Source organism: Triticum urartu, chromosome 1 (genome assembly GCF_003073215.2).
Source record: "Triticum urartu cultivar G1812 chromosome 1, Tu2.1, whole genome shotgun sequence".
Lineage (NCBI taxonomy): Eukaryota > Viridiplantae > Streptophyta > Magnoliopsida > Poales > Poaceae > Triticum > Triticum urartu.
Window position 1 is genome coordinate 544,297,235 of NC_053022.1, and position 72,089 is coordinate 544,369,323.

A 72,089-nucleotide genomic window follows, 5' to 3' on the forward strand; every position below is an offset into this window, starting at 1 on the left:
TACTCTACGTCAAGAACCATTCACGTCCACCTGTTTGACTCCGGCTTCATGCCCTAGTATAATGTTTGGACCAAGCACGGAGAAAGAGGGGTTATGATGGAAGACAATGAAGAAGAAGAGGACGACGACAGCTATCCTGGCCATGGGTTCCCTGAATACGATGATACAACAATGGGGGATGAAGATGAGCCGGTAATGCGGGAAGAAGCTGAGCCGGCAATGCGGGAAGAAGCTGAAGAAGAGGCATCAGATGAGCCCGTTGATGATCTAGGTCGGGCCATTGCCGATGCAAAGAGAAACTGCGCAAGCGATTTGGAGAAGAAGAAGTTGCAGCGCATGTTAGAGGATCACAAAAAATTGTTGCACCCGAATTGCGTAGGTGACAAGAAAAAGCTGGGCACCACACTGGAATTGCTGCAATGGAAGGCAGAGAATGGTGCATCTAACATGGGATTTGGAAAGTTGCTGGTAATGATAAAGGATATGCTTCCAAAGGACAACGAATTGCCCGAGAGTACGTACGAAGCAAAGAAGGCTTTCTGCCCTCTAGGGTTAGAGGTGCAGAAGATACATGCATGCCCTAATGATTGCATCCTCTACCGCGGTGAGTACGAGGATTTGAATGCTTGCCCGGTATGTGGTGCATTGCGCTATAAGATCAGCCGCGATGACCCTAGTGATGTCGAGGGCGAGCGCCCCAGGAAGAAGATTCCTGCCAAGGTGATGTGGTATGCTCCTATAATACCACGGTTGAAACGTTTGTTCCAAAACAAAGAGCATGCCAAGGCGATGCGATGGCACAGAGAAGACCGTAAGAAAGACGGAAAGTTGAGAGTACCCGCTGACGGGTCGCAGTGGAGAAAAATCGAAAGAAAGTACGGGAAGGAGTTTGCGGATGATGCAAGGAGCGTATGGTTTGGTCTAAGCGCAGATGGCATTAATCCTTTTGGGGAGCAGAGCAGCAACCATAGCACCTGGCCTGTGACTCTATGTTTGTATAACCTTCCTCCTTGGTTGTGCATGAAGCGGAAGTTCATTATGATGCCAGTGCTCATCCAAGGCCCTAAGCAACCCGGCAACGACATTGATGTCTACCTAAGGCCATTAGTTGAAGAACTCTTACAACTGTGGAATGGAACAGGTGTACGTGCGTGGGATGAGCACATGGGGGAAGAATTTGACCTAAAGGCGTTGCTGTTCGTGACCATCAATGATTGGCCTGCTCTCAGTAACCTTTTAGGATAGACAAACAAGGGATACCGCGCATGCATGCACTGTTTGGACGATACCGACAGTATATATTTGGCTAATTGTAAGAAGAATGTGTACCTGGGACATCGTCGATTTCTTCCGAGCAGGCATCCCGTAAGAAATAAAGGAAAGCATTTCAAAGGTGAGGCGGATCACCGGACGAAGCCTCGCCACCGTACTGGTGCTGATGTACACGATATGGTCAAGGATTTGAAGGTGGTCTTTGGAAAGGGTCCTGGTGGACAACCTGTTCCGAATGACGCTGACGGACACGCACCCATGTGGAAGAAGAAATCTATATTTTGGGACCTGCCCTATTGGAAAGACCTAGAGGTCCGCTCTGCAATCGACGTGATGCACGTGACGAAGAATCTTTGTGTGACCCTGCTTGTCTTCTTGGGCGTGTATGGGAAGACAAAAGATACACCTGAGGCACGGGAGGACCAGCAACGTATGCACGGAAAAGACGGCATACATCGGGGTCATGCAAGCTACGCTCTTACCAAAGAAGAGAAGGAAATCTTCTTTGAATGCCTTCTCAGTATTAAGGTACCGTCTGGATTCTCGTCGAATATAAAGGGAATAATAAACATGGCAAAGAAAAAGTTCCGGAACCTAAAGTCTCATGACTGCCACGTGATTATGATGCAACTGCTTCTGGTTGCATTGAGGGGGCTTCTACCGGAAAACGTTCGATTAGCCATTGTGAAGCTATGTGCATTTCTCAATGCAATCTCTCAGAAGGTAATCGATCCAGAAATCATACCAAGGTTAGAGAATGATTTGGTGCAATGTCTTGTCAGTTTCGAGTTGGTGTTCCCACCATCCTTCTTCAACATCATGACGCACGTCCTAGTTCACCTATGCGAAGAGATTAACGTTTTGGGTCCTGTATTTCTACATAATATTTTCCCCTTTGAGAGGTTCATGGGAGTCTTAAAGAAATATGTTCATAACCGTGCTAGGCCAGAAGGAAGCATCTCCAAGGGCCATGAAAATGAGGAGGTCATTGAGTTTTGTATTGACTTTATTCCTGACCTTAAGCCGATTGGTGTTCCTGAATCGCGGCATAAGGGCAGCCTGGATGGAAAAGGCACGCTAGGAGGGGAACAAATAATCTGTATGGACGGACATTCTCTCACTGAAGCACACTACACAGTTCTACAGAATTCTGCCTTGGTGGCTCCGTATATGGATGAACACAAGAATTTGCTACGCTCCAAACACCAGGAGCGGTCTGATGACTGGATTACACGTGAACAAACCAGGAGTTTCGCCAGCTGGTTGCAGACACGTACCATGCATGACACCTCTATTGAAGATGACCTGTACTTGCTGTCCCAGTTACCATCTTCGAATATAATGACTTTCAAAGGGTACGAGATAAATGGTAATACATTTTACACGATCGCCCAAGATAAGAAGAGCACCAACCAAAACAGTGGTGTCCGCTTTGATGCAGAAACTAAGACGGGAAAGGAAACATATTATGGTTATATACAGGACATATGGGAACTTGACTATCGACGTGGTTTGAAGGTCCCTTTGTTTTGGTGCAAATGGGTCAATATGACACGAGGCGGGGTAACGGAAGACCCGCAGTACGGAATGACAACAGTGGATCTCAACAATCTTGCGTATGCAGACGAACCATTCGTCCTAGCCAATGATGTGGCACAGGTTTTCTATGTGAAGGACATGTCTACCAAGCAAAGAAAAAGAAAAGATAAGGAAGCGAATGCATCGTACGATGAGCCAAAGCGTCACATAGTTCTTTCTAGGAAGAGAAACATCGTGGGAGTGGATGACAAGACAGACAAGTCAGAAGATTATGAAAAGTTTGATGAAATTGCTCCATTCACAGTGAATATTGATCCGAGCATCTCGTTAAATGATGAAGATTTTCCATGGTTACGGCGCAAAGGGACACACGCGAAGAAAAAGTTTCACACCCAAAGATCTGGGATGTGATCGGCTTCACTATCATCACTTTCGTCTTCTGTGTTTCACACCCAGAAGGGAATCTCTGTAATAGTTAGGGTAGTTATGTGTTTTGGCATTTGAAACACGAAGAAATATTATGTGCAAACAAATTATTTCATGCCTTTACTGATTGTTAAAGTTAAGTTATTCACAAACTAGTGATTCACACTAATTTCAAATAATTCAAAATTTAAACTATTCAAATTTGAAAACTACGGGCACTAACAGAAAGTTTGTAATTTTTGGTACCTAAAGCAAAAATATTCACAAAGAAACTCTAAATACACAAAAAAACAACTCAAAAATAAATAAAGCAAAAAAAATAAAAAAAAATGCCTGCCTACTAGGCCAGAGCGGCGTGCATACGACTAGAAACCCAACCTGTTGTTGGGCCAGGATGCAGGCCCGCAAAGGCCCAGTAGGCCCATAGGGCAGCACAGAACATGTAGGCCCAGTAGGCCTTCTTTGGAGAGGAGCTCGAGAGAGCTACCGCACGGGGGGTTATAAACCAGTGCGGACGCCCCTCGGCTAGCGAGGTGGGACTAAACTTGCCGCACCGTACCTGCGCCAATGCACCCCCTTTAGTACCGGTTCGTGGCACCAACCAGTACTAAAGGGGGGGCCTTTAGTACCGGTTGGAGCCACCACCCGGTACTAAAGGGGGTGCGGTTCCCGCCGCTTGGCCTGGCCAAAACAGGCCTTTAGTACCGGTTGGTGGCTCCAACCGGTACTAAAGTCCCCTCCTATATAAACAACACTTACGAAAATTTCAGTTTCTCATCTGCTTCTTCTCCTCTGCACCGTCGCCCGCCGCCCCCGTCTGCATATCCCTCGTCGCCGTGCCCGTCGTCGCCCCGTCCCCGTCGTCGCCGCCCCGTCGTCCCCGTCCCCGTCGTCCCCGTCGTCACCACCGCCCCGTCCCGGCCCGTCCAGCGTCGTCCCCGTTCCCGTCCCGCGTCGCTGCCCCGTCCCCGTCGTCGTCGCCGCCCCGGCCCGTACGTCCCCGTCCCCGTCGTCGCCGCCCCGTCCCTGTCCCCGTCGTCGCCACGCCCGTCGCCGTCCCCGTCGCCGCCCCCCGTCGCCTCTCGCCTCCCCGGTGAGTGCACACACGCACACACACATACATTTTTCTTTTTTTAGTTATAGAAATAGTTAGTTATATAGCATTGTTAGAAATGGTATAGAAATGTTAGAATTTTTAGAATTTTTTCTTTTTTGTAGTTATAGAAATAGTTATAAAAAAGTTAGAATTGTTAGAAATTTTTCTGTTTTTTAGTTATAGAAATAGTTATAAAAAAGTTAGAAATTTTTCTTTTTTTTAGTTCTAGAAATATTAGTTGAATAGCATTGTTAGAAATGTTATAGAAATGTTAGTTATATAGCATTGTTAGAAATGTTAGTTATATAGCATTGTTAGAAATGTTAGTTATATAGCATTGTTAGAAATGTTAGTTATATAGCATTGTTAGAAATGTTAGTTATCAAAATCCAATCATTAAAAAAATGTTACTTTTTGCGGGCATATAGCTAGTATTTGTTCTCGACGATGCCCGGCCCGCATCCTCGCCGTCGACCCGTCCGCGACGATGTCTGGCTGACCCATGTCCGGGGCTGGGCTCCGCCGGGCTGGCACTGGGAGGTGCTGCCTGGAGGGGCGCGCCGCTTGATGAGGAACCCGGCCCCGGGTCCCGTCGTCGACCCTGATCTCGTTTGGTGGCGTTCGCGTGGGCCAGTTTCAGTGCGGAGGGAGCCGGCCCTGCCGGAGGTGGTACGTCGCCGTGTTAGGGAGGAGGACGAGCACGTCCATCGCTACATGGTTGCGTTAGAGGGCGGCAGGTTCTCCAATACCTAGCAGTTTCTTCAGGGATCTCACTTCAGCTATGATCCTGTGAGGGTTCCTTCTCCTTGGGTGTCCACCGCCCGCGCCGCAGGAACCGCGAGTGTCCTAGATTCTTCTGTAGTATTCGATCTTTATTAGCTACCTAGCCAGTGATGTATTCAATATTATATATTATTTGAGACGATGTATTCGAGATTATATCTATTATTCGAGACGATGTATTTGGGATTATATCTATTATTTGAGACGATGTATTCGAGATTATATCTATTATTCGAGACGATGTAATTTGAATACTAAATTGTTTTATATTTATTTTGGATTAGTTAAATAAAAGCTATGGCGGACAATACCGGCAGAGAGGGATAACAGACCATGTTCGATATGATACACGGGCAGAATGAAGAAGATTATGACGGCTCCGAATTTCTAAACAACACCGGAGAGGGTGATATGATATTCGATCGCGACGACCGAATTGATGAAGTCATGAACTACGATTATGATGATGACGAAGAAAATGTTGATCTTGAAACAACAAAGACCGGTGAGGTATATATATTTATATAAGCAGGCATCTGGTGATCATCACATGTTTTAAATGAGTTGAAGATATATTGACGAATCGATCTTTCTTCTTTCAGCCATCCGGATCGAGCAAATCTTCAGGCAACAGGACGAAACGAGGCCCGAACAAAAAGTTGAAGGAGGGCATAAAGTACAATATCGAGGCAATCAGACCTAATGGCGAACCATTAGCGCCTAAGAAGATTGCAGACAAGTTCGTTCGTCAGTGCGGAGTTCTTGTGAAGGACCTACTCCCGATCTCCCTTCAAGAATGGAGAGAGCCAGCAAAGCCACGTCCAGATCTTACTTTTGTCGATGACAGACAAAAAAGTCTGCTTTGGGATACTCTCATGGAACATTTCACCCTACCAGATCATTTCACAGATGCAGATGTGGAGAAAGTCAAGGACGCCGCTCTTAGGAAGATGGCGGTTGCATTCAACAACCACAAGAATCGTGTATGGGACAAGTATGTCAAGGGAGGAAGGAAGACTCCAGTATTCAAGGGAACACTAGAGAATCAAAGTGCTCATTGGGACGATTTCATGAAATTCAAGGATTTGGAATTAGCTAAGGAACGGTCAAGAATAAACAAGAAGAATGCCGAAAAAAGGATAAGTTCCATAAGCTGGGGCCAGGTGGCTACGCGGTGGCAATGCCCAAGTGGGATAAGTCTGAGAAAGAGATGGAGGATGCAGGTGTCACTCCGATTACTAGGAGCTGGCCCCCCAGGTGCAGGACTTGGTTCTATGCACATGGGGGGGAGTTGGACCCGAAGACAGGCAAAGTTTCGATGAAGGCATGTCTGAACGGAGCCGACGATGCGCTAATTGTTGCAATAGAAGAGGCTCGAACGGGGGTGTTCCAGCCCAACAGAGAGAACGACGAGCTTACGCGTGCCCTGGGAAATCCTGAACACCCGGGAAGAACACGAGGCAAGGGCGCTATTCCGTGGTATGAGGGGTTTTCGGACTGGAACGCCGACTACAGAACCCGTGCGAGAAGGAAGATTGCGGAGGAGAAGCAGAGGAAGATGGAGGAGGAGAAGAGGAAGCTGGACTATGAACGCCTTCAAGGCCTAGAATCAAAGCACGCGGACTTGGCAGTCAAATTCCAGCGGCAGCAGGAGCAGATCGACTCACTTAGCCAGCAAAGGGGGTCTCAGCAGCTGCAACAGCTAGCGGATGATCCAGCATTGGATACCACCGCCCCATCCATGCCGAGAAGTAGCGTGGGTTCCGCCCCGTTTGACGCAACGCTGGATAGATACCCCGTGGATGACATCATGGAGAACACTAACTGCGAGCTACACTTCAAAATGAAGAACATATCCATGAAGGTGGCGGACGCCGTTGCTTATACAAATTCCCCCGATGCAACCTTCCATTGCAACCCGATTCTAGCAAGCTATGCTCGTGTCGTGGTTGATGAGGTGGTGGACCAATATTCGGGGCTAGAGCTTGACATTCCTGGAGGTGACGAGGAGCACACAATCGGAGAGGCCAAACATCGTATCATCCTATGGAGAAAGGATTGCATCATCTTTCGAAGGCCACCGACACCGCGTCACCCGACTCCTCGTCGAAGTCCGCCACCGAGTCAGCAGACTCCCGCTCCTCCAAGTCCACCAACGCGTGAGGCCACTCCTCCTCCTCCAAGTTCGGCAAAGTGTCAGGCCACTCCTCCTCCAAGTCCGACACAGCGTCAGACGTCCACTCCTCCTCCAAGTCCGGCACAACCTCAGGCCACTCCTCCTCCAAGTCCGGCACAGCTTCAGGCCACTCCTCCTCGTCCAACTCAGCCCCGTCAGCCGTCTCCGCCGCCTCAGCAATCGCAGAAGAGACACCCCACAGCTATGGTGCGTAGCGGTACGAGTCGAGGTCATAGTACAGGAAGTACAGGCGGAGGCAAGCGATATAAATATGGTCCAAGCCTCACTACTCCTCTTCCTCGGAGGGCTTACGACAGGACCGAGGAGCAAACCAATGCCATAGTGTGGGCAGAAGTCGACGCCCATTTTGGACCGAAACCGCCACCGCCGCCAAGGGAGAAAGTGCCTGTGGAAAAGATTGACCACTTCATTCGTATGGCTCAACCACCAGCTCCCAAGCCTGTTGACACAGATTATGAGCGCCACATCAGGAAGTTAAATCGAGCACGTCTACAGAAGGAGGCGAGCTCAAACTCGAGAAAACAACAAGTAGCTGCCAAAAAATGTGGGAAAACCATTGCCCGGCTGGGAGAACAGGCGGCGCAATCGATCCCCCCGCTTGTTGTGCCAACAACACGTGACAGTACGCGCGCCCAATATTATTGTGGGCAAACAGTTTACGTTCCCGAGGTGGGCGATGTGGTAATAACCCAGGAGCATATAATGCAGGCTGAAATTCTCAACATCATTGTTGGACAACTCCTCGAGATCGAGCCCATGCCTGTGCTTAGAGAGGAGGAAATAAAACGGAAATATGTCCGGGGCGAACCTTTGGTAAAGCCAGAAGAGGTCAAGAAGCTCCCAACGAGAATGTATGAATTGCATCAATGGTACATGGACATTACCAAGATATCCGACCGAGAGTCCCTCATGGTGCAAGTCAAGAAGGATCATTACTACCATCAGAAAGCTGTGACCGTTGAGTATTCTGAACTGTTTCAGTTATACAATCAAGACGCACTCGACAAATGTATCGTCAGTTGCTATTGTCTGTAAGTGATTTCTTTCTGTAATTTAAGTCTCAAGCTAGCTGTATTGATCCTTTTGATCAATCATTACCTGTAATTATCCTCACTATATTCTTTTCTATGGTATTATGCAGGATGAAGATGTATGAAATGAGAAAAGGTGGACGCTATGGCATTGGGTTCATTGACCCAAACACCATTAATGAATACACATGGAAAATAAATCCACATCATGAAAAGCAGGTACAGGACAGCATGCTAGAGTTTTTGAAGCGCCTCAAATACAATGAAGATATACTACTTCCTTACAACTTCCAGTGAATCACACTGTCTTATACTACAAATTCTCTGTTTTTGCCTACTAGCTAGCTACATGTTTTTGCTTACATATGCCCGCTTAATTAAGACATGCAAACGTGTGTGCATGCAGATTTCACTGGATCTTGTGTATCATTAAAGTTGACGCCGGAACAGTTGAAATACTGGACACACTACTCAAAGCAAATACTGACTATAACATCTTGTTTGGGATAGTCAACAGGTAATTTCAATCATTATTAACTATATATCTCGGCCTATTTAGTTCGTCATTTCATGATATGAACTATTTAATAACCCCTTTATTTATTTTCTTTGTCGGCGGGCAGGGCTTGGGCAAGGTTCATCAGCGTCACGGAAGGCGAATGGAAACAAAAGCTGAAATGGTTTCGACCCAAGGTAAGTAATTAAGTAGTACTAGCTAGCTAGCTAGCTGCCATCTCTTTAATTATCATGCTTGATTAATTATTATCTGATCAAATTCCATTCTCGTAAAGGCCCTGAAGCAGGCGCAGGGAACTGATCTGTGTGCATTCTGCGTTTGCGAGAACATTCGCATGATGGCGTCCGAAAGGAGCAGATCTCAAAGACAGGAATGGGTACGCTTGTCAGAACACTATTCACAATTTTTACACCATTATCGATATCTAGTCACACAACTAATACACATGCATATTGATCTCCTTCTTAACAGTTCACAGAGGTGCGGGACAAGCTCCTAGAAACGGAGCGCGTAGAAGCACTTCAAGAGGAAATAGCGGGATTTTTGCTCGACCAGGTCATAAATCCAAAGGGAGAATACTATTACCCGCTACCGCCCCCATGAACCACTACCAATTTTCATCGTGCTCCGAAGGCACCAATTAGGCTAATGCCACTGGCTCTGAAGGCAACATGCATATGTAGGAGAAATTGTATATAGTTATACATGTGTGTATGTGTGAATTAATATGGTGGTTTGTGAGACATTGATGATATATATATGATTGGTTCTACTAGAAATTCTATTTATATATATATATGCATAACGTGTATAATGTGTAGTATCGTAAAATACCAGCAAACGAAAAAGAATTAAAATGTAAAACACAAAATTAAATGAAAAAGAAATCATAAAACCAAAAACCCCCAAACATTTTAGTACCGGTTGGTGTTACCAACTGGTACTAAAGGGCTCCCGGACCCCGGAGCTGGCTCGTGCCACGTGGTTGCCCTTTAGCATCGGTTCGTGCTGAACCGGTACTAAAGGGGGGGGGGGGCTTTAGTGCCCACACTTTAGTGCCGGTTATGGAACCGGCACTAAAGGGCCTTACGAACCGGTGCTATTGCCCGGTTCTGCACTAGTGTCAAACAATCATTTATGCTTTCTAGAAAATTCTACATCATTTCCGATCAACAATATGTCATTCACATATACTTATCAGAAAGGCTGTAGTGCTCCCACTCACTTTCTTGTAAGTACAGGCTTCACCGCAAGTCTGTATAAAACTATATGCTTTGATCAACTCATCAAAGCGTATATTCCAACTCCGAGATGCTTGCACCAGTCCATAGATGTATCGCTGGAGCTTGCACACTTTGTTAGCACCTTTAGGATTGAGAAAACCTTCTGGTTGCATCATATACAACTCTTCTTTAATAAATCCATTAAGTAATGTAGTTTTGACATCCATTTGCCAGATTTCATAAAATGCGGCAATTGCTAACATGATTCGGACAGACTTTAAGCATCGATACGAGTGAGAAAATCTCATCATAGTCAACAGCTTGAACTTATCAAACCTTTTACGACAATTCGAGCTTTGTAGATAGTAACACTACTATCAGCGTATGTCTTCCTCTTGAAAATCCATTTATTCTCAGTGGCTCGCCGATCATCGGGCAAGTCATCAAAGTCCACTTTGTTCTCATACATGGATCCTATCTCAGATTTCATGGCCTCAAGCCATTTATCGGAATCTGGGCTCATCATCGCTTCCTCATAGTTCGTAGGTTCGTCATGGTCTAGTAACATGACTTCCAGGACAGAATTACCATACCACTCCAGTGCAGAACGTGCTCTGGTTGACCTACAAGGTTCAGTAGTAACTTGATCTGAAGTTTCATGACCATTATCATTAGCTTCCTCTCTAGTTGGTGTAGGCATCACGGAAATGGTTTTCTGTGATGGGCTACTTTCCAATTCGAGAGAAGGTACAATTACCTCATCAAGTTCTACTTTCCTCCCACTCACTTCTTTCGAGAGAAACTCCTTCTCTAGAAAGGATCCATTCTTAGCAACAAAAATCTTGCCTTCGGATCAGTGATAGAAGGTGTACCCAATAGTTTCTTTTTGGGTATCCTATGAAGACGCACTTCTCCGATTTGGGTTCGAGCTTATCAGGCTGAAGCTTTTTCACATAAGCATCGCAACCCCAAACTTTAAGAAACGACAGCTTAGGTTTCCTGCCAAACCATAGTTCATACGGTCTCGTCTCAACGGATTTAGACGGTGCCCTATTTAACGTGAATGCAACTGTCTCTAATGCATAACCCCAAAACGATAGTGGTAAATCGGTAAGAGACATCATACATCGCACCATATCTAATAAAGTACGGTTACAACGTTCAGACACATCATTATGCTATGGTGTTCCAGGTGGCGTGAGTTGTGAAACTATTCCACATTGTTTTAAATGAAGGCCAAACTCGTAACTCAAATATCCGCCTCCACGATCGGATCGTAGAAACTTTATTTTCTTGTTACGATGATTCTCCACTTCACTCTGAAATTCTTTGAACTTTTTAAATGTTTCAGACTTGTGTTTCATCAAGTAGATATACTCATATATGCTCAAATCATCTGTGAAGGTAAGAAAATAACGATACCTGCCACGAGCCTCAACACTCATCGGACCGCATATATCGGTATGTATTATTTCCAATAAGTCAGTGGCTCGCTCCATAGTTCCGAAGAATGGAGTTTTGGTCATCTTGCCCATGAGGCATGGTTTGCAAGTATCAAATGATTCATAATCAAGTGATTCCAAAAATCCATCCGTATGGAGTTTCTTAATGCGCTTTACACCAATATGACCTAAACGGCAGTGCCACAAATATGTTGCACTATCATTATCAACTTTGCATCTTTTGGCATCAATATTACAAATATGTGTATCACTACGATCGAGTTTCAATAAACCATTTACATTGGGTGTATGACCATAGAAGGTTTTATTCATGTAAGCAGAACAACAATTATTCTCTGACTTAAATGAATAACCGTATCGCAATAAACATGATCCAATTATATTCATGCTCAACGCAAACACCAAATATCATTTATTTTGGTCCAACACTAATCTCGAAGGTAGAGGGAGTGTGCGATGGTGATCTTATCAACCTTGGAATCACTTCTAATACATATCGTCACCTCGCCCTTAACTAGTCTCTGTTCATTTTGCAATTCCTGTTTCGAGTTACTAATATTAGCAACTGAACCGGTATCAAATACACTGGGGTTACTATGAACACTAGTAAAGTACACATCAATAACATATATATCAAATATACCTTTGTTCACTTTGCCATCCTTCTTATCCGCCAAGTATTTGGGGCAGTTCCGCTTCCACTGACCATTCCCTTTGCAGTAGAAGCACTCAGTTTCAGGCTTAGGTCTAGCTTTGGGCTTCTTCACGGGAGTGGAAACTTGCTTGTCATTCTTCTTGAAGTTCCCTTTCTTTTCCTTTGCCCTTTTTCTCGAAACTAGTGGTCTTCTTAACCATCAACACTTGATGCTCTTTCTTGATTTCTACCTTCGCTGATTTCAGCATCGCGAAGAGCTCGGGAATCTTTTCCGTTATCCCTTGCACATTATAGTTCATCACGAAGTTCTAGTAGCTTGGTGATAGTGACTAGAGAACTCTTTCAATCACTATCTTATGTGGAAGATTAACTCCCACTTGAGCACATGCTCACTGGTTGAGCTATTCTCCTCCATCTTGTAGGAAAAGTACTTGTCAGAGGTCTCATACCTCTCGACACGGGAGTGAGTCTGAAATACCAATTTCATCTCGTGGAACATCTCATATGCTCTGTGGTGTTCAAAACATTTTGGAAGTCCCGGTTCTAAGCCATAAAGCATGGCGCACTAAACTATTAAGTAGTCATCATATCGAGCTTGTCAAACATTCATAACGTCTGTATCTGGTCCTGCAACAGTTTTGTCACCTAGCGGTGCATCATAATTCTTCTGTGCAACGAGGATAATCCTCAGATCACGGACCCAGTCCGCATCATTGCTACTATCATCTTTCAACTTTTCTCTAGGAACATATCAAAAAATATATAGGAGATATATCGCAAGCTATTGATCTACAACATAGATATGAAAATACTATCAGGACTAAGTTCATGATAAATTAAGTTCAATTAATCATATTACTTAAGAACTCCCACTTAGATAGACATCCCTCAAGTCATCTAAATGATACGTGATCCAAATCAACTAAACCATGTCCGATCATCATGTGAGATGGAGTAGTCATCAATGGTGAACATCTCTATGTTGATCATATCTACTATATGATTCACGTTCGACCTTTCGGTCTTCAGTGTTCCGAGGCCATGTCTGTACATGCTAGGCTCGTCAAGTTTAACCCGAGTATTCTGCATGTGCAAAACTGTCTTGCACCCATTGTATGTGAACGTAGAGCCTATCACACCCGATCATCACGCGGTGTCTTAGCACGAAGAACTTTCGCAATGGTGCATACTCAGGGAGAACACTTATACCTTGAAATTTAGTAAGGGGTCATCTTATAATGCTACCGTCGTACTAAGAAAAATAAGATGCATAAAATATAAACATCACATGCAATCAAAAATATGTGACATGATATGGCCATCATCATCTTGTGCCTTTGATCTCCATCTCCAAAGCACCGTCATGATCTCCATTGTCACCGGCTTGACACCTTGATCTCCATCGTAGTGTCATGGTCGTCTCGCCAACTATTGCTTCTACAACTATCGCTAACGCATAGTGATAAAGTAAAGCAATTACATGGCGTTTGCATTTCATACAATAAAGCGATAACCATAAGGCTCCTGCCAGTTGCCGATAACTTTTACAAAACATGATTATCTCATACAACAATGTATATCACATCATGTCTTGACCATATCACATCACAACATGCCCTACAAAAACAAGTTAGACGTCCTCTACTTTGTTGTTGCAAGTTTTACGTGGCTGCTACGGGCTTCTAGTAAGAACCGTTCTTACCTACGCATCAAAATCATAATGATGTTTCGTCAAGTTTGTTGTTTTAACCTTCAACAAGGACCGTCCGTAGTCAAATTCGATTCAACTAAAGTTAGAGAAACAGACACCCGCCAGCCACCTTTAGCAAAACAAGTTGCATGTCTGTCGGTGGAACCGGTCTCATGAATGCGGTCATGTAAGGTTGGTCCGGGCCGCTTCATCCAACAATACCGCCGAATCAAAATAAGACGTTGGTGGTAAGCAGTATGACTATCATCGCCCACCACTCTTTGTGTTCTACTCGTGCATATCATCTACGCATAGACCTGGCTCTGATGCCACTATTGGGGAACGTAGCATGCAATTTAAAAAAATTCCTACGATCACGCAAGATCTATCTAGGAGATGCATAGCAACGAGAGGGAGAGAGTGTGTCCACGTACCCTTGTAGACCGAAAGCGGAAGCGTTAGCTTAACGCGGTTGATGTAGTCGAACATCTTCGCGATCCAACCGATCAAGCATCGAAAGTACGGCACCTCCGAGTTCTGCACACATTTATCTCGATGACGTCCCTCGAACTCTTGATCTAGCAAAGTGTCGAGGGAGAGTTTCGTCAGCACGACAGCGTGGTGACGGTGATGGGTTATGTGATCCGCGTAGGGCTTCGACTAAGCACTACGACAATATGACCGGAGGAGTAAACTGTGGAGGGGGGCACCGCACACGACTAAGAAACAATTGTTGTGCTTTGGAGTGTCCCCCTGCCCCTGTATATAAAGGATGAGAGGGAGGAGTCCGGCCCTAGGAGCGCGCCCAAGTGGGGGTAAACCGACTAGGACTCCAAGTCCTATTCGCCCCCCCCCTTCCTTCTAACGGAGGGGGAAAGGGGGAAGGAGAGGAAAAGGAGAAGGAAAGGGGGGCCGCACCCCCTCCCCTTGTCCTATTCGGACTCCCCTTCGGGGGCGCCCGCCACCCCCTTGTGGGCTGCCCTCTCTCTACCCTATGGCCCATGAGGCCCAATACTTCCCCCGGGGGGTTCCGGTAACCTCCCGGTACTCCGATAAATATCCGAAACGCTCCGAAACCATTCCGATGTCCGAATACTGTCGTCCAATATATCAATCCTTACCTCTCGACCATTTCGAGACTCCTCGTCATGTCTGTGATCTCATCCGGGACTCCGAACAAAATTTGGTCACCAAAACACATAACTCATTATACAAATCATCATCGAATGTTAAGCGTGCAGACCCTACGGGTTCGAGAACTATGTAGACATGACCGAGACACCTCTCCGGTCAATAACCAATAGCGGAACCTGGATGCTCATATTGGCTCCCACATATTCTACGAAGATCTTTATCAGTCGAACCGCAATGACAACATACGTTATTCCATTTGTCATCGGTATGTTACTTGCCCGAGATTCGATCATCGGTATGCTCATACCTAGTTCAATCTCGTTACGGGCAAGTCTCTTTACTCGTTCTGTAATGCATCATCCCGCAACTAACTCATTAGTCACATTGCTTGCAAGGCTTATAATGATGTGCATTACCGAGAGGGCCCAGAGATACCTCTCCGATACTCGGAGTGACAAATCCTAATCTCGATCTATGCCAACCGAACAAAACACCTTCGGAGATACCTGTAGAGCATCTTTATAATCACCCTTTTACGTTGTGATGTTTGATAGCACACAAGGTATTCCTCTGATATTCGAGAGTTGCATAATCTCATAGTCAAAGGAACATGTATAAGTCATAAAGAAAGCAATAGCAATAAAACTTAACGATCATTATACTAAGCTAACGGATGGGTCTTGTTCATTACATCATTCTCCTAATGATATGATCTCGTTCATCAAATGACAACACATGTCTATGGTTAGGAAACTTAACCATCTTTGATTAACGAGCTAGTCTAGTAGAGGCTTTACTAGGGACACTGTGTTTTGTCTATGTATCCACACATGTATCAAGTTTCCGATTAGTACAATTCTAGCATGAATAATAGATATTTATCATGACGTAAGGAAATATAAATAACAACTTTATTATTGCCTCTAGGGCATATTTCCTTCACCAAGCAGCGAGTCATAGAATGCAAGGAATCCCAAAGAAAGATTTTTCTTTTCTGAATTATAATTATTCAGTCAAAGATAAGGGACAGAAAAAAATGAAAGAAACAAACGTATTCAATAAGCAAAAGGAGAGAGAGGGATTCGAAGGGTGTTCTTCCTACTAGTGAAACCAGATCTGCCTTTTTCGGCTTAGCCGATTCCAATGATCGGACGGACAATACTTGCTTAAACCTAGCACCCTGTTGCCTTGCTTTTCCTCCAGCCGTACCTGCCAGTTCTCCTCGATGCATTTCCAACACTCTCTTTTTCTATGTACACTTTTGATTCCTCAGTAGGTAGGGACAACGTTCGGCCCAAAATTAGGATACATTCTGGGAAAATGAAACTTCCATTGAAGAGAAGCAAATGAAACGCTTTCATAAAAATTCTCGTAGAATCAAGAATGAAGTTTTCATTCTGTACATGCCAGATCATCAATTAGTAACTGCATCCAATCTCCGAAAAGTCCCGATTGTTTCGATTTTTGGGGGACATCCTGTACTGTTAAATAGAGCACCTACCCTGCATAGATTAGGCATATAGGCCTTTCAACCCACTTTAGTAGAGGGGCGTACTATTTCTTTAGACGACCGGCCTCATTCACATCAGAAATCGCCAACATGAACACAAACGAAATCGTCTGAATTTCGTATAGAAAGAAAAAAGGAAACAAGTAAAAAAGTGTGGTCCCCGGGGATAGGTACTGTGCACCGGAAAAGAAGGGGAACTGAATCGATCTATTCCATGGCGAAGCATCCGAAGCATAACTGCACACTCACACGATCTTTGCAGGTGTGTCCGCACCCCCTAGAGTGGACGAGAAAGAAAGGATTTTTTTTTCTCGGAGCAACCCCCCCCCCTCTTATTTCAGTATATAGGACTTCTTGTCCGCGGGACCTAACTAACTACCCGATCGATGGAAAATAAGGGCAAGTCAATACCAGATCGCACTCAACAAAGTAAAACGGGATGAATTCAATCGCCAAGACCTGCTGCTAGTCAAATACCTAAATCCTTTGGAATTCATTAGTAAACGCTTTTCAGAGTCATTAAAAACAGCTGGCCTTCTCCTATCCGGGGAATCATCGGGACATGCTTCACTTAAAGTGATTATACCACATAGTTTAGGGAAGCGAAACCATAGTTCGGGTTAGTTCACGCGGCCTCCCGTGTTCTACTTCTCCTCGATGATGACGGCGGGCGCGGACGTGCTAGACGCCGATATCCGCGAAGCCGGCTTCTTTCTCCATCGGCAGGCCACGGTCACGCAAGCGTTGACGGCGGATGGCGCGGTCGCAGCGGTACGACACGGCGTCGCCCATGGCAGCCACGATGCCTGTGCCACCGTGGTCCCCCACGTGCTGTCCTGGAGCAACTAGCCACTCCTCGCCGAGCTGGCTTGGAGCGCTGAGTTGTTGAACGACGCACCGGCTTGGAGCTTCTGCCTCCGCAAGATGGCCTGCAGCGGCCTGGACCGTCAGGGAGGTGGAGCAGAGAGTTGCCTAGCTCGTATTCGACGGGCTCGATGGGCCACCCAGCCAGCTTTTATGCCGGGGAACTCGGCTTCCTGCTCGCCGGATGCCATGGAGATTGCGGAGAAATGGTGTGCAATGAGGAGATGGGAGCGGAGTGGTGCGATTTTTGCCCGCCGTCTGCCATCATATAAATAGCAGGCAGACGGCCGAAGCCAACCAACATTGTGTTTAATGACGGATGGCTCATGAACGGACGTGTGGCTGGAGTAGGTTTCATGACACACACGTGAGTTTTAATGGAGGAAGGCGGGCAGTCTGCGGCCATTTGAATACGGCGAGGAGGGCTGTTCAGCCGGGCAAGCAGCGGGCGGTGCTCTCTCGGCCGACGCGCTGGTTCAACGCCGGCAGTGAGAGATTGTGTCCGTCTGCGCGCCCTTCTGTCCAGTCAAGTCGCGAGCATCAATGTCGGTCGCTGTATGCTCTGCGCCGACATGAATGCGGCGCGGCAAGCGACGCGGGCGTTCGATGGAAAGCGCGGGAGAGATGGGTGGGGCTTTTTTTAGGCAAGAGCGGTCAGACACAGGTGTGGCAGTTGTTCGAAAGCCCGCAAAGCCCCCCACGTTTATCTTCGGTTTATGAGAGAAAGTGCGTCCGGACCGTCAACCACGTACTCCCTCCGTTTTTATTTAGTTCGCGTATTAGCTTTCGTCAAAGTCAAGCTTTGTAACTTTGACTAAGTTTATAAATAAAAATATTAACATATACAATAACAACCCAATATCATTAGATTCATTATTGAATGTACTTTCACATCATATAGATTTGTTATGGTAAATGTTTATTTTGTTTTCTATTCCCTCATTTTCGGTTTATAAGGCTCAATTCAAAAATCTCACCAATCAAGATAGATGGTGAGTGGTGGAATACTTTTTGTAGTTTGCAAAAGCACCCAATTAATGCTCTTGTTTTCCCCAAAAAAGTACGTTTACCAATGCATTAATTGCAATGCATGCATGCATAAATTACATGTATTGGTCAATTTTCTTAATACTTGCATGCAATGATTTAATGCATCTTGGAATCTGAACATGTGATGGGAAACAACCAAATTGAGTCTTATAAAATGGAAAAACTAAAATTTTGAGATAATCCCTATAAACCGGAAAGGAGGGAGTATAAATCTGGTCAAATTTTACGAAGTTTGACTTCAGTCAACTTTAAGATGCAGAGCGAATAAAAAGGGAGGGAGTACGTACTATACTCTCTCGTGAGTAGATAATTTCAAAAGTAAGAGGGCGGTGCTTGGGTTCCCCAGAAAAAAAGAGGCCCGTGCTTGGAGAATTGAACTCGCATGCGTCGCTCAGTTCTCGACAAAGCCCTCATGTGCACATTTACATGCACAGCTGTTTCCACTCTAATCGAGGGGCCGTCCAACATTTAATAAAGACAGTGTTCTTCCCCCACAAACTTTGGTTTGGCTTTACCTTTGTTCTGTCTTGCATTAGCTCATTTTAGCACATCCCCTCCTCAGTGCTAGCTAGTCTTGCATTGGCGGCCACAAATTAACCCACACGAACACAGAAGAGAGGGGGGAAGCCATGGAGGCCACGGTGCTGAGCGTGGGAAAGTCTGCGGTGAATGGAGCGATTAGCTACGCCAAATCCGCTGTGGCGGAGGAGGTGGCCTTGCAGCTGGGTGTCCGGCGGGACCAGACCTTCATCACAGAGGAGCTTGAGATGATGCAGGCCTTTCTTATGGCCGCGCATGGAGAGCCAGATGACAACAGAGTTACCAAAATCTGGGTGAAGCAAGTCCGCGACGTGTCTTACGACGTTGAAGACTGCCTTCAAGATTTCGCAGGTCGTTTAGGAAAGCCAACATGGTGGCCGTGGCACATCCCTCGCAAGTTGCGAGTCCGGCACCGTTTAGGCAAGCAGATGAAGGAGTTGAGAGCAAGGGTTGAGGATGTAAGCCAGAGAAACCTGCGCTACAACCTCATCAAGGGCTCTGACTCCAAGCCTACCTTCAACTGTGAGCAGGTTGGCAGTGGCACCAATAGTACAAGGATGTCTCACACCGATGAAGCAAACTGGCAGAGAGACAAAGCAAAAAGGGATCTCATTCGATTGATCGATGACAAGGCTGATTGCCTTAGAGTTGTCGCGGTGTGGGCAAATAATGATGATTCCGGGGAGACGTCCATCCTCAGAAGGGCCTACCAAGACCTGAAGAAACACAACAAGTTTGACTGCTGCGCCTGGATCAAGTTGAAGGGTCCATTCAATCCAACAAAGTTTCTGCTGAGCATTGTGAGGCAATTTTATGCCAATTATCTTCAAGGTGCCAGGGAAAGAAAACATGCAATTACAGAGGGCAAAGTTCTGAGGAAGATGGGAATGATGAAGGAAACTTGTTTGGCTGATGAGTTCAAGAAATATATAAATGAGAGAAATTGCCTAATTGTACTTGATGATTTATCCAACACTGAAGAGTGGAATCACATTAGGACATACTTTGCAAACAATAAAGGAAGCCGGATTATAGTATCCACACAGAAAATTGAAGTGGCAAGTTTATGCGTAGGGCCAGAGGATGTAGCACCAGAGCACAAGGAATTGTGTGTTGATAATAGTATTCTTTATGCTTTCTATGAAAAGGTAATATTCTAATCATAAAGTTATTTCCAGTGATTCTACATTTATTGTTCTTCTTGCTGAACTTCTGAGTTAACTAAATTCCATGCGGACTTATGTCATCGGGTAAAATAACACAACATGGAAGACAAATCATGAGTTTGCCAAGTGCCATTAGTCATTGAAACTCAGGTTGTGCTTGAATGGTTTGTGAGAGTGGGTTATACATGTGTACTCCTTCACCAGGATTCAAACCCTTGGTTTAGCTCCTTGGACGTCTCATTAAAGTAGGATTCTCTTGTATTAGTAGGTCACACCTATGTTATTGGTGGTGCTCATACGTAGGTGTAAATTCATATGTGTGTATGCACATCTGCAGTTTGTACTTTGTGCTTTAAAAAATAAACAAAGTACCTTCCATATTTCATTTAGATTTAGTCTGGATTATTAATTAAACTAGTCTTTGTTTTTACTCAGCTAAATTAGCATGTCCCAGACCTGTATATCACACAATCAACATATTTGTGTTTCTTCGATGCTGTGGAAATCATTTTAAGTTGTGTGAACTGTGAACAATACCATATCATTTTGAAGTATGCATGAGATCTACTTCAGACAAACAGAGCAGGGCTAGGTTAGTATTTTTCTGCAGGCAAAATTCTGTTATTTCCCCATGTACAAAGACATGTGGCCATCCCTTCGATATGTTTACTATATACAAATGAAGGAGATATAAGCAAAAAAAGGAAAATAAGATTAGTACCTGGTCCAAACTCCAAAGCCTTCTGGCCCATCCTAGTGACAAACCATATTGATGATTAGATGTTACTAAGACCAAATGTAAGCATAAGCGCAGTATAGTAGAATCCGTCATCATAATGTGGGCTGCTCAGCAAGTTATTAGAAAGACAAACAGAGTAAATGTATATTACAAAATATATGCATGCTAACTTGCAAATTTTTTTATCATAAGCCTTGCCTTTTTATAACTCTGGAAATATCATAAATTATTGAATACAATTTTACATGTCTACATGCTGTATCGTATTGTACATCATACCCATTGTACTTGGGAGAACTACTAGAAACGAACGACTGTGACAACTGATAAACTGGTGCGGATATGCACTATAGGTAGTATATTCGTTTTGACTACATACTTCATTTAATTTACTTTATATTGCACCTTAATTAACTTGATTGTTGTGTCAGGGTTGTCAAGATGGAATATATTCAATGGAAGCAGGATCCAGTTCCAATGCATTTGGTAGTAACAGCTCTGCAGAGATCAAGACCATCACTCGCACAGAGACGAAGGTGTCTGTTTTTAAGGAATCTCAGCTCATTGGAAGAAATAAAGAAAAGGCTGATATCATCAAACTAATTACCAATGAAGATAAGCAACAACTTGAGGTGATCTCTGTGTTTGGAATGGGTGGCCTTGGGAAAACTGCACTTGTAAGAGATGTCTACCAAAGCGAAGAGCTCATAGGCAAGTTTGACAAGCGTGCATGTGTCACACTCATGCGTCCTTTCAATCCTGATGATCTCCTCCAGAGCTTGGATGTGCAAATACATGAAAACGAATCTGAAAAAAAGGGAGAAGGTGCAGAAGTTCCTGAAAATAAGGGAGAAGGTGCAGAAGTTCCTGAAAAGGAAGGAGGTGTAAAAAAGGGCAAACAGCCGTTGCATGATTTGAAAGGAAAGAAGTACCTGATTGTGCTTGATGATATATTGTCCTCTACAGAATGGGATGCTATAAAGCAACATTTTCCAGCAACAGAAACAGCAAGCAGAATAATAGTCACCACAAGGGTAAAGAAAATTGCTAAGCATTGTTCAGAAAAACAACATAACATGTACAAACTTGAAAGTCTGCAACCCAAGTATGCACGTGGCCTCTTCATGGAAAAGGTATCGAGAGTTTATTGTTGTACTCTGTTTGTTTGGTTAAAATACATTCTTTCGTAGGATGTAGCGACATGAAGCAGCTATCACGCGGTGGAACCCAATAAATATACCCTTCACTTTTCTGCTTCTCGATGTGTGGATTAATTGAGGTTTCAGGCTGAGATATTTTATTGAATATTTCCAAAATAATTAGGCATTCGATTACTTATTTATCTTGTCAACATGCATTGGTGCCATCACAGCTAAGAGATACAATAGTACTTTGGCCAATGTTATAGTGTAGAGACAATATGTATTTAGGCTATGGATGTGAAGTAACACCTAATAATACGAAGAAATCTTTCTCTGAGTCAATCCCATTGCTCCTCTTCTTTGAGAAGCACAATGATCCTTTTCAAGTTTCCATTTTCGTTTGGAACATGAGCTCTTCTATCTTCATCTCTTTTTTGGCTTTGTACACTCTGTTTTTCCTTTTTTGAACCAACAGTTAAGAATTCATATTCTCTGACTTGCTGCATCAAATACTAAGTCACAAGATTATGTTAAAACAAGCCATTTAGTGATTTATTTTCACATTGAGTATCATTTTAGGATCCCATTTCTTTATAACATGCCCAAAATGGACTCTAGCTTATACACCCTATGTTCCATAATGTAGTGCGTATATATTTTTTGAAAATTCAAAATTTGCAAACTGTGACCAAGTTTATAGAGAAAACTATTTATATCTACAATGCTAAATATAAAAATATGAAACTATATCTTATAATAAATCTAATGATATATGCTTGGCACTCTAGATGTAAATGTTTTTCTTCCAAAACTTGGTCAAAGTTTGTGAAGTTTGACTTCTCAAAAAATCTGTATGCACTACATTATGGAACGGAGGGAGTACCAACTCTTTCAAATTAATGTTCTAATATCTTTGCCATTTTTTCAAACAGCATTTATCTTTGTTTCTCATCAAACAAATGTCAACTTCTGGAAATCTTATGCCCTATTTAAGATAAAAATAAAAATATTGGTAATTTATAGGATCTGAATCATACTGTTTTTTTATATAATCATAGGACAAATGAATAGCTACAAAATCATATAGGGATCTCCTCATAGGTATTTTTGAGGAAATCAAACATTTATTAAAGTCATATTGCTATCCCCCCCCCCCCCCCCCCCCCGGCCATTGTCATCGCAGTGATTCCTTTCCTTAAAAAGTTATTTTGGCTTTCAGGATATGTTCAAACTAGCTCTCCAAAAGGTTTTCTAAGGCGTTAGGCATGTGATCCTCTGATTAATATTTCTTTTATTCATCCTTTATTCGTACCATGTGTTCCAAACAGTCCTTAAGGGTCTAAAAAATTTCATGCTTTTAGTGAAAGAATCACTGGAATCGAATTAGGAAGGCTATTTTGTATCTTATTTGATATATACGTGGATGCTAAGAAACACATGTTATACCAATTTCAGGTATTTGGCAGGGATACAGATTTGGATGAGCAATACCCTGAGTTGCTTGAGCAAGCCGATCTGATCCTAAAGAAGTGCAGTGGACTTCCCCTTGCAATAGTTACCATAGGTGGGTTCTTGGCAAACCAACCAAAAGTCGCACTAGAGTGGATGAAACTGAATAGGCATATTAGTGCTGAGTTGGAGATGAATCCAGAGCTTGAGACAATAATAATAGTCCTTAATAAAAGTTATGATGGTTTACCCTATCATTTGAAGGTTTGTTTCTTGTATCTGTCTATCTTTCCTGAAGACCACAAGGCAAGTCGGAGACGTTTGGTGCGTCGATGGACAGCAGAGGGTTACTCAAGGGAGTTCCGTGGCAAGTCCGCAGAGGAAATAGCAGATAACTACTTCATGGACCTCATAAGCAGGAGCATGATTCTGCCGTTCCAACAGTCGATTCACAATAGGAAAGGAGTTGACTCCTGCCAAGTTCATGATCTCATCCGAGAAATTAGCATCTCAAATTCCACAGAAGAAAAACTTGTTTTCAGATTGGAGGAAGGTTGCAGCTTAAACAACCAGGGCACAATCCGCCACCTTGCTATAAACAGCAACTGGGAGGGAGATGAGAGTGAATTTGAGAACATAGTGGACTTATCCCGAGTACGTTCGGTAACAGTTTTTGGACAATGGAGAACGTTTTTCATTTCTGATAAGATGAGGTTGCTACGGGTGCTAGACATGGAAGATGCCTTTGGTGTAGTTGATCATCACCTTGAGCATATCGGGAAGCTTATTCACCTGAAGTACCTCTCTCTAAGAGGATGTGATGGTATTTCTCACCTGCCAGATTCAGTGGGCAATCTAAGACAGCTTGAGACACTAGATATCAGGGGTACAAGAATAATCAAGTTGCCAAAGAGCATAATCAATCTTCAGAAGCTAAACTCTCTTCGTGCTGGTAGGAAACCGATGGACGAGAATGATTTTAGGGGGGGTATACCAGCGGCATGTCTTTTGCCTGTTCTTTCGGTGATGCTTTGCATATATTGGTGTGCCCCTCAGGGTTCCAGTATCGATGGGATGAACCGCTGTGACATATGCACTTTCTTTTGCCGCGGACTACTCCCAGTTGCTGCAATGCACCTGGATCGGTATGGTGTTTTACTACCAAGAGGGATGAATAAATTGAAAGCCCTACATACATTAGGTGTTGTGAACATTGCACGGGGAAAAGTGATGCTACAGGACATAAGAAAGCTCAACAGGTTGCGCAAGTTGGGAGTTACTGGCATCGACAAGAAAAACGGTGAAGAGTTCTGTTCAGCAATTGCTAGTCTAGGCCACCTAGAGTCTTTGTCCATACGGGCGGAGGGGGAGCAAGGTCTGTGTGATTGTTTGGACGAGATGTCCTCGCCACCAAAAAACATGCAAAGTCTCAAGCTGTACGGCAACCTGCCCAAATTGCCGGAATGGATTGCAGGGCTCAAAAATCTCGTGAAGCTGAAGCTACGGAGCACTAGGATACTGGACTGCAAAGCCGCCATAGAAGCCCTTGGGAGAATACCAAACCTGACCATCCTGTGTTTGTGTAATGAGGCGTTCAAGGGTGAAGAGGTCCGTGTCAATTTTCATCTGGAGGCATTCTCGAGTCTGGTGGTGCTGGAGCTGGAATCCCTCGGTAAGCTCAAATCAGTGGAGTTTGAACAAGGAGCAACCCCTAAGCTTGAGCTGCTGCAGTTTTCTGGCACATCTGACATCAAGTTGTTTTCTGGCCTACCAGCTCTACCAAGCCTCAAGGAAGTTCATCTTGGGTCTGACAAAGTTGGTGATAGTTATGTTGATTATGGTAAGGTCTTTGTGGAACACTTGCGGATTGAGCTTGGCGATAATCCAAATCGACCCATTTTGAAGAGGCACTGAGCGGAGCTCCAGATTGCATCCACTGGAAGCTAGTATTGGTGTCTCCCTGTTTGGCTCTTCCTGTTCGCATGTCTGGATTATGTGTTCATTTTATTGATTTCCTAGATGGGGGTGAACCGTGTTCAATGAACTGTACTATGAAAACTGATGGCCTACTACGGAATTGAGTAGGGGCATCCAGTCGGTATCTATCCAGATGAGATGGAATAAATTATTTTCTTTGTAAGCATTGTAATAACATAACATGATATTTCCATTCCCTTCTGCTAGGTCTGGAATGATGTTCTATTCTTCTCTCTGTTTTGTCTCTCAAGTCTATTACTTTATACTTTCCTTGTACTGATTACATTAGTTATGCTGAAATACTGTCTACAGCTAAATACATCATAGGAAAAGTTGCTCAAATAAGTATATATTTTTTTTGCTTTGCAACCACACATTGATGCAATTGGATCTTGTAACTCCTTTGTTTGCAGAACAGCTATTAGTTCCTATTTTCTTCTCTCTGAAGTCTACTTATTCAGTGCAGCAATAGAAGCAACGGGGACTTGTGCATTTCCCTAAGCTTATGTAATACTAGCCAGTTCACTTTCCATATAAGAAATCGCAAAAATACTCTGCAAACAAGGTAATCGCTACAGCCTGAATCCACTCTGAATCTACAGGAGGACTCATTGCAGAATTTCAGTGCCATTGACGACAATACGATTGAAAATAAGGATGTGGTTAGTACCTGATTGAACTTCTTGAACATCATTTGGAATTCTATCCAAGGATTTCGACTTTTATGTTCTTTATTGTGTGCCAACACCTACAATTGCACCCCCAACATGTCCACGGCATTATCCAGCCCAGAAAACTTCCCAAAAGTCATAGCATCAATTGAAATCAGCTGGGCAGACTCCTGGATTTCAAGACCATGTACTGACTTGATAGAAATGTGATCGCTTGATATAGGAACCATATCAGTTACATGACCTTAATATTAAGGCCATACCTGAATTTTTCTCAAATTCTGCTGCATATCTGTTACTAGAAACATCACTTTGGTTTTCTGAAAACAAACATTGGTGCTAGTGCTTGGCAATATATGGTGATTGTAATAGAACAAAGCATTGGTAAACCTGAATGTCCTTTTTTGTCTGCATTTTGAAGATAGTATTCTGTACGTATTCCAGCATCATTGCATTCCAAAATTTCCAAAGAGAACAGCCTGACCATTTTCTAAGTGGTATCTGATAACTCAAAAGCTTCCCCTGAAGGTTAAGAATCAGTCTTCTTTACGATATCAGTTACTGACTTGATAGAACTGGTAGCTTGAAAAAGGAATCAATGTCTTCGTGAATGTAGCTCAAAATCTGTCCGAACTGTTACTAAAAACACCGCTCTTTTTCTGAATATGGGCATCTGAAGCTAGTGCTTGACAGTACATGCTGTCTGGAATGTACGTCGCCACTTGATTGGAACAGAGCTATGTTTTTACATGTGCGGGCAATCAGGTCAGATAATGTAGAGGAGAAGATCCAGGTGGCCAGTGAGCTACTTACCCAAAAAAGAAACAGCGTGACTGATTTACTACAATCCTATGGTCACCGCACCCCGTTCCAATTGTTTCTTTGCTGATGATTTGGTGGCATACACCAAGTTTCTTTTCTTCTTCTGCTAACGCATAGTAGTTCAGATTTGATGCTGTCAGGCCACTGAAAGCTTGTGCAGGTCAGAGTTCCAGTAATGGCCTGTTGAAGATCAGAAGTTAATTAAGAAGGAATGACATCCCCGTTAAGTCCAGCACGAACGATCAAGTTACCCACATCAGGATCAAAAACTCCACGCCTCGAGGTACATCGATCGCGACAGTGCAAATCACCAAAATTACTGAACCAGGTGGCGTAATTGTGAACTCACTGTAGACTGTACGGATCGCCCGCCGCAGTATGCCCTCCGCTCCGATGAGGCAAAGCCGCGACGAACTCGCGGCCCTCGTGCCCCACATCACCGCCGCCGCCGCCGCGCTCTTCCACTCCTCTCCGTTGGCTGCCGCCGGCGCACTCCCAGCGGCGACATGTTCAGGTATGGTAAGGGCCAGCGCCGCAAAAAAAAAAAAAAAAAAAAAAGAGACAGGGCCAGTGCCGCATAGGAGAAAGTCCTACATCCGTGGGCCGAGGGCGATTGAATTGGGCCGTAAAATAAACTTGGGCTGCAATGGATAGGTTTTTCCTTCACCGCCGTTTAGTGTTTCTTTTGTTCAGTCAGGTTGACCGTTTCTTTCGCTCGGTCGTCTGGTCGATCAGGATCTTCTTTCGTTGATCGCTGTCAAGAAATAAAGTTCCCAAATTTGAAATTAATACATCAATTTGAAAAAGACACAAATTAAAAAATCACGGAATTAAAAAAAATTCACGGATTTGAGAAAAGATCATGAAATAGAAAAAGTTCGTGAATTTGAAAAACGTCTACGGGTTTGAAAAACAATTCACGGATTAGAAAAAGATCATGAATTCGAAAAAAGTTCATGAAATTGAAAAGGTTAACTGATTTCAGAAAAGTTGATGAATTTTAAAAATAATTCACAAGTTTGAAAAAAGTTAACAGATTTTGAAGAAGATCATGGCATTTAAAAAAGTTCACTAATTTGAACAAAGTTCACAGATTTGAAAAAGTTGTAGATTTTGAAAAGGTTCATTAAATTTGAAAAAATATTCACGAAGTTTGAAATAAGTTCAACGCTAAAAGTTCATGAAATTTGGAAAAAATTGTGACCTCGAAGTAGTCACGAGTTCAAAAATGTTTGTGGGGTTTGAAAAAAAATGTGAAAAATCCTCATACATGCAAAAAAAATATTTGTGGATTTGAAAAAGTTTCATGTTTTTGAAAAAGTTCACGGGATTTGAAAAAAATTCACAAAATTGTAAAAAGTTCATACATGTACAGTACTCACTTCAAAGCACACAGAGACAGGAGAAATTACTCTATGTTTTTCTGATTTATATTGGGCTGAATTGACAGCTAGTACTATATAAATCCCTAAATAAATAACAGTGCGTGCGTTTGAATGGCAACATATGTTGTGCAGCAGAGGGTCCTGAGCCATGAGTCTGCATACTCATCGGTGTGAATATTGTTCTGTACCTTGGAGAAAACTTGTGCCTTATCTGTTTTAGCCGCTGGAGTTTTTTTTTTTCGGGAAAGCCGCTGGAGATGCTCTCTAGCTTGGGAATTGCTCAAATCTCTCTACAACATCTTCGAGCCCAAAAGGCCAAAAGGCCGAAGTGGGCCGACACATCCTCTCGCAGCTCTGCGCTGTGGCCCAACTAATTAGGGCTCTGTCCCGGGGAAAAAGAAGTCGCACCGGTTTCCTCTGTTCTGTTCGGTAATAATTCCCGAGTGTTCGCCGAGCCGCCGTCTCCGCCTGCGTCGCCGGTCCAGCGGGTTCGCTTCTCCGGTTCTCCCGTTGCTGTTCGTCGCCGCCCTCTGCCCCCTCTAGCCGACGGATTCTTGGTAAGGAAGCTATAGCTTGCACCGTCGCATGGATCTCTTTCTGCCATCGTTTTTTTCCCCTTTGTTGACAACCAGATCTCGCTGCGCTATTGTCTTTCCTTCTGCCATAATCAATTATTTCGACAACTCTTAATTACCCACGCTAATGCAGTAGCAACTACTACTAACAGCAGTAAGTATGAGGCGAAAATTTATTGGGTTGATCTTGCTGGCTCGTTTCAAATCAAAATAGTACTGTATGTGCTACTGTCCAAAGGTGCCATGTGTTTCGGTGTCTATTTCTTCTCAGGTACTTCCTCTGTTCCGAATTACTTGTCGCACGCATGGATGTATCTAGATGTATTTTAATTTTAGATACATCCATTTCAGCGACGAGTAATTTGGAACGGAGGGAGTTCTGACAGCAGCAAGTGCACTATTCAAACAGAAAAGAAACTGGGTTACCTCGGACCCAAATCTATTCAAATTTATAGAAAAGTATGCATCGAGGTTCACAATACTAACACCCAAATTATCCCCATATGTTGTGTTGATTTCACTGCAGACCATCTTACTGTATTTTACTAGATTATGACAGGTTAAATGGCCACGACTGAAATTGGGGGTGACATGATGGATAGCAGCAGAAGGAAGAGTGCCGAGGCTGCGATGATCACAGGAGCTCAGGTGTTCCCAAGCAACAACAAGAGGAAGAAGGCCCTTCTACTATCTCTTTGTGCACGGTTGCTTCCTGATGAAATGATGTTGGAGGTGCTGCTTCGGCTCCCTGTCAAATCCATTCTCCGCTTCCGGGCCGTCTGCCGCGCTTGGGCTGCACTATTCTCCTCCGAGGATTTTTGCAGCCACCACATGGCCATCTCCAAGGTGGTGAGACCAGCACCAAAGCTACTCATGCTTGTCTCGCCCACAACAGGATTGAACTCCACTGCAATGTACTCATGCTCGCCGTCAGGCTCCAGAGATGACTTACTCTTCACAGTTGACACCGCACGCCGCAATTCCATGGGAATAGTGACGCCCTCGACAGACCATGGACTCACCCTTCTATATGATGATGCCGTGCCAGCTTACTATGTTTGCAATGCGGCTACACGGGCAATCACACGTCTGCCGCCTCATGGTTCTCCAACATATCGTTCCGCTACCGGGCTGGGATTTGATGCCCGGACTAGGGAGTACAAGGTGGTGAGGTTGATCACTGGGGGTTGCGGTGACAAGGAGAGGAACAAGTGTGAAGTGTACACGCCTGGAGCTGCTTGCTGGAGGCCGGCTGCCGGTGGAGGAGTACCTTTCAGGTTGTCCAGGTATGCAATTTCTGCAGCTATACATGCGGCGACGCACAAAGTGCCACCGGTGTTTGCCAACGGATTACTACACTGGTTCATCGGTCCTTCCCTTATCGCCACAAGGACAAGAGCTCCCATCCTAACATTTTCCTTGACGGACGAGACCTTCGGATGTGTCCGATCACCACCACCCTTCTGGACATCAGAAGTGGACCTGCGCTACGGGTCTGAAAAAGAACACCTGGTTGTGATGGATGACCGCCTGTGCATGGTCCGTGACCTTCGCAACACAATCCCTCGTGATGGCACTTTGGAGATCTGGAAGCTGGTGGATTATAGCCCTGGTGAATGGTCACTGTATCATTGAATTCATTTGTTCGGGCACGTGGGAATATATTTGCTTGATGCGATGGCTGTGAGGGTTGTTGGACTCATTGGCGGCTGCAGTTCAGGGAAGAAGATAGTCATTGCTTCTAGCAATTACAAGTTCCCCGGCCAGTTTGAGCAGAAGCTTCACACCTATGACCCTAGGTGCCAAGCTCTAGAGACCATCCTTTCCATCACCGAGACACACACACATAACAGGCCTGGTTCAACATTCAGTTTATTTGAAGAGAGCCTTGTTCAAGTGCATAATAAACCAATGGATAGCTAGCCATGCGATCTATCATGGCTAATGCATGCCACTAAATCAGACAGACATAAGGTCTAAGCTTTTGTGCAACTAGCTGCTCAGATTGATTTTTGACTGGAAATTTTGTTCTGTAATGCATTAAACAGTAGAATATGGTGAATAGACCAAAGGTCACTGTTGTGGATATCTTCTAGCACCCGGAGTACTTCAAATCTCGTCGATATTATACCTGCCACATGTATTGTGGCGGTTCTAGCTTTGAAGTTGGTTAATGTTATACCTGGGGTAAGAGAAGCTCAGCCAAAGTGCTATCTTGAGGCGATGAATTTCTTTTTGGTTGTTCATGCTCCATTCATTTGAAAAGAGTATTAGTTTGGTAACACGACACAGAATGATTTATGGGAAATTAGTCTGTAAAGAGTAGTAGTTTGGAAAGGTCTGTAACATTTGGGCTTAGAAATTATTAGTTGGTAGATCTATGACGAGGATAAAAATGTTGAATGCATTGATTAATGAAATTTGTCAACCACAGTTTACTTGGGCGTCTGAACGTTTTAGAGATTTCTGCATACAAGTTTTCATGTTGGAACTAAATTGTCCCAATTCTCATGCATGTGGGTGTTGTGGTAGGGACATGACGAGATCGTGATGATTGGATTAATTTCCAGTTTATTTGGGTACGCATCAAGTTGGTGTTCAAAGCGGCCAATATTTTTGTCTACTCTGTTGTGTGCTTAGCTAGACGGTCACATGTTCAGAACCACTCTTAACGACACAATGATCATGGTAATTGCTTGCACTGTTCTACGCGCTGTAGTTATGTTTCTTCTATACTCTCCTTGAACGTCTCATCGATTGAATAATGCACTTTCCTGTTTGTAGCTTGCAAATATATCCATCTGATGTTTCAGTGACAAATTGATGATCAATAGATCAGGCTTTGTGCTTCAAATCCGTCTGACCGAGAAGGCGATGGCAAAGATTTATGCGGATCTGGCTTTTGATACGAAGCATCCATTCATGTCCATAATATGTTCTGATCGTGCTTGCATAATTGTCTGTAGGTATATGCAACTTTTTCAGGAATTTTCTCAATAGTTTCTTAAGTAAAACAATCTTATACCATTGGAAGTAACACCACTGGCTAGGCGGTAATGATGTTCATCGTTTACATGTTTTATAACAGAAGCTTAAACCAAAATCATGGAGATTGGGAACCTACCATACACAGGAAGCGGCACGCCCTCCCAATGATGTTGTGGTAGTATTGAGGAAGATTCACCGGTCACCACGGTTGGCTACCTTGCCCGCAACCACTACTAGCAAGCTCATGCCAATCACGGGTCACCTCTTTTGTTAACGGCAACTGCTACATCATTAGCAATTCAAAATCAACAAGGACTTTCAGATTTGTTCTTGTTTACCAAAACGTCACTAGTAGAAAACAGGGCTTTGGTCACGGGGCAGTTTTCACATTAGTCCCGGTTCAGTCAAGAACCGGGACTAACGTGAGCATTTATCCCGGTTCGTGCGGCTAAGGCATTAGTCCCGGTTCACCTGGGCTCTTCAGTCCCGGTTCGTGCCATGAACCGGGACTAAAGGGTGCGATGCCCATTAGTCCTGCTTGGTGGCACCAACCGGGACTAAAGGTTAGACCTTTAGTACCGGTTGGTGCCACCAACCGATACTAATGGGTTTGGAGGCATTAGTACCGGTTCATGGCACGAACCGGTACTAAAGGTCCCATTTTCAAACTCCCCCCCCCCCCCCGGACCGCCTTTTCAGTTTTAGAAAAAACAAAAGAAAATGATGGAAATGTCAAAAAAAAAATAAGTTTCCCATGTGATATGTGGTTTACTTGTTGGGAAAATTTACAAATATGAATTTCGACTTTATTTGCAAAATCTCTCTGGAATTTGTAAAATTGGCATAACTTTTGCATACGAACTCGGATTAAAAAAATTATATGAAAAATCATCTACTCGAAAAGTTACATCCGAATTTAACAGGGGGAACCCCATTAAACATTTTCAAAATCCTCAAAAACCTAACAGAAAAAAGTTACGGGGCTTTTAAGATCTAGAATGGAAAAAATCGAAAAAATTACTAGTCAAATCTGGTCAAACAGTGGTCAAACTGTCGTCAAACAATGGTCAAACTAATTATTCTAGAATATTAGTGTTACTAAATAATTATTTCAGTTATTTTGAATTTTGGTCAAATCTGGTCCAAACTGTGGTCAAACTAATTATTCAAGAAATATTGTTACTAATAATATTGTTTTTAAAACAATAGTTTCAAATTCAAAACAGTGAAAATGTGGTCACTTCATGCTCAAGCAAAATTCATGAAGGTTAATAGGATTGACATCTTACTATTGTCAGGAAAACAACAAGTGCAGACTTGGAAACGAGAGAGAATAGAAACCCGGAAGTTAAGCGTGCTCAAGCTGGGGGAATGGGAGGATGGGTGACCGTTCGGGAAGTTAGATGATTTGGAATGATAAGGGGTGATTAGAGGATAAATTGATCAGTGATGAGGGGTGGTGATTACACACTAGAGGTTAAAATAATTCAGAAATTTGAAAATTTTAAAAATTCCAAAAAAAACATAAATTTCCAACCGGGACTAAAGGTGGAGCTCCACGTGGCCGCGCCCTTTAGTCCCGGTTCGAAAACCGGGACTAAAGGGGCCTTACCAACCGGGACAAAAGCCCATTTTTTTACTAGTGCGTGACAGGAAAATGGATGAATAATTATGAAGTACTCCCTCCGTCTCAAAATATAAGAACTTTTTTTACACTAGCATAGTATCAAAAACGTTCTTATATTTTGGGACAGAGGTAGTATCTGTTTATGCATATCGTACATCGAAACAAGAAAAGGACATACATGTAAATTATGTCGGGTAACTTGCTTGGATTCTTACCTGATTTTGAGTTACTTCATAACAATGCACAATTAACTGTCTATGATTTTCCATTCACACAATGTAACTTTTACCCAAATATGTTTACATCTTGTATATAAAATATGTTTCTGATGTATACAAAAAATGTAGAGTCTATATTGAAAAAGTTGTTACGTATTGAACATAAAGAAAACCGATGAAAATCGACAAAGAAACAAAGAAACATAGAAACCCATGTATAGAAAAACTATGTAAAAAATACAATGTGTATGGAAAAAACATATGGATTGTGTATTAAAAAAAGTGAAAAGACTTGTGTTCTATAGGAACAGCTGCCTATGTTCACCCGGCTGCCCTGCCTGTCGCAGAACCGCTGTGAAGCATCCATTCTATTCAATTAGAAATAGCATCTATAACTAGTAGTAGACGGTTGCTTCGAGGTCTCACAGGTCCTGCTTAAGCGAAAATGTAGTTGTGGAAGTAGTCTTGCCCACTTTGCCTTACGCTCATAGAGATCTATAAGTATCCCTCTTGTCTAAGTAGGTAAGTACGCTCGGCCCAGTACTAAACTTTAGCATTAAAGCCAGAGTCCTTCTTTTCATGAATGTTCAGGAAGAAGAGAATCCCTAAGTGAGAATTGAATGCCATCCCATTTCCTAAAGAAAGAGATTTCCAATATACGTGAATCACGAAAGAACCAATGCTGTAACTTGCTTCATCCGGCATTATAAGTAATCAATGAGATTTTCTTCCTCGAGAACAAAAAGCTACACGAGGAGAGCCTTGTTTACTGATATGTTACTAAAAGACCAGAGGTGATGGCCTCTGAATTGCAGGGTATGGAAAGTGGGTGTTAATCAACAAGATTATCTACATTTGCGGAAACCACTACTGGAATAAAGTTAGATCTTTATTTCATTTCAAGGAAAAGTTTCAGGGTTTAGCCACCACTCAGACAGTAGTGAAAAATCAAACTAACTCTAGGCGAAAGTGCACGGAGGATCTGTGATTCCTCCTACCTTATGAGCCCTTACGAAATGCCATTTTGAATGATGGACAAATCATGGGTGTCGGCGGTCTAGTCAGAGCATTTTGGAGCGCCTGAGCGGGCAAAGTAGGTTGACCCGTCCCGAGGGGGAGGGAACAAACGGGCAATTGAACACCATAGGGCACAAACGAATCGCCAGTAACGACCTGTATATATCAGGCAAGAGGTGCTACTCCGACCCGGAATCCTGCGTGATGGTTGGTCACCTTACCAATAATCTTCTTAATGTTGGAGAAAATGAGGATCATTGACTTAAATTGGAATTGATACCTAGACTACTTGGTTCTAGCTTGCCACCCCAGAAGGCAACGTATACACAAGTATAGACTATAGGTAACACTGTAGGGTACAGCCTTGGGTAGTCTTAGGGTTTTCCAAGATATGATATGATCGGGTTATTTATTAGAATTGGAAATAGCTAGACGAATAAGTAGGCTTTAAAAGGACGAATAAAGTAGGCCTTCTAACTCAAAGTACTCCAGCTTAAGGAAAGACATGCAACATTGGTGATCAACGTATGGAATTTCCGCTATTCCGTTCCGGGAAAACACTTGTTTTTTCACGTTTTTCCTTCGCTGTTCTTTCCTGGATTTTTTGTTGATGATTCTTCCCCTTAAAAAAAGCTTTTCCCTATAAAAAATATGTGGCCCTTTTCTTTCCCGAAAAGGCATTCATTGTTCGTTCTGTGCCAGGAACCAGATTTGAACTGGTGACACGAGGATTTTCAATCCTCTGCTCTACCAACTGAGCTATCCTGACTATTTATTGTGCATCATCCTAGTAGAGTACTTGTATCTATGTCAATTAAAGGGACTAAAAAAGAAAAAAGTATTCTCAAATTGGACTTAGTAAATATCAGGATAATGATATGGATTGTGAATGACTTACTTAATAATAGGGATTACTTGCCTATACTATAATATGTTCATTTGTATGAATGGGATAAGATCCAAAGAAGTCAGTTCGGATCCGTTTGTGAAAGAGTAGAATAAGAAAGATAGTGAATCTTGTTTGAACCATTAATGAAAAATAGAGGTTGGTACAATAGTTAGGAAGTAAAATGGGCTTTTTATTGGGGATAGAGGGACTTGACTTGAACCCTCACGATTTAGAAAGTCGACGGATTTTCCTCTTACTAGAAATTTCATTGTGGTCGATAACGTTGGTGAATTAACAGAAACGGAAAGAGAGGGATTCGAACCCTCGGTAAACAAAAGCCTACATAGCAGTTCCAATGCTACGCCTTGAACCACTCGGCCATCTCTCCTACATAATCTTATTATTGACCAGAAACTGAGTGAATAGCGAGTTTTCGTATCACTAAAGTACAGGTACAACCGATCACAGGTTCCATAGGGAGTTTGACTTCCTTTCCAATTTCATATTTCTCAACAACAACTTCTCTCATCCCCACGGATCTATTCAAAATTCTGGAATCGTCCCATGTTTCTATTTCGATTGGTATGGCGTGGCGTATACACGTTATGGCAAACAAACGTATGGTTACTACTCTATTTTCTCATGGGGCTTTGTTAACCTTTCTTTTTTCTTTTTGGATCATAACCAAATAAAAAAACTTCTTCTCGAAGTTAATCAGAATCCATAGTCAAAAATTCAGTCCTTGGTTTTATTCAAGTTAGATGAAATAGTAATAGTTGGCTCACATTGGTATACTACGAAATCCAATCTGATTCAATATTGAATATCTCTCCTTGTCGGACAATTAAGCAGAATAAAATATCTATTATCGATTTTTTAGAATCGAATTAGTCTGTTTTTTGCTAATTTCGTACTGTATAATTCCTTTGTTTATGGGATCATTTTCCCCGAGGGTTTCCAATCAATGGGGGCGTAGTATAGGTAGTTAGAGAGTGTAGCTCCCCTAAGCTTGAATTCTTTACCCGATTCTTTAGAGATGGATAGGTTTGATTTTTCCGTACCGTAATAGAAGAGCTTCAGAAGAAAGAACTAATATATAAAACACGAACCATTCAAGCTAAAGATCAGAGGATCCGTAATAGGACTCTCATAGACTTGCCGGGAAATAGAAAATTTGGAATCGGCTTTTCTTTTGCGCTAAAAAAAACTTGAGGCCTTTTCCCTTATTATATGGCATATCCATACTTTAATAACCTAGTGCCTGATCGATTGAAAGCAATATTTACTGTCAGATAGAGAGATGCTGATAGGAAAAAGGATGGTATTTACTTATTCTCAAGAATATATAGAAAGGGAAAAGCTTAATAGCCACTATTGATCCCCTGAACAGAGCACATGATTCGGGATCAGGTGCGATGTGAAGAGGTAGCCTAGCCTTTTATGAGAGTCAATTGGGAAGTGGAAAGGCAAAACCATTAGTTTAAGTTCCCGGCTTTAGTCCTCTGTGAAGTTCAGTCAACCATTTGAGTCAATTTGGAGTAAATAGTAAGACTTCGGATCGCACCATTCATAATGTTGCATCTCAATACTTGGCATCTTTTTCCCACTGCTGGCTCAGAAATTCGCCTTGGTTTCACCGGAATTCGTTTATTTCGTTCATTAATTCGTTCTGATAGCTACGCAGAGGTCTTTCCTTACGACTCCCGTGCTTAATACGAAAAGCGGTTCTTGTGTGAAAAGTGCCAACTGACTATCTCCTTATTTTCTGATTGTTCTTCCGATAGGAATATTCCCTTGATCAGCTAACCTGGCCCAAGCATAACAATAGTGCATTTCCCCTTGATGGTACGATTTACATATCTTCTACCTCTGCTACTTCTGTTCAGGAAGGTTAGTTTAGGCACTCCATCCCTGAGGGCTGCATCAGCTTATCTTTCTAGAAATCCCAGCTATAAGCTAGATCGGTATAAATAGGGCATTAAGCAGCAATAACAGAGATAGCATCCATGAGTTTTTTAATCCATCCTTTAGCATCGCCTGACTCGGACAAGGTGTTTCCTTCCTTCGCAATACCCGGCCAGGGCAATGTAGCTATCCCAATAAGATATGAAAGCTGGGCCACACCTGAGCAAGGAACTTATACATAGAAGTAACAGTAAATGTGCAAGATTTGGACCACTGCCATTTCCTTAAACCATCAATCAACAAATTGAAATAGAGATATCGGTATCTTCCAATCTGCCACAAGGATCTAGTCGCCAGTATCTTTGCCTTCTTCCCAACTTATCCCAGCATTCCTTGTAAAGCGTTGCTATCACTATTTCTCCCTCCGGTGGCCTTGAGGCGTCTCGATCAATCGGTGTATCCGCCACAGGACACACCTCCTTCTCTCAACCATCCGAACAAGAAGATTTTAGCACTAACCCTCCTGCAGCTTTCTTTCCGACCGAAGTACCGCTTTTCTTTGCACTACTTTCGAACCGTATCAGGAACAAGAGCTTATGCGTTGCTTTCTTTTCGCAGTACCCGCCCCCAGGGGTCATTACTTGATGAAGAGTGCTTCCCCTTTGAGCACCTTATCTTGGCCATCAATATAATTAATCCATCCTGCCTGTCTAGATATTGCTGTTAATACACAGGTTGATTGTATGACTATGGCATAGTGAGTTCTGGCTCCTAGCTGACATACTGAATACAGCATCGAAGCGGGTCTATCTTATTCCGATGTAACGATTCCATTGAATATTGTGATAGCATCCTTGATTTCAGCTAGCTATTCTCAGTGATATGCTTGCTCCTCTTGGATTTCATCTTTCGATATCACAAGAACGTCAAGAAATTCATATCTTCGTTATCCTTAGTGCTCGACTACTCGCAAAAAAAAACACATAATACTACTAGTACTACAAGCCAAACCACAAAAAACAAGGGCAATGACGACATCAAACATGTTCTTCATACTTAAAGGTTGCGCCTGGATTTAATTGGGCATAATCACGTTCATGACAACTACATAGCAAAAATCTTAAAGTCCTTCAGTTACAGAAGATTTCAACAACAGTGACTTTTCGTCTATTAGCCTTTTAGCATGGAGCCGTAGTTTCTTTAGCACATTTTTGAATGCCAGGTCTTGATGAGTTTTATGCACTGGAGCAAGGCTCTCTTCATGTAAGCTGAATCTTGAACCAGGGATGAAGCCCATAAAAAAGGCGTGTGTCTCGGTGACCGGAAGAATGCCCTCTAGAACTCGACGGCTAGGATCATATGAGTAAACCTTTTTCTGAAACTTGTCGTGAACCACGTGCTTGCTAGTACCAATCACAATCTTCTTCCCCGACTTGCAACTGCCAACAGTACCAAGAACCCTCACAACCTGTTCCTCAGCAAATTCACCTTTTACCTGCCCGAACAAATCGATTCGATGATTCAGCGACCAATCACCGGAGCCATAATCCAGCAGTCCCCAAATCTCCAAGGTGCCGCCATGAGGGATTCCGTCGCGAAGGTCCCGGACAATGCACAGCTGGTCGTCCATCACAACCAGGTGCTCTCCTTCTGACTGGGACCAGGAGCGCGGATGTTCTCTTGGTCCCCAGAACGGCGGTGAACGGACACATCCGAAGGTCTCCTCTGCGACTGAAAAGGATACGATAGCAGCTCTTAGCCTTCTGATGATAAGTGAAGGATTGATCAACCAGTGCAGGAATCCGTTCGCGAACGCAGGCGGTATTTTGTTCACCGCCGCATGTTGAACTGCAGAATTTGTAAACTGGGACCATTTGAAGGGCACTCCTCCAGTCGCCGGCCTCCAGCGATCGGCTCCGGGTGCGCACACATCACAGCTGATCGTCTCCTTCTCATCGGAAAGCCCATTGATCAACCTCACGACCTTGTACTCCCTTGTCCCGGCGTCAAATCCCAGCCCCGCACTGGAATCGTATGTGGGAACACGGTGCGGTGGCAGGCGTGTGATCACCCTTGTAGCCGCATTGCAAACATAGTAAGCCGGCGCCGCGGCGTCATACAGGAGCGTGAGCCCGCAGCATGGCGAGGGCGTCACCATTTCAACGGAGTTGCGGCGGGCGCAGTCGAAGGTGAAGTGTAAATCGTCTACGGGGCTTGACGGAGAGCAGGCGTACACTGCAACGGAGCCAAATGTTGGTGCGGGCGAGGGCACCAGTAGATTGGGGGCGCGGGGCAGCATCTTAGAGGTGGCCATGTGGAGGCTGCAGAAATCCTTGGAGGACAACATTGCGGCCCAGGAGCGGCAGACGGAGCGGAAACGCACAATGGATTTGACCGGGAGCCGGAGTAGAAGCTCCAGTATCATGTCATCAAACAGATACAATGGCCCTCTTCCTCTTGTTGCTCGGGAGCACCTCCGCCGCCTTCTTCTTGGCGGCCGCGCTGCGGGATGGCATGGCAGTGGCACTCCTCCTTGTTTCATGAGATTAAGCCGCATCCTGGACACTAGTCGTAGTAGTAGTAGTAGATATACTGTATATTTGTATTGTTTTGGCACGAAGAAGCAAGTTGAACCAAATTCCTTGGCAAAAGAAACGACGATGGCAAAAGGAAGAAGAGATCTGAGAAAACTAGGGTTTCCTTACCAAGAGCTCACTCCAGTCCAGGCGAATCCATCCATCCGCTGGAGGAGAGAAGGAACTCGTATGAGGAACAATTCATAAGCTAGGCATAGGAGGATTGGCGGAGGTGGGGTTGTGGATGGATGGCGGCTCGCCCAAAGAAAGATGCGATCTTCTCGTGGGAGAGACGGATTTTTCGGCATATATAGGAGAATATCGGTAAGATGGGTCGATTTGGAGGTTTCGCCTTACCAGCGGAAACCGATCCCGGGTTGTTCCTTCTCGGTTGGAAAGAGTTTGTCTCTCGTTGATTGCTTATTACTGGGACTATAACAGCGAGAGGCCCCCTTTTGGACCCCAAGATCACACGGGATTATTAGGGGCAGATAGTCATGTCGTAGATTTCCTCTTGGTTCACGTGAGAGTTTATTATGTGGGTGCTCAGGCACTGAGTCGATGACCAGCACCCTGAGAATGGCACCCCCACTCGAAATGAGCAACAAGAATGGATACAACTTCCGACTAAGCTGCGATGCATTACATACAAATTTGGTAAACTCTATCCCAGAACTCTGCATATCATGAAGCATTTATTCCATTTTGTCAAGCATCACGAATATAGTGCAAAAGGGGCCCTCTGGCACATTCCTTTGATTGGAATTGTTCATTAGGTTCTGACTTGTTGCTTGACAAAATAAACCGGCAAGGTGCCAGAGCGTATATTTGAGCGTGCCAGCTTTGGCGTCAAATTGTGTACTATATAGGACCAAAGATACAAGAGGACTTGTGTTATGGAAATCATAATAACATGAACTCGTACGTGATACAGACAAGGTACAGCAGAAAGGTGTCCCCTAGACAGAGAGATCCTCAAGCACAAGGAGCAAAAGCACAAACACATGACACACCTCACAGCTGCTGTCATCTAATAAGAATATAATATGACCTAGATCGGAAACAAAGAATCAGCTATATATGCCCCCCAAGAACAGGGGAGAGATCGATGTCACCAAACAAGGAGTAAAGGTGAACACACACTAGGGAACGATAAGTCGACAAAAAATTATTTTGACCATGCAACTGCGTCGATCTCTGCTTGGGCGCTCCGGTATAGCTCCAGCCTCTTGGCGAGGTTTGTCCTCCGCTCCATGACCGCGGGGTCCTCGTCGAGGAGCTTCGAAAGTTGCCTAATCTGCATATGCACATGTACGTTAATTATTGATATTCCACCGGATTTCTCTTAAAGACCCAAGGGAAGTGTGAATCATGAGTATTAAAAAACTAAGGACTAAAATTGACTAGTTGGCTGGCAATGTACTACCGCATGGTACAGACAGAAACATGCATCACCATGGAAGAAACATAGCTCAGAAATAACTTAAAATCTACATATTAGCGGTTTTCTAAAGTACGCAATGAATAAACAGAGAGTCCATGTTAGACTGTGGTGAGAAATACATGCATACCAACAGCTAGAGTCTAGAGATGATAAAAGGAAAAATGAACTCTCTGAAAATATATATTAAGCATAAAAGAACCCTATATCAAATCTACAGTAACATCACCAATCAGGTCGCACTTGTATGTTCCAAATCGAAGACGCAAAGGACCTCCACGTGTTTCAAAAATCTTACCTCTCTTGCTCCCAACTCAGTAAAGAAGTGGTCGAGCAATGAGCGCTTTGCCTCACGGACTTGGCAGTACACAATAGATTTTGGGATGGAGTTTCTCAATGTTGAAGATACCATGTTAACATATGCCAGAACAGTTGTCCCTGAGGTTGAGTAGTAATTAGTAAATACAAATAAAAAATAAGGTATCGATCAAGCAATACACAAAGACGTGCTAAATAGAGAACATATCAAGTGAGACTCAATTGTGACCAAATATGGAAATTTTAGCTGCTTCAAACTCTAATAAAGATGAATCAATATACTAGCATATCAACCTTGAGAGAATACCACTGTCATTGGGCAATTATGGAAGGGTATAATAAAGGAGTAATAAGTGTATAAAAGATACGTAGATGCCTTACCAATTCGTCTTAGATAAGAATCATTATATCTATCGAAAATAGAGTGGCTTGGATTTCCACCCTTCTCAACATCCTGAGGAAGCTTCCTGAAGAAATCTACAGTTAAGTAGCTTGTTTCCATATCAACTAGCTTTAATGTGTTCTTCTTGCTTTCATCCCTCATTCTTTCCAACGACTCAAAAGCTGCATTGCCAACTTCCACACGAAGAGTGGGGAACTGCTTGAGCTCCTGGAGAAAGGTAAATGAACATTTCAGCTAAGTATTTAACCAGCATTTTTAATTAATTAGACTACCTTTTCTTTTCAAATCCACTTATACATCTGCCTACAATCTTAATGCTCAAAGTTCTGCAGAAGATCTGAGTTCATATCAATAAGAAATACCTATCCGATGCAAGTACTATCTTTATTTATAAAAAATCAAACACTACAATTTTATTTTGATTTAGAAATGTATCCCGTCCTAATACAGCCAGTTAATAACTCATCACACCACCAGAGAGCACATATGCTCTAGTTTATACTCCCTCCGTTCTTAAATATAAGTCCTTTAAGAGAATTCACTATAGACTACATAGTGAGCAAAATGAGTGAACCTATATATACTCTAAAAGGCGTCTATATACATCCGAATGTAGTCTCTATAGTGAAATCTCGAAAAAGACATATATTTAGGAACGGAGGGAGTAGAAAATATTATGATTGCATCATGTAGATAGTGTAAGAAAACTTATTTGGTAGGAACTGCAGAACAACTTACATGAGTTTCATTTATAGCCTTGTGGACTAGTTCCTTTAGGATTCCATGGACCTGTCAATGTGGCCAAAAAAAAATCAAGTTCTGAAACTATTAAACCAGCATTGCTGAATAAGTAACAATCTGGTTGCTCGGTGAACCCAGTGGCAAAAATAAATAATTTTGAACTGCTGAAGCTTTTATTGAGCAGATTAATCTAGTCGGCCTACCGTGTCAACAGCTGCCTCGGCAGGACCTCTGATACTAACAAGACAAGATTCTATGAGGCGCCGATATCCTTGCTCTGGAGCTATCAAGTGAGGCTGGTATCCATCAGCTTCCGTTATGAGCTTCCTCACATTTTCCATTGACAGTTGCTTATCAAACTGCAACCGTTTAATTGCCACAGGAAATTGATTGTCAAAGACATGGTAAATTTTCTCACCACCAGGGCGCCTGGATAAAAGAACATTTGGTTGGTCATCATGATTAGAAACAGAATAACAAGCACATAAGCAAAGTTGCAACTGGTGGAATGGAATGAGTGTGTGACATTTTGACATGATATTGCACACATTAGCAGCAAATTATTTAGTTGCTCATTTAGCAAAGCAGTTCAAGGGTCATGTAAACATGGTATTGTTTATTTCAACATCCGTGAGAATAAAGAAGGTCAAAACAACAGACAATTAGCTGGTAACACAAAATTGCCAGACCAGCTATGCACAGTGGTGAGTATAGTATTCGTCTTGCATATGTATTCATTTTGCATATTCCAAGCTTAATTACTAGATTACTAGATGGTTCCTTTCATCTGAAAGGAAATTGTTATGGCAATTGTACATCTAAGGCTGATCAACCTACGCAATACAATAAGTTTATGAAAGAGAAACCGAACATTAAGAACTTTCTGTACAAAATACAAGAAACAAGGACAATCTACTAGAGAGACCTGCGTTGCATATATTTATTTATTTTACTATAGACCTGTGTTGCACCACACATGTACACGCCACAACACCAAATTAGTCAACAGGATTAGGAACTTTACTAGTATTAGATTGCCTGTATGCAGATCAGGAAAGATTAAACGTTGCCATTCAAAATTACAAAAGACCTGCTAGATATAGCAAGCATGATATTAAAAAAACTGAGCAAAAGAGAAATTCCGTTTAAGACATACACTCCATCCAGATGCTCTTTGTAGATGCCATCAAACATGCGGCATATTTCCATAATCGTGTACAGCTTTCCCTGCGTGTCACAAAATATACGATTATCACAATGTATGCAAGTTTATTGAATGCTGAGCAAAGAAAAGAAAGTCACACTTAGACCCACACAATACAACGAAAATAACATCAGTGCATCCATCATAACTTGTAAAACTGGAAATAATCTATACAGGATTCATGAAAAGGATGTCACAGAAATATGACTATTGGGAAGAAAGGTAAAAAATCAAGAGATGAGATTCATTTACTTTGCACCAAGCGAGCATAAAGCATAAAACACAATCCCATCATGCGCAAATCGAACTAAGAACATTACAAAGATGGACATCAACAGTGCACAAAAATTTAATAGTACATTTACTTCTACTCAATAACTAAGGCCATAAAAATAAAGACGGGTGATAATAAATGTATGCTGGATCAGGTCAAACAAACTCATTTGATTAAAGAAGAAGCAAACTCGAGACTTACTCCAGCATCATTAGCAATGGGCTTTCCAAGACGAGTAAGTTCAGTTTCCAGCTCTGCAACTGTCTTTGTTATAAGAGACTGGAGACCAGGGATTCTTGATTTAATAACAGACTCCAAATGCTGCATTTACACCAAAAGTTTGTCAGAAAAAAAGCAAAATAGCATAAAATGTATTCTGCATTAAAGAGCAAAGGCATACCTTTGATAGACTCTTTGCTAAATGTTCTGATCCCATCCTATGAGCGAGATGCTTGTATTCTGGTGTGTTTGCAAAATAGTCACGCTCTCTACGCCTAGCAGCAATCATGTCCACACTCTTGTTAATATCTTGCTGGGATCGATTGACAACACCAATCCATGGAAATTGGAGCCGGTAAGCTCTTCCTTCCAGTATCTGCACAATCAAACTCAGTAAGATCTGGTTCGTGGAAATCTAGGATGGTCAATGATCAGATTAGCAAACATATGTTCTAACGCATGTTATCTATTTGCAGCTGGGATAATATTTGTGAGTGAAAACACAGTAATCAGGGGGTTGTTAGAACTGAAGTTGTGTTTGGATTGTTTATAAAGTGTACTTTGCCAACTTTATGGCAATGACCAAAAGTTTGGACTGTGTTTGGTGGACGATGGTTACCGATTATTTGGCATGCCAAATGCCACCTAGCCCACTCTAGTTCATTTTTGTTGCCAACTTTGGCTAACTCATGGGCAAACAAAACCTTCACCATATTTTGGCTAGCCAACTTTTTGGTAGGGAAAGTTTGGGCTAAAAGCAAACACACCATGAGTTTCTTTGAACAAACATTAACTCAAAGGTTTGGGCATACATAAGAAGATTCAAAATCCATGGTATTAATGGTATTAGTCCATATATAGCCATACTGAAAAGGAGGGCCGTACAATTTCAAGAGTGGAAACTTATGGAAAGGTGGGGCAAAGTGAGGCATAATTGTCAACAAAGATCGGCAGATCGCTAGTAGTAACAAGATTGGGTGGTCCGTAGAAGATCGATCACCTTAAGCAACATCACAGTAAGGAAGATAGCATAACTATAAAAAAAGGCCAGTGTTTAACTTATGGAAAGGTGGGGCAAAGTGAGGCATAATTGTCAACAAAGATCGCTAGTAGTAACAAGATTGGGTGGCCAGTAGAATATCAATCACCTTAAGCAACATCACAGTAAGGAAGATAGCATAACTATAAAAAATAGGCCAGTGTTTAGCACTTGATGGTTGAACTTACATCAACAGCATCAGTACCCTTGTCCATTAAATCAATTTTCGTGAGCACACCAAAGGTCCGTTCACCTGAATCAACAAAAAGTAAAGTTCAAGCTCAGAAATGGTTAGAAGTGCCAAGAGCAATGGTACTTGAATTAAACGCAATTATTATATGTGAATTTTCCTTTCCATTAACAGAGTTGGCCCACAATAGGATCACACAAAAAAATCATATCAAGCCAATTGTCAATATAATATGGTTGATATCCACAAAGACAAATTGCAAGGTACAGGTATTATCAGTAGACAGTAGTTATCATTATATCTCCTATTGGTTCAAGAGATAAGGTGAAGATCACATCAGTCTGAAGTTTTGTAGCATATTAAAAGTAAAGAAACCCAGAATAATAAGCTTTAAGAGACATTAGTAATAGGGGACATACTATGACATTAACCACATTACACAAAATGCAGTTCACCGAACCGGCTGCAACAAAGGCATACCTTTTGGGTCAACTTCCCGTGAAATCTTGATAGCATCAGAAGTCGCAAGATCCTGATTGGCTGGAGAAACAGCCAGAATGATGCAGTTGGGCTGAAAAATACCGAAAAAGTTGTTTACACAGTGCATGACACGATAATTAGCCCAAACATGCTACCATATGGGATATGGCTGATAAAAAAGCATATTAGACCAAATATGCATTACATAAATACTTGTAAAATTTGTACATAACCAAATATAGCCCCATCTTATACAGGCAAGACAAGCATGGTAAGCAATGATAAAGAGCAATTACTGGGAAGCAACATTTAAGCTGGTTACACTTAAATACCTTTTCAATGAATGCTCGAACCATGTTTTCAATTTCCTGAACAATACTCTCCGGCTGACCCTCTAACAAGCATAAAGACAGTAGCATATAAAAGAATGAACATCTTAAACAAGAATAATAGAAGAACGATGGCTCATATGGTATAGTCACTTACCAACAGCAACTTTAGTAAGCCCGGGAAGATCAATAAGAGTCAAATTCACAACTGCAATGATAAGAAGTGTTACGACATGACAAAAATAAAGAGGACAAACCATACAAAGAAGTTTTGAAGGGGGAATACAACATGGCTATCCTACCAATGACTAGGATGACTCCGTACTAAACTGATCAAGGGATAAGCTAAAGGTAAATCACAATACCAGCAGCAAACAACAATCTTTTGAATTGAAAAATGGAGGTGCATGACTATTTGAGATTGACAAAGCACTAAAATAACACCATTAAACCACTCCCCTGCTGTACAGACTTATTACCAGCATTGCTATCAGACCACTTACCGTTTGGAGAAAATATGCTTAGATGGATGGGGACAGATGATATTCCCTTTCCATGGCCGGTTTGTCTGTCAGTTTCATCAGCTATCTCCTTCCTCACCATGGCTGCAACGATACAAATTTCATCATGTGACGAGTAGCATCGAGGTGAACTATAAGAAAATGAATTAAAGAAGCACTTGACAGAGTGCCAACAATTGCAAGGCTTGGCTTATCTTTTAGGAAATAACAAGCTACAGCTTAGTGTGGCAGTTTGAATAACAGTGAGTTCTGACATCAAGTTGGATGTTTTGATGAGCCTCACAAACTCAAATTACATTCCACATATGCCAATATGGTTCAATATTATCACAATAACCCCTCAACCATGCATTAATCATAATTTATCATCATAGCAGTAGCACTTGAAAACAAGACGAAGAATAGATGAATTACCGAAATCGGTGAATCTCTTCCTGGGGACATGCATGAACTCTGCATACTCCCTGTCTCCATCAATCCTATGGAGTTGCAGAACCAGCGGGCGACGGGTGACAATGCCTGCAGAATCAAACCAAACCAAACAAATTAATGCGTCAGAAAAAGCAAAACAGGACGCCAAAATCGACAAGCTCTTACTGCTTGAACAACCATACCTGAACCCCTGGGCAGGAAATCCTTCCCAACAACGCTCTCCAGCACTGAAGATTTGCCCGAACTCTACAGTGTACCAAAGGAGTTCAAATGTCAAAACACAGAACCGTGTACCCACTCGCAATGAGATGCGCTTGAACTACTCGTAACAGAGCAGGTTCATGCAGAATTGCTTGGAACTACGAGGATTTTCAACGCACAGCTTAGTTGATCCCAAGTAGTGGTAGTATCTAGCTTCCAATTACTGAATTACTGGTCATGTGGGCAGCTACGTGCAACGAAACTGTAGTGGCGGGTTCAAACAAGCAGCAGCGGCCCAAATCTAGCTGCCAGCGCCTACGGCAGCGGCAGATCCGAGCACGGCGAGACCGCGTGTCCGCAGCCAAATCGCGCAGTCCTACCAGCAAGCTCGCGAGATCCACCAGACACAGCTGGGGCGCCAGATCCGGCGGAGGGGGGAGAAAACGAACGGGGCGCGCACCTGGCCGCCGACGACGGCGATGGACGGCAGCGAGTCCCAGAGGGTGGGGAGGGCGCTCTCCTCGCCGTGGTCGCCGAGCGCCGTGCAGGCGCGCTGCAGCTTGTTGACGAGCGAGATCAGGTTCTCCATGGCCGCCGGCGCGGGATCTGGCCGGATCCGATCGGGCGGGCGGGATGGTGGAGGTGGGAGGGGGGAGACGAGACGACGCCGACTGCTGAGCCGAGCCGCGTCGGTCGGGCTCGAGCTGCGTCTGGTGGTGGTCTCGGGGGGGCGCGTGCGCGTCGAGTTGGTTTGGGTTTGGAGAGGGGAGGGGAGGGGAGGGGACGGGGGCTGCTTCGTGGGGAAGAAACGGAGCGTGCGGCCGTGCTGGGGGTGGTGCTGCGCGAAATACCGGATAGCCCCTCCCCTCGTGCCTTCCTACTGCCGCTTGTGAGGTTCGAATTTTTTTTGAACTTCTCAAGCAAGTTGGTAATAAATGTGAACTGAAATTCCAAACATGCTTCCATCTGACCATTCCTCAATATTTTTGGACCCCCAGGTGGCGAACGTTGGCACTTGCGAACGATTTCGTTGGCATTTTTAGTTGTGAGGGGTGGCTGTTCTTCGGAGCGACATGCCAGTTTCTAGCAGAGAAGGCAATTTTTTGTTTAAAGCTGTCAACGTTTGATCTTGTCTCAGAATTAAAAATGCCATCAAAAGGGGCTCGTTTGCCACCCATCTCCCAGCGAACAGTCGCCAGATAAGATTTTTAATATTTTTTGTATGAATTCGGGTGCCTTGGTTCTGGCCATTACTTTAGATTTGGTTTTGTTTTCCTTGTAGGGACGGTGTTCAGAAAATGAAGACGTCTCATCTTCGAGCTGGTCTTTCGGGCTCTAATTCTCCTCGAGCATGTCCATTATGACGGATTCTATGGAGCTTTGGCGTAAATTCATGTCGTGTTGGGCGAGGGGGGGGGGGGGGGGGGGGGGGGGGGTTACTTTGATTTGGTTTGTGTTGGGGTGGTGGCCACGCGATGGAGGTTTCCTGTGTTGGTCGTGACGCGTTTTGTGTGCCATGTGTCCTTCTCTTTGCCATCTGTGGCCAGTGTTCGGGCTAGGCGGATGTTTAGGATGTGTAGCTTGTTAGTGTGGTGCCCCCTGTCTCTCTGCTATAATTGTTCTCTTCTACCTATCAATGAAATGATACATAATTTTTTGTGTATTCACGAAAAAAAGTAAATTAATGTCGTCTCCTTAAGGCAACAAGGTTATTGTTTCTCACTCCGCGTTCGTGATGACGACATACGATGTTAGGCGCTTCGGATCAATAGGGTTCAACGGCAACGAATGCGGCTCATGGGCCTCGGTCCAGGGACATGTGCACGAAGACTTACCAACTGTCATCGGCAAGCTCGAGCTCCTGTAGGGGAGCGACGACATCAGCGCGCCAACGAATTGTATTGGCGGCGATAATGGTCGTTCAATGGTTCAAGAACCTCAATGTTGGCTTTTATTATGTTGGGAATGATTTGTACTTTTAGTGTACTCTTATAATAGATTCGAACCCTTCTTCGCAAAAAAAGGTCTCCACATCAAAAAAAGACACTAGGCGAATTTGAATTCTTGAGAACGTGCATCGATCTGACAGCAATCCTCTTAATCATTTTTATGTTGCATATAAATATTGACTTTACCAACTTTATATCATCACTTGGAAAAAAGTGTAACTTACTTTTGCGCCCACTTATGCTATCGTACAACTTCACATCTTCGAAGGTCGATCTCATGCCATGAAAGGTGTCCTAGACTAGTTTTTCGGAAAGGACTTAGATCTATTAGATCAGTTATAAAAAGTTGTACAAAACACCCAAAAAAATTTACTCTGAGATCCCTAGACCATCATCACTCTTGCTGTCAGAACGAGCCGTCAACACGTCGTTGTCGTCACTCGCATACCAGAGTCGACCCGAACTTATCGATGACAACCAAGAAAGCACGTGTAGGCCCCTAAGAACCAATGCTCCAGAGCCGCAGTCGTCGTCGTTGAATCCTTGAATTGATCTAAAGAACCTGAAATCAAATCTCTTCATTGTGTACGCACAATGAGAAACACTATCCTCCCTGCCCCGAGGAGGTGTCAGGAATCTATGCCGAAGCTCCTTCCAACGCATCCTGACAAACGAACTTGAGGAGAACGGGGCCTGAAAGACTGACTCAAAGAAGAAGCGTCGTCATCCATCTGAACTCCACCTACGCAGACCGAAATCCTAACCTATCTACTACTAGAATTCACCTCCATGCAATGGTCGTCAGGCAAATCAACGAGCTCACCGACGGAGATTGAGGGAAGGAAGGCATTAACCTAATCTCCATTAGAGATGGGAAAGTAAGATTATCCAAGATCACTAGAGTTTCTTTTTTTAAGACGCTACATATTGAGTCCAGCTTGAACCTACGAGCCACATCAGAACTTGAGCTCGTGAAATTTTTTATGTGGAATGTTTTATTTTCGACCTCAATAGCCAGCGAATGTTCGTTGGGAGAGATGACATTTGCGAACGTTTTTATGACAAATTCTTCGTAATACACATGGTAAAATCTTCAGAACACATGACAATTCTGTCAACAGAGGATTTTGCTATGACAACTGTCGTGTCCGCTTGTAGAATTGACATGTTCCCGCCACATAAATTGCCCCCAAAACATTTTCCATACACCCCCAGCGAAATACCTCTTTTTTGCGAGTGTGGAGGGAGGGCACACAATGTTAGCTAGAGCCTTAAAAAATGAAGTGCAACACCATGCAAGAAAAAAAATGCAGCACAAGCCCATTCATTCCAAGTAGGATCGGTTCAAACTTTTAAAACTTGAAGATCCTTGAAAAAAAACTGTAAAACATTTTATGTTTGAGATGTAAACTTTTAAAACTCGTTGAAGACAGAAGGACGTGGGAGCGCGTGCGTACGGCCTGTGGCGTCGCGCGATCTGGTGCGTGTGCGGTGCGGTTGGGGCCGCCAGTGGGTGGTCGCGGTCCACGAGCCCCCTCGTGGGGACCGGCTGGCTTGGCGTTTGAAATTCGAACGTCCGTCGCGTTCTTCTTTCTAGCCGTTTGATGGCGGAGCGGCTGCATGCTATTGCAGGTACTGGAGCTGCAGCGTAGCATAGTTACGTCTTTTTTTGCGGGGGCATAGTTACGCCTTCTTTTCTTTCACTAATGTCACGTGTCAAGCGAGGTTTATTACATGACAGCGCGGCGTAATGAGATGAGCTCGCCGGCATTATTTACCATCCGCGAGACCGTGACTAGCCTACACACCGCGTCAAAGCGTCCGTCACTGTTGGTTTTTCTTTAGGCAACCGTCACTGTTGGTTGCATTGGGCTATGCCACGTTCGGCCTAGCCATGTCTCAGTTTTGGGCTCATCAATCATCATACTCCATGATAGCGTACGAGTGTGTGCATGCAATCAGGCAAAGGAGAGAAAGAAACCTTTATGTGCCGTCAAACTAGATATGATGAAGGCTTATGATCGAGTGGAGTGGTCGTTTCTGGAGCAAGTCTTACAGCGGGTGGGTTTTGTCCAAGGCTGGATTGATATGATTATGAGATGTGTCCGGACAGCCAGATTTTCGGTGAAGCTTAATGGAGGTTTTTCGGAGCTGTTTCTGCCATCTAGGGGCCTTAGACAAGGTGATCCGTTGTCCCCATACTTGTTCCTGTTTTGTGTGGAGGGTTTTTCGGCTTTGTTGAAGAAAGCTCAGCAAGATAATCGCATTCGTGGCGTGTCATTTGGAGGCACTGGCCCCCAAATTACCCACCTGTTGTTTGCTGATGATAGCATCGTTTTCTTGGAAGGTTCACAAGGAAATATGGAGGCCCTTAGGAGTATTCTGCAAGTGTATGAGGGTGCGTCAGGTCAAAGGGTAAACCTTCAGAAATCATCCATTTTCTTTGGGAAATGATGCCAAGAGGACAATAAGGCAATTCTGAAAGGAGTAATTGGGATTAATTCCGAAGCCCTCAGCGAGAAGTATTTGGGTCTACCGACCGCGGTGGGTAGATCTAAGGACGGGACCTTCAAGTATGTTAAGGAGAGCGCCAAGGGCAAAGTGATTGGCTGGAAGGGTCAAGGGCTATCCAAAGCTACAAAGGAAGTTCTGAATAAATCTGGTCTGCAAGCGACGCCGACATTCACTATGAGCTGTTTCAAACTCTCGAAGAAAATGTGCCGGAACCTGACATCCATCTCTTCCAACTTCTGGTGGGGTTCAGCTCATGGTAAAAATAAGGTACACTGGGTCGCATGGGAGAAAATGTGCATGTCGAAACGTGAGGGTGGCATGGGTTTCGGGAACTTCGAAGCTTTTAATCAAGCTCTTTTGGGGAAACAAGCATGGCGGATCTTGCAAGTCCCTGATTCGCTATGTGCCAGAGTGCTTCGAGCGAGGTACTTTAAGGACTTGTCTATCATGAATGCTACCTGCCCCTCAAATGGATCGTTTACCTTCCGCAGTATCCTTCATGGTCGAGACCTTTTGAGGGAGGGATTGGTCTGGAGGATCGGGGATGGGTCTAAGGTCCTAATTCACCATGACAATTGGATCCCTAGGAAGGGCTATCTTCGTCCACTGGGACAGACTTTCATGCATGGTACTACGCGGGTGGCTGACCTGCTGATTGAGAATGGAAACATGTGGGATGAAGCAAAAGCTGATTCCATGTTCTCTCCTGAAGATGCTTCGGACATCAAGCAGATTCCGGTGGAAGGGATTGGAGTAGAGGATATCTTGGCTTGGAATTACACTAAAGATGGGGAGTACACAGTTCGGTCTGCATACCACTTGGCTATGAGCATGAGAAGAGCGGCGTCCGGACGGCCGGGGTCGTCGTCTTCGGTGGTGACTCATAGGAACTGGCTTGCATTGTGGAGCTCCCACGTGCCTAATAAAGTTAAGGTTCATACATGGAGGCTCATATCAAATGGATTGGCAACTGGCTCTGAATTGCATCGGCGAAGAATTAAGCCGGGGGTTTTCTGTACGGTTTGTGGAAGAGAGGAGAATCTGATGCATCGCTTTTGGACGTGCTATCACTCAAAGTTGTTCTGGCAGGCATTGGCGGAGAGGAGAAGCATTGCACCAGCCTACCCGCTGGCCAGGATATCTTCAAATCATGCTGTCGGAAGGTGGCTTAGGGGCTGGATGGGAGATGCAAGGGACGAGGAAAGGGAAATGCTTATGCAGGGTGTCTATGGTTTGTGGTTAGCCCGGAACGAGATGAGGGAGGGCATGCGCATCAAAGCAGCACATGATATCGCGGATCTGTTTCCTCGTTCATGGATGTGTGGTACGAAGCGGTGAAGAAGAAGGCCAGGGACTCTACACAACCGGTGCCGGAGGCGTGGCTACCACCGGAGCTGGGCTGGATGAAGGCCAACGTGGATGGGGCGACTTCCCAAACTTCTGGCCATGGGGGCGGGGGTGTGGTTCTCCGCGATCATGGGGGAGCGTTCCGGGGGGCGATGGCCCACTTCTTCCCTTATACCTCAAAGCCTGAGCTTGTGGAGTTGAAGGCGTGCAGACAAGCGCTTCTATTTGGGCGTGAGCTGGGGGTGCAGCAGCTGCAGTTTGAGATGGATTGCAAAGAAGCGGTGAGCATGATCAATGGCAACAGCAAGAACCTATCGGTGGCTGCTCCGATCGTTGAAGACATCAAGCGATTGATGCATGAATGGAATGGCTGCAAGGTCACTTGGAGACGGCGGACAGCGAACAGAGCCGCTCACATTCTGGCTAAGCTAGCAGTAGGGGACGAGGTGTGTGTTGAATGGCGGATGTCGCCGCCTGACTGCATTCTTAGTGTGTTAGCGGATGAAATTCCTAACTTTGCTTAAATAAATTTGGTGTTTCCCTAAAAAAATCATCATACTCCATGCCCCGTACTGAGCCCATGATAATCCATCCATGCACGTCGGCTTCCACTCAAATTAAGGCCCAAAACCAGCAGAGCTATCCCTGATCCGTAACGCAGCATTCGCAGTTTCGGGCCGGAGAACAACACGTCAATCGGCCAAAAAAAGTCTATCAGCCGGAAGAATCGATCTCACGCAACCCTAGCAGCTCCTAGCAACCATACCCCGGCGCTGATCTGCCGGCGCGCGCACCGCAGGCACGATGCTCCGGCCGTTCCTCGCTGGGCGTCACCCTCGCCATCTCCTCTCCCGTCGCCATGAGTGCCGCCGCCTTGGCCGCCGCGCGGACACGATCCCGTCCGGGAGCTACATGTCGTCCGAGGACGAGATGACGGACAGCCACATCAATCGCTGCTCGGAGGCCAAGGTCGTGACCCCCTTCCTCTGCTCACCGATACGGCCGCACGTCCGCAGGCTACAGGAAGGGGCATCTGTACCTGGTGCTCGACGACTGGAAGAAGGGCTTCAGCATCCACAAGCTGGACCTGCACGACGGCTCGGACGGCGGCGACTTGGCCCTGCGGCCTCCCGTCCACCGCCAATCAAGCGAACAAACTAATTACTGGAGCTTCGCCGCCGTTGGCAGCAACATCATCGCCATCGGAAATCTAAGCTCCCCGGGGACAGGTTGCGTCACCCTCGCGTACGACACCGAGACAGCGGGGCTGTCTATCATCCCTGATCTTCCAAAACCTTTGCATGGTCATTGGATCCACGCCGCAGCGGCCGGGAACCAGTTGTACACCTTCGTGGGCAACTTGGATGATCAGGAGGGTTGCTCCGAAGGATGCATGCATCGCCTCGAAGATGTGCCTCCGCCGACGGACAGGGAGGCGTACTGGTGGGGGAACAGCGACCACTGGTCATGGAGCAGCATCCCATCGACACTCCCTTTCAACGTGTACCAAATGTTGTCGATCGCAATGCATCCGGAGGGAGGAGGGCGCACACTGTTTGTATCGGTGGAGGGAGGTGGAGCCTCGGACCCCTGGAGCGAGGGCGCTGGCAATGGTGCCTTGGGCCACTTCGGCGAGGGCATCCCCTCCCGCACCTACTCCTACGACATCGAGAGCGGCAAGTGGACGGGCCATTGCGAGTGGGGTCTACCCTTTTTCGGCCAAGTCCACTACGACAAGGAGCTCGACGCATGGGTTGGGCTCCACAAGGCGCATGGAGACCCAGATGGCTACATCTCCTCGTGCGACGTCATTTGTCCCAACGAGAGCCCCACGCGCGCAGCCGGCCTGGAAGTTATGCATGGAGAGGTTGTTCGATCCTCATGCGGAGGCCATGAGGCTATACAGGGATAGGCACGTCCCAGCTAGTCTTGTGTACATGGGTGACAGTACCTATTGTATCGTCGAGGTTGTGCCGCAAGAAAGATTTAAGCGGAGGCGATGCACCAGCACCGGTAGCAAGTGCATGATCCGTTTGTCGATGTTTCAGCTCAAGTACGGCAAAAACGGCGAGCTCAAAACCACCGCGCAGAGGCCTAACCGCTCCTACCTCTTTCCCAAATATAATGAGAATTTTCAGGTGCAGGCATTCTGGATGTGATGGAGGTTGTATGGCACCACGTGTTGGATGCATCAGGGCGCATGGTTAAAATTAGAGGTAATAGCAGCCCAGGTACCCTAACTTGTATAGGATGTGATGATCTAGTCCCAAACTTGCAAAACTAGACCAAACCATACCCCAACTTGCATCCAATGTGATGTTTTAGTCCCAGACCAATGAGAACTCGCCAATTGGCTGGGCCGGTCAGCGCATGCATATTTTCACAAAAACCCCTGCCGTTTCGCTAAATCAACCCGCACTCACCCCCACCTGAATTAAATCCGTCGGAATTGAGTTCACGTCCGTTCGAGAGGGAGAGGTTGGTCGCTGTCGGGGCGACATAGCTCACGGGCTGGCGAGGCGATGGTGACGTCAGCGACCGAGGCGTCGTCGACGCCGTTCGCCGGCGGCGTGGAGACGCCGGCATCTGCTCATCTCGTCCGGCCGTTGGGTGCATTCCCTCCTGATTACTGTGAGCTCGGCGCCCCATCTCTGCTTTCTTTTCCTCCCTCTCCTCTCCTCTGCTTTGCTCCTCTGAGCTCGTCGCCCCGCCGCTTGCAGCTCGAATCGCGTCCATTTGTGCTTGAATCGGGGTCGTCTAGTTGTGTTTTTTGAGTAGGGTCATGTATGGCGAAGTGGAGCTAGGTTTTCGGCCGATGAAATTAGGTTTGGGTTCGACACGATAGCTAGGGTTTATGGGGGACAAATTTGATGTTAATGCCTTTGTAGTTGCCTTTCTGTTCTGCTTTAGCCTGTACTCTACTCAAGCATCTGTTCGTGTTGTGAAATTTAACTAGTTTTTGCTGTTGAACATGTTCAGTTATCTGTAGTTCAATGAATATGTTCAGTTACTGTATTTAACTGAATATGTTCAGTTACTGTAGTTAACTGAATATTTGCAGTTACTGTAGTTATCAGAATTTTGTCAAGTACTGTAGTTATCAGAATTTTTTTCAGCTTACTATAGGTAACTGAAAGGTTCAGTTAACTAAACCTTAAGCTATTGTTCAAGTATGTTAAATCTTTGTTTATTCAGTTAACTGAATATTTGTTTTTCAACTGATGCATCTTTGTTTTGAATACAGTGTGTGATGTAGCAAATGGAGAAAATGTGGACAGTCCATTTTTTACACTGAAACTTGAGCATGGTGGAATTTTCTGTGGCCCAATCAGAAACCTGGAGTACTGGAACCCTTCTGTTGAGGTGCTAGACTTTGTTGACTCTGGCACTTTCTCTTATGCATTCCTTGAACAACACTTGGTTTGGTTGGGATATCCTTTGAGTGAGCACATCATTTACTTGAGCAAACCAAATAAACCAATCTCAGATGGTTTGATCAGAATTAGCAGTGACGAGGATGTGCATTATATGATAAGAGCTAGTGCTGAGCATAAGATGCTTGTAGTCATGGTTGACCATACAGATTTCATCAGCAACTTCAGGTCTGACTTGGTGTGCACATTGCCCCTATCTTTGATACCATCAACAACAAGTTCTGCAACAGCAAATGCATCCCCTTCCCATAGCCTAGTTTCAGTCTTTGTAGAAGATCCTTTGTCAGAGATTGCAGCAAATGGAACAGGCCCAGAGATTTTGCTTATTGATGGTGCTGAGCAGAACTTGCTAACTGAAGATCCCTTTTTAGAGATTGCACCAATTGGAACAGACCCACAAAGTTTGCTTATTGAGGGTGCTGAGCACAATATGCTAACTGAAGATGGAGAAACAATTATTGAAGATGTAGTTGTTTCAGATTCTGATTTCAGTGACAGTGACTATGACATAGATGATGGTGATGATGATCTTTATGATGACAACATTGACTTTGATGTTGATGAAGAAGCTGATCAGGATGAGGATGATGTGGAGCCTGAATACTTGCTTGAGGATGAAGATCTCAACCTATCAACTGAGCAAGCAGATGAACTTAGGTACAAGTTTAAAACTTTCAATGCAAAGGTGGACATGATTTCCCCTGTGTTTAAAGTAGGGATGGTATTTGCTGATGTGGTTGAGCTAAGACATGCACTGACTGCATATTCAGTTAGAAACAGAGTGCAGATCAAGAAGATAAAGAATGATAAGAGGAGACTTGAAGCAGTTTGTGAAGATGGTTGCCCATGGTATCTGTATGCTTGCAATGACAACAGGACAAGGGGTTTTGTCATCAAGACTTACTATGGAGAACATGTGTGTCAGAAGAAATGGAAGATAAGGTCACTGACAGCAAAATTCCTGTGCAAGTATTTCATAAATGAGTTCAGAGATGACCAGAAGATGTCACTAGGTACATTTTCAAGAAAAACCACCAATGAATTTCATGTCACCCCTAACAGATGGAAGCTAGCTAGGGCAAGAACTGTAGCACTTAAGGAGATCCATGGTGATGAAGTAGAGCAGTTCAGTAGGCTTAGGGACTATGGTCATGAATGGAGGAATACCAACCCTGGGTCTACATTTCTTCTGTCAACTGAGGTTGTTAGAGACAAAGACTTCCCACAGGGCAGGAAATGTCTGAAAACTCTATATTGGTCTTATGATGCATGCAAAAGGGGTTGGCTCAAGGGATGCAGGCCTATTATTTTCATTGGTGGCTGTCACATGAAAAATAGGTTTAAAGGAGTGTTGCTTAGTGCAGTGGGTATTGATCCTAATGACTGCATTTTCCCCATTGCAATGGATTGGGTAGAAGTAGAGTGCACTAGTTCTTGGGAGTGGTTTCTCACTACATTGAGAGATGACCTTAACATCACAAATACTGCTCCTTTCACTATTATGAGTGACAAGCAGAAAGGTTTGATCAATGCTGTGCAAAAAATCTAGCCAGATGCTGAGCATAGGTTTTGTGTTAGGCATATTTATCAGAATTTCAATGAGAAGCACAAAGGAGAGCAACTGAAGCAGGATCTGTGGGCCATTGCAAGAGCACCAAACATGGTTAAGTGGAGCCAAAACTGTGAGAAAATGGATGGACACAGTGCAGCTGCTTTCCACTGGACTGAAAGACTTGATCCAAAGACATGGTGTAAATCATTTTTAGTGTCTTTCCCAAGTGTGATATTGTGACGCCCCCGATTTGACCGTACACTAATCATACACGCAAACGTGTACGATCACGATCAGAGACTCACGGGAAGATATCACAACACAACTCTACAAATAAAAATAAGTCATACAAGCATCATATTACAAGCCAGGGGCCTCGAGAGCTCGAATACAAGAGCTCGATCATAGACGAGTCAGCGGAAGCAACAATATCTGAGTACAGACATAAGTTAAACAAGTTTGCCTTAAGAAGGCTAGCACAAACTGGGATATAGATCGAAAGAGGCGCAAGCCTCCTGCCTGGGATCCTCCTAAACTACTCCTGGTCGTCGCCAGCGGGCTGCACGTAGTAGTAGGCACCTCCCGAGTAGTAGTAGTCGTCGTCGACGGTGGCGTCTAGCTCCTGGGCTCCAACGTCTGGTCGCAGCAATCGGGTATAGGAAAGGGGAAAAAGGGGAAGCAAAGCAACCGTGAGTACTCATCCAAAGTACTCGCAAGCAAGGAGCTACACTACATATGTATGCATTGGTATCAAATGGAATAAGGGTATCATATGTGGACTGAACTGCAGAATGCCGGAATAAGAGGGGGATAGCTAGTCCTTTCGAAGACTACGCTTCTTGTTGGAAATATGTCCTAGAGGCAATAATAAAATGATTATTATGTTTCCTTGTTCATGATAATTGTCTATTATTCATGCTATAATTGTATTATCCGGAAATCGTAATACATGTGTGAATACATAGACCACAATGTGTCCCTAGTGAGCCTCTAGTTGACTAGCTCGTTGATCAACAGATAGTCATGGTTTCCTGGCTATGGACATGGGGATGTCATTGATAACGGGATCACATCATTAGGAGAATGATGTGATGGACAAGACCCAATCCTAAGCTTAGCTCAAATATCGTGTAGTTCGTTTGCTGTAGCTTTTCTGAGTGTCAAGTATCATTTCCTTAGACCATGAGATTGTGCAACTCCCGAATACCGTAGGAGTGCTTTGGGTGTGCCAAATGTCACAACGTAACTGGGTGACTATAAAGGTACATTACAGGTGTCTCCGAAAGTGTCTGTTGGGTTGGCACGAATCGAGACTGGGATTTGTCACTCCGTATGACGCAGAGGTATCTCTGGGCCCACTCGGTAATGCATCATCATAATGAGCTCAATGTGATCAAGTGGTTGATCACGGGATCATGCATTACGGCACGAGTAAAGTGACTTGCCGGTAACGAGACTGAACAAGGTATTGGGATACCGACGATCGAGTCTCGGGCAAGTAACGTACCGATTGACAAAGGGAATTGAATACGGGATTGATTAAGTCCTCGACATCGTGGTTCATCCGATGAAATCATCGAGGAGCATGTGGGAGCCAACATGGGTATCCAGATCCGGCTGTTGGTTATTGGTCGGAGAGCCGTCTCGGTCATGTCTACGTGTCTCTCGAACCCGTAGGGTCTACACACTTAAGGTTCGGTGACGCTAGGGTTGTAGAGATATGAGTATGCAGTAATCCGAAAGTTGTTCGGAGTCCCGGATGAGATCCTGGACGTCACGAGGAGTTCCGGAATGGTCCGCAGGTGAAGAATTATATATAGGAAGTGTAGTTTCGGCCATCGGGAAAGATTCGGGGTCACCGGTATTGTACCGGGACCACCGGATGGGTCCCGGGGGTCCACCGGGTGGGGCCACCCATCCCGGAGGGCCCCATGGGCTGAAGTGGGGAGGGGAACCAGCCCATAGTGGGCTGGTGCGCCCCCCCTTGGGCGCCCCTACGCCTAGGGTTGGAAACCCTAGGGTGGGGGGCGCCTCCACTTGCCTTGGGGGGCACTCCAACCCCCTTGGCCGCCGCCCCCTTGGGAGATCCCATCTCCAGGGCCAGCGCCCCTCCAGGGGGCCTATATAAAAGGGGAGGGGGAGGGCAGCCGCACCTCAAGTCTTGGCGCCTCCCTCTCCCCTGCTACACCTCTCCCTCTTGCAGAAGCTCGGCGAAGCCCTGCTGCGATCACTGCTGCATCCACCACCACGCCGTCGTGCTGCTGGATCTTCATCAACCTCTCCTTCCCCCTTGCTGGATCAAGAAGGAGGAGACGTCATCCGCTCCGTACGTGTGTTGAACGCGGAGGTGCCGTCCGTTCGGCACTTGGTCATCGGTGATTTGGATCACGGCGAGTACGACTCCATCATCCCCGTTCTCTTGAATGCTTCCGCTCGCGATCTACAAGGGTATGTAGATGCACTCTCCTCTCGTTGCTAGTTGACTCCATAGATTGATGTTGGTGAAACATAGGAATTTTTTTTGTTTTCTGCAACGTTCCCCAACACTTCTGGTAACCTCCATCTTGCAGCAGGAGAAGAGAGTAGATGGTAAGTTCACCAAGTAGCATCGCATAGCATAATCCTAACCGATGATCCTCCCCTCGTCGCTCTGTGAGAGAGCGACCACCGGTTGTATCAGGCACTTGGAAGGGTGTGTTTTATTAAGTATCCGGTTCTAGTTGTCATAAGGTCAAGGTACAACTCCGGGTCGTCCTTTTACCGAGGGACACGACTATTCGAATAGATCAACTTCCCTACAGGGGTGCACCACATTTCCCAACATGCTCGATCCCCTTTGTCTGGACACACTTTCCTGGGTCATGCCCGGCCTCGGAAGATTAACACGTCGCAGCCCTACCTAGGCACAATAGAGAGGTCAGCACGCCGGTCTAAATCCTATGGCGCAGGGGTCTGGGCCCATCGCCCATTGCACACCTGCACGTTGCGTACGCGGCCGGAGAGCAGACCTAGCAACCTCCATTACAAAGGAAGTTGCGTTATGCGGTCCAACCCGGCGTGCGCCGCTCAGTCGCTGACGTCACGAAGGCTTCGGCTGATACCACGACGTCGAGTGCCCATAACTGTCCCCGCGTAGATGGTTAGTGCATATAGGCCAGTGGCCAGACTCAGATCAAATACCAAGATCTCGTTAAACGTGTTAAGTATCCGCGAACGCCGACCAGGGCCAGGCCCACCTCTCTCCTAGGTGGTCTCAACATGCCATGTCACTCCGCCACAAAGTAACAGTCGGGGGCCGTCGGGAACCCAGGCCCACCTCTACTGGGATGGAGCCACCTGCCCCTTCAGCCCCCATCTCCGAACAGTATCATAAGTAATGTAACAGTATAAGTATATATAATATGCCCGTGATCACCTCCCGAAGTGATCACGACCCAGTAGTATAGCATGACAGATGGACAAGAGTGTAGGGCCACTGATGATAATCTAGCATCCTATACTAAGCATTTAGGATTGCAGGTAAGGTATCAACAGCTGGAGCAACAATGACAGGCTATGCATCAGAATAGGATTAACGGAAAGCAGTAACATGCTACACTACTCTAATGCAAGCAGTAGAGAGAAGAATAGGCGATATCTGGTGATCAAAGGGGGGCTTGCCTGGTTGCTCTGGCAAGAAGGAGGGGTCATCTTCGATGTAGTCGAACACACGGACATCGGCAGCGGTCTCGGAGTCTACCGGAAAGGAGTAACGGAGGGGGAACACAATAAATAACAGAGCAATCAAATCTAACACAAAGCAAGACGCGATAATACGTTGTGCTAGGGGTGACCTAACGTAGGGACAGGCGATACCGGGAAGGGGGGAACCAGAGGGGGAAAGTTGCATGTTCGCTATGCTAGGGATGTGTGACGGACGAACGGACTGCGTACCCGGATTCGTCTCGTCGTTCTGAGCAACTTTCATGTACAAAGTATTTTCATCCGAGCTACGGTTTAATTTTATATGAATTTACAAAGTTTAAAATGATTTTCTTCATTAATTCAAAAATGAAACAGCGAAATACTTTTGTCACCTAGTGTTATTCTAGCAGTAGTGTATGACAGTGGGACCAGTGTGGTTGGGTTGACCCAGTCAAATGTTGACTAGTCAACATATGAACAGTGTAAGGGGCCACATGTCATTGACTTAGACTTTTTTGAAATTTTGTTTTTCTTTAAACTAACAGCGGGTCCACATGTCATCTACTATTGGACTAATTAACTAGTTTTTTTTGAGGCAACGTCACGAGGCTTTATTAATTCGTCACAATGTTTACAGGGACGGAAGGTAGGTTCCCGGGATGGCCTAACCAGACACGGCGGCCACCACCGAGAGATAATGCATGCCTCGCTAAGTTGTGAGCTTCATAATTGGAGCTCCTAGACTCATGTTTAAAATTACAGAACTCAAAAACTGAAGAGTGGGCTATTATTTCATGTACAATTGCACCGTAGCTCGCAAGATTGTCCTTCTGTAAGTCTTCCACGACCACTTTGCAATCCGATGCAACTTCAACCCGCCTCAAATATAGATCATCCGCCAGTGCCAAGGCTTCTCTAATGGCTAGAGCTTCGAGGGTCGGTGGGTCTACAATGTTGCTGAAGCCACAAGTTGATGCGCCGATGAACATGCCTTCATGATTTCTACAAATCACTCCAATTGAGCCGAACCCTTGCCTCGATACAGCCGCATCAACGTTAATCTTGGCATTCCCCGCCGACGAGGCCAGCCACCCCCTTGGGTTGACGCATCTCTGCACCGTGACAGCCGGGGTTTTGGCATTGATCACCAGCAACTCCCCCAAGTAGCTAGATATGAAGCTGTCGACCGAGTGAGGAGATTGGAAGATACTCTCATGAATGGCCTTCCTCCTGGCTCCCCATATTGCCCAAAGAGACACCACCAAACGATCAAACTGCTCTTTTGTTAATATTTCGTGTATAGCAAAGAGCCAATCTTTTGGGTTCTCCTCTCCTCGTTCTACCATGTGTTGCACCAAATCTTCCGGAGCCAGAGCCCATATACTCGCAGACATAGGGCATGTAATCAGTGCATGCTTCCATGTGTCCACGGCTCCACAGAGTAAGCAAGAGTTTTCGGTTGACATATGACGGTGATGCAAAACAGTCCCAGTTGGCATAGATTGTCGGGCCAATCGCCATAGAAACATCCTGAGTTTCGAGGGTACTTGGATATGCCAAATCATGGACCAGTTGTTGGTCTCACTGGCCTCATATGAGGTGCCTCCCTCCTCATGCAACCATGCTTCCCTGTCGTGCTTAGTCTTGAGAATCATGTGATAGGCAGACCGAACACTGAATCTCCCCCTAGGGTCATGATGCCACGCCCAAAAATCGTCAACACGACGCGTGCACAAAGGGATCTTGAGAATTGCCTCGGCGTCGAAGGTAGTGAAAATCGTTTGGACCAGGCCCTCATTCCAGCTAGCCGATGTGACATCAATGAGTTGTGATACTCGGTCCGGTGGATTTTGGACGAGAGCTGTTATAGGGCGCTTGTAATTGTCTCGCGGTATCCAGTTGTGTCGCCAAATATTAGTGGATGCACCATCTCCTATTCTGCGCACCAAACCTTGTGCCAAGATGTCACGCCCATCCAGTATCGCCCTCCATATCTGTGATGGGTGGGCTCCTAGCTCAGCCTGAAGTAAAGAGCAATCCGGAAAATATACTGCCTTGAGAATCCGGGCGCTGAGAGATGTACTGTCTGTGAGCGTACGCCATGCCTGCCTTGCTAACAATGCAAGATTGAAGATCTCCAAGTCACGAAATCCCAAACCTCCTAAATGCTTCGGCAAAGTCATGGTATCCCATGCTACCCAGCTCGGCTTCCTCTTCCCTTGTTTTGAGCCCCACCAGAACTGACGAATGATCGATGTGATGCTATCACAAAGACCTCTTGGCAGACGGAAACATGCCATCGAGTAGACTGGGATCGCTTGTGCAACCGATTTAATCAAAATTTCCTTGCCAACCGCAGACAACAATTTCTCCATCCAACCTTTAATCTTTTCCCAGACACGGTCTCGGAGATATTTGAACGTACCATTCTTCGAGTGACCAACATCTGTTGGCATACCCAGGTAGCGTTCACTCAATGATTCATTCTGGACCTGCAAATTGTTCTTTATAGTCTCTCTCAACTGTGCCGGGCAACCCTTACTGAAGAAAATCGAAGATTTATCATTGTTGATCCTCTGCCCCGAAGCGTTACAGTAAATATCAAGTAGGTTTGACACCTGAACTGATCCTTCCCCACTGGCTTTGAAAAGCAACAGGCTATCATCTGCAAACAGGAGATGGTTAACGGTAGGAGCCGTAGGAGCCACCTGAATACCTGTCGGAGACGATTGAGAACTTGATTTAAGGAGGCACGAGAGGCCCTCTGCTGCGATCAAGAACAAGTAGGGGGAGATTGGGTCTCCCTGCCGGATACCTCGTGTAGGCTTGAACGATTCTATCCTTTCTCCATTGAAACACACCGAAAATGAGACTGAAGAAATCATGCGCATGACAATATCTATCCAGTGGCCGTCAAAACCCAATTTTGTCATGATCCCTCGCAAATAGTCCCACTCTAATATGTCATACGCCTTCATCATATCCAGTTTTAGAGCACAGAAGCTGTTGGACTTTGATCTGGACCTCTTCATGAAGTGCAAACATTCATATGCGCAAATGATGTTATCAGTGATGAGCCTTCCGGGGACAAAAGCAGATTGCTCCTCCGATATTATGTCAGGTAATATCACTTTTAATCTATTGGCTATCACCTTTGAGGCTATTTTATACAAAACATTGCACAGGCTTATAGGACGAAATTGAGTAAGCACCGTAGGAGTAGTTACCTTTGGGATTAACACAAGCACGGTGTCATTGATGGATTCTGGGCTCTCCTCACCGCTTACAATTCTCAGCACTATGCTTGTTACCTCATCACCACAAACGCCCAATGCCTCTGATAAAAGTGGGCAGGAAAGCCGTCAGGCCCCGGTGCTTTGGTTGGGAACATTTGGAAAAGAGCAATCTTGACTTCCTCCTTAGTATATGGAGCACATAGTTCCATATTCATAGCTGCTGTCACCTTGCGTGGCACATGGTTTAAAACAGCGTCCATGTTTTGCACCCCCTCGGAGAGATATAAGGACTGATAAAATTCATAAGCCAAAGTCTTTAGCTCTCCAGGATCGGATATCTCCACTCCCAACGAATTCTGAAGGGCCTTGATCATATTTTTCTTCCTCCTGAGACTGGCTCGCAGATGATTTTTTTTTTGTGTTTTTATCTCCCGCTGAAAGCCACTCAACTCTTGCTCTCTGACGCCACATAATTTCTTCTCTATGATACATCTCTATCAACCTCTCGTTGATCTTAAGCTCTGGATGTGAGGGGCCTGTCCTCAAGGGGTCGTTCTTTAGTTCATCCAAAGATTTCTTCAAAGATTTTATCTCCTTTCTCACACTTCCAAACGTGTCACGGCTCCACCTTCTCAGGTCGCTTGCAAGGTTCTGTAGCTTCTGACGCAGCTCATCCATTGTCGAGCATGGCGGGCTTGCACCCCATCCCTGATTTATTACATCTCGAAAACTGTCATGTCTCTCCCACATTGTTTCATATCTAAAAGGACGATTGACTCGATCGTTGGTCCCGGCATCCAGATTTAGCAGCAAAGGAGAGTGATCCGAAGTGACTCCCGTCAAGTGTGTTACCGATGCCAAGGGAAACATTGACAGCCAATCAGAATTCACAAGAGCTCGGTCAAGTCTACATCGTGTGTAAGTTCCTCCCGTTACTTTCTTCTCGAAGGTCCAAAAATTACCTTTATAGCCTAAGTCGAGCAGCATGCAAACATCTAAAACATCACGAAAAGCCTGGATTTGAGCATTACTCCGCTGTCCAATCCCAGTATGTTCATCTGGACGTAACACTTCGTTGAAATCACCCAAACAGAGCCAAGGAAGGATGCTCAAAGTACTGACGTTTTTCAAAGTTGTCCAGGTTTGATGCCTCAAGTGTGTTTGCGCCTCCCCGTATACACATGTCATCCGCCACTTCTCTTTGCCTAGTTCCTCGGCGGATAAATCAAGATGATAATCAGAATAACCAAGGATTTCAACATTTATTAAATTGCTCCAAAACAAACCTATTCCTCCACTTCTTCCTCTACTGCTTACAGCATAAGCGCTATCAAAACCCAACGTACCAGCTAATGCTTCTACCCTACCACTTTCCAACTGCGATTCGACAATGCATAAGAGGGTAGGGGCAAATTGCCTCGCGAAACCACGAAGCTCTCGAACTGTCACGGCTTTGCCCGCGCCGCGACAGTTCCAACAGAAAATATTCATTGGGCTCGGCGGCGCCCCTCGAAGGAGCCCGCCAATGAAGAGACGATCCTGCCAAGATTGGCACTTTTCCAAAACATCCTCCCCTGCATCTGTACTCACCTTGGTCCTCTTTTGGTCCTGTTTACTGCTCGGACTAGCTGGAACCGTTGAGGGAGCTGGAAGCAAGAGCATCGCTCCCTGGCTTGTGTCGCTCGTTGCATTGTTCCCCGGCTGTATCACAAGTTGCGTTTGGACCGACGCCCTCTTCCTGTTATTATCTGCATCATCCATAATCATATCTGACGCACTGCCAAAACCCTGTTTCCCGTCGCCGCCCTTGTCATGATCATGGCGCGGCTCGGTTGCACGACCAGCACGACCTCCTCTCCAGCCGCCTCTACGGCCTCGACCACCTCCCGGCCCCTGTCCGGTTCTGAGAACCCAAGAAGCACGCAAATCTTTGAAAACCAAGGATGACGGAGGATGGATTCCATTGCCATGTTCTTTAAACTGATGTCCAAGCATACCACAAACCGCACACCAATCCGGAAGTTTCTCATATTTTAGCCTATATATTTGGCGCTTCCCATCCTTTTTATCATCGACAAAGCATTCTTCAGCGACTTGTTGACATTGATCCTGATCCATACACGATGGAAATTGCCCGTGAAATCTTGTGACTGTGGCTCGGCATATAGGACTTCTCCGACTTTTGCTGCTAAAGATGGCACAAGATGAGCGTATAAGGGTGGTACATCATGGATCTGCAGCCAAATCTCAATTGTATCCAGCAAAACCGTTGATGGTTTAGCCAATCCATCATACGGTTTGATAATAACAGCGTCCCCTCGAAAGTGCCATGGACCATCACGTGTGACTCTCTCCCAATCACCCAAGCAAGAGAACTGCACCGTGTATAGATTATCTTCCAAAGGCTTGAACTGCACCTCCTGAGCAAGATCCCAAGCAGCCCTCATGTTTTTGAAAAACCAATATTGGCTATAGGTCTTTGGCGAGTGAACCCTAGCGAGAGCAATCCACCGCGCTGCCTCTACCGGGGCCTCTTTTTCATCAAACACCACGTCATCTAGATCCTCCTCCCGAAGACCTAGTTCCTTCATCAGTGCCGTCACATCATCCGGATCTGTAGGTCCTGACCGCGACCCCGATGCTCCGTCTGACGCCATTACTCCTCGAACCCTAACCCGATCAACAATGAAACCGGGCCTCTGCAGGAACCCTAGGCACCTCCCACTCCCCCGCCCCACCAAGGACCGAAGAGACCAGCTCTCGATCGTCAGAAGAGGGCCAGGGAGGAGTACGGGGGCAGGGAGGGCAAAATCTCAACGGCGGCGATCGAAATCGCCCCGAGAGGAAGAAACCCTAGCGGCGGCAGCTCCAAGCGCCGCTTAGGCGCTCCTACTAATTAGACTAAGAAAATTAACTAGCCCCTAAACTAGTATTTGGGCCGGACACACACAACACACTCATGCTCGGCCATGGTCATGGATTGGCCATGCAAAATTAGTAGCGGCTGGAGCATCACCTAGCAGCCGCGGCAAGCATCAACATTTAGGAGCAGTAGTAGCTAGCGTCCAGGATGTAGTAGCACGCGAGGATCAACGATTCTGCGTAGCAAGTAGCAGTGGCGAGAAGCAGCAGCAGTACGAGCAGAACAGGGAGCAGCAACAACTAACATCGGCAAGCAGCAGGAGCAAAAGGCGAGCAAGGGCGCGGCGCGCACGCACGCGGGCTAGCATAGCGGGGCGGCAGCAGCGGCAGTGGCAGCGCCGCAGGAAGCAGTAGGCAGAGCAGCGCGCGACCGCGGCGGCAGGGCAGAAGCAGTCGCGGCAGCAGGCGGGCACCGGCAGGGAAGAAGCAGGGCGGTAGCGGGCACGGCGGCTCACGGCGTCACGCGCACCGGCGGCCGCCCGGGCGAGCAGGGGCAGCCGGGGTTGGAGCAGCAAACATCGGCAAGGGGCGGCGCGGGCGTGTGTGTACGCAAGAAATCGAGCGCGGCCATGGACAATGATGGCCGAGCTTGGGGACGACGGTCCACGGAGGCGGAGTTGAAGGGGAAAAAGGTGGGAACCGCGTAGCTCACCGAGATGGGGTCGGAGACGTGCTCGGGTGGTTCGAGGATGTGCAGTGGCGCGGATCCACGACGGAGGCAGCGGTGGCCGAGGACGATGAAGCTGCCCGATCCACGCGATGCAGGGACTCCGGGCTCGAGGTCGTGGATGAAGAGGAAGCAGCAGACGATGGCGATTCTCCTGGCGCATTCCTAGACGGCGTGGAGGTCAGTGGCCGCGACAACTACGATGGCCATGGCGTGGTGGTTTCGGGTGTTTGTTTGCGGCGAAGAGAACAAGCGAGGGAAAGAGGGAATGGCGCTAGGGTTATGTCCAGGGGCTCGGGTGTGACCTTATCCACGGAGGGGAAGCCGCGGGATGGCTGCCACCGCGGCCATGGCGCCGTGGATGGCCGCCACGCCTTCCCCCGCCTCCTGTAGAGATAGGTTGAAGGAGCTGGGGGTGGGCTGGGCCGTGAGCTTTGCTAGGTGGGCCAAGTGCCCAGCAGGTTAGGTTAGTTTCTATTTCCCCCTTTTTTTGTTTTCCCTTTTCTTTTTCTGTTTCTTTTTATTTGTTATGTTTGTACTTATCTTAAATAGCAAATAAGTTTAGTAAAATAGGAAACTTGTCCCCATAATTCACATTCCAAAATTAGACAATGCCACAAAAAGTTCGAACCCAAAATAAAATAGTTTAGTATTTTAAAAAATACAAAAGGCATTTAACTAATGGTTTTAGCTACTGTTTTAATTAGCTTAGTGCATTTAAACATTTTATAAAAATGTGGTTTCTTCACCAACCTTTAGTATGGATTAATGGGCACAAACCGAACATATTATCTTTAATGTTTCAAAACTTTCACCGGTCGACTTTTTTTTGAAGTTTAATTCTAAACCGGTTTGAACTAATGTGAGGTTAACAACAGTAATCGAGGTGACGCGGCATCATTAACAGAGGTTCACTGTAGCTTAATTATCCGGGCGTCACAATTCTCCTCCACTACAAGAAATCTCGTCCCGAGATTTAAGAGGCGTAGGGGGGAAGGTTCTGGTTACGAAATTCTAGCAAGTGTTCTCGGTCTTAATTGCTCTCCTCGAAGTGGTCGATCCATAACGCTGGTGTCTTCACACTTCAGCCTGAGGTCATCATGATGAAGTTAGCATCCTTTCTTCGGGAACTCCATCATACTTACGAAAAGGATAAGGGGTAGCTTTGGAAAAACGAAACTCTACAAGGTGGCTATCTAGTTTATAACTCAGGGAAGGTGGTAGAAAGTAACTCTCAAGTTGAAACTTAAGAAAATATCGAGAGCAAAGTAAGAAGGTACAATAAGAAGTTTCAAGCGGGTAGGCAATCGTTCGATGCCTGAAACAAAGTGTGAAAGGGGTTCAAGCAACGGGAATAAGTATTGTGTCTCATACCAGAATTGATGATCTCTCAGAAGGTGGCTCGCGAATTACATATGAGGTCACGCGTGAGGAATAACTTCGGGAACAAGGGAGGTGTACAGGAGAGTCAAGTTTCGATCCTGTGGAACTGTGGGTTATGGGCCCATCATGTGGGATAAAGGTGGAAAGGGTGGTGACTTCTTGCACGATCATGTAAGTAAGGCATGTCAGAGGGTAGCCTGCCATTTATGTTGGCAACAAAAAGTTCGAACCCAAAATAAAATAATTTAGTATTTTAAAAAATACAAAAGGCATTTAACTAATGGTTTTAGCTACTGTTTTAATTAGCTTAGTGCATTTAGACATTTTATAAAAATGTGGTTTCTTCACCAACCTTTAGTATGGATTAATTGGCACAAACCGAACATATTAGCTTTAATGTTTCAAAACTTTCACCGGTCGACTTTTTTTTGAAGTTTAATTCTAAACCGGTTTGAACTAACGTGAGGTTAACAACCGTAATCGAGGTGACGCAGCATCATTAACATAGGTTCACTGTAGCTTAATTATCCGGGCGTCACAGATATTCTGCTGAACAATAACTCTGAAGTATTTAACAGCTACATTCTGGAAGGCAGAGAGATGCCAGTGTTGTCCATGCTGGAATACATCTTTTACAAGATCATGCAAAGGCTAGTGAGTAAACAGAGAGAGGCCATAGAGAAGTGGGCAGGGCAGAGAATATGCCCAAAGATCAAGAAGAAACTAGACAAGAACACTGAGTTTGCTGCTAATTGCCATGTCTTTGAAGCTGGCCAACAATTATTCAGAGTTCAGTCTGGTAACTCTAGTTATACAGTTGACTTGTGCTTGCACACTTGTGACTGCAGGAGATGGCAGCTCTCTGGAGTACCATGTGGCCATAGTATAGCATGCTGCAGGGAGAAGAGAATTGATCCAGAGACAATGGTTCATGACTGCTACACTGTGGAGAATTATCTGAAAGCATATGGATACACTCTGGTTCCACTTAGAGATCCAAAACATTGGGAGAAATAGAATGGATACAAAGTATATCCACCAGTTTTCACTAAATAGTTGGGAAGGCCAAAGAAAAACAGGAAGAAAACACCAGAAGAGAAGAGAAGCAGGAATGGTGTTAGATATCTGAACAAAAAAGGTGTGACAATGCACTGCTCAATTTGTGGCAGAGCTGACCACAACAGGAAAGGGCACTACAGGTGGCAGGAAGCACTAATTGCAGAAGGAGTAGAACTTGTTGATGATAACTATGATGATCCAACATTTCTTCAGGTATACTTCTGTTGCATCTCATTTTGCACAGTTGGCTCTAATGCATGAACTCCCTAAAATGAGCTTATCTGAACATCTTTCTTTGCATAACATCTTTCCAAACAGGCCAGATCCTAGGTTGGATCATACTGAGTCACCAACTAGTATGGTTTTTAACATGGCCAGCAGGGAAAGAGCAAGAAGACCTCCTCAAAGGGTCCA

General features: G+C 44.9%; 2 protein-coding genes, 2 non-coding genes and 1 pseudogene across 4 annotated transcripts; 2 read left to right on the forward strand and 3 right to left on the reverse strand.

The window, feature by feature from the left end:
* The first annotated feature begins 19,012 nt into the window (after positions 1-19,012).
* Positions 19,013-25,602, forward strand: LOC125538569 (disease resistance protein Pik-2-like). The gene is made up of 3 exons (XM_048701836.1): positions 19,013-20,138; positions 21,327-22,028; positions 23,493-25,602. Exons 1-3 carry the CDS (start codon positions 19,080-19,082, stop codon positions 25,398-25,400), a joined length of 3,669 nt encoding a protein of 1,222 aa, XP_048557793.1. The 5' UTR covers positions 19,013-19,079; the 3' UTR covers positions 25,401-25,602.
* Positions 25,603-28,755: 3,153 nt separating this feature from the next.
* Positions 28,756-31,144, forward strand: LOC125528450 (annotated as a pseudogene).
* Positions 31,145-35,462: 4,318 nt separating this feature from the next.
* Positions 35,463-35,535, reverse strand: TRNAF-GAA. The gene has a single exon. It is a non-coding gene; the product is annotated as a tRNA-Phe (tRNA).
* A 421-nt stretch (positions 35,536-35,956) lies between these two features.
* Positions 35,957-36,043, reverse strand: TRNAS-GGA. Its single transcript has one exon. It is a non-coding gene; the product is annotated as a tRNA-Ser (tRNA).
* A 4,982-nt stretch (positions 36,044-41,025) lies between these two features.
* LOC125528460 (dynamin-related protein 5A) lies at positions 41,026-48,708 on the reverse strand. The gene is made up of 16 exons (XM_048692935.1): positions 48,389-48,708; positions 47,910-47,973; positions 47,710-47,814; positions 47,278-47,379; positions 46,932-46,982; positions 46,778-46,839; positions 46,446-46,536; positions 45,964-46,028; positions 44,918-45,112; positions 44,719-44,838; positions 44,196-44,266; positions 43,243-43,468; positions 43,037-43,087; positions 42,277-42,505; positions 41,876-42,015; positions 41,026-41,433 (listed from the first exon to the last, which is right to left on the reverse strand). Exons 1-16 carry the CDS (start codon positions 48,515-48,517, stop codon positions 41,305-41,307), a joined length of 1,830 nt encoding a protein of 609 aa, XP_048548892.1. The 5' UTR covers positions 48,518-48,708; the 3' UTR covers positions 41,026-41,304.
* Positions 48,709-72,089: the final 23,381 nt, after the last annotated feature.

What these genes read in the sequence shown, in the direction of transcription:
- LOC125528460 (XM_048692935.1), bottom strand. Translation starts at nt 48,517, where the DNA reads ATGGAGAACCTGATCTCGCTCGTCAACAAGCTGCAGCGCGCCTGCACG. An exon ending in TTTCCTGCCCAGGGGTTCAG is followed by an intron (nt 47,815 to 47,909) that starts GTATGGTTGTTC and finishes TTGATTCTGCAG; the next exon opens with GCATTGTCACCCGTCGCCCG. An exon ending in TTCTTATCTAAGACGAATTG is followed by an intron (nt 42,016 to 42,276) that starts GTAAGGCATCTA and finishes ACTCAACCTCAG; the next exon opens with GGACAACTGTTCTGGCATAT.
- LOC125538569 (XM_048701836.1), top strand. Translation starts at nt 19,080, where the DNA reads ATGGAGGCCACGGTGCTGAGCGTGGGAAAGTCTGCGGTGAATGGAGCG. An exon ending in TTTATGCTTTCTATGAAAAG is followed by an intron (nt 20,139 to 21,326) that starts GTAATATTCTAA and finishes TTGTTGTGTCAG; the next exon opens with GGTTGTCAAGATGGAATATA. An exon ending in GTGGCCTCTTCATGGAAAAG is followed by an intron (nt 22,029 to 23,492) that starts GTATCGAGAGTT and finishes TACCAATTTCAG; the next exon opens with GTATTTGGCAGGGATACAGA.